The following is a 72,089-nucleotide window of genomic DNA, read 5'->3' as shown; positions in this document are numbered from 1 at the left end:
CCTCACCTAAGCACCATGTTCAATTATAGCCTCACATCAGGCTTTGTGCCCACTGAATGGCGCACAGCAAAAGTTATCCCACTCCACAAAGGGGGAGCCACCACTGATCCTGGGAATTATCTCCCTATTAGCCTGATGAGCCTGGTCTGCAAGGCCATGAAACGTATCATCATGGAACTCATAAACAAAAACATTGGTAACCTCCAAACTCTGGAACCCACCCAGTTTGGGTTTGTGAAAGGCAGATCATGCCTTCTGAACCTGATCGACTTCTTTGAGGCAGTCACCAAAGCCATAGACGAGGGTAAGGTGGTTCACACAGCCTATCTTGACCTCACCAAGGCTTTCGACACCATCCCCCATTCTGAAATTATAGCTAAACTCACTAAACTAGGTATAAATCCCTATGTCACAAGATGGGTTGCCAACTGGCTCACTGACAGAATCCACACTGTAAAAGTTGCAGACTCCAAATCTGACTTCAAACCAGTGACAAGTGGAGTACCACAGGGTTCAGTCCTGGGTCCTCTCCTGTTAGAAGGCCTCTGGCTAATGAAGTTCACAGATGACTGCAAACTAGGAGCCATAGTCAAGTCCCCAAATGATGTGGACATCCTACAGAAGGGCCTCACTGAGACAGATGCCTGGTGTCAGAGGCATGACCTCAAGCTCAATGCCAAAAAGTGCACTGTCATCCCCTTTGGTAAAAACTCTGTACCCATGAGCTACCACATAAATGGCAGTCTACTTAACTCTGAATGTGTGATAAGAGACCTTGGGACCCAAGTGGACAGTGGTCTTTCCTTTGATAATCACATCGCCACAGTAGTCAGGAAATCCTTCTATGTGGCACACCTCATCACAAAAGGGTTCTCATCCAGGAAAAAAGAGGTCACCCCTTTTGGAATGTATCTCACAAGACATCTGCAGCAGCTGGAAAGGCCACAGAAATACCTCACAAAGAGGATTATTGGCCTCAAAGAGATGCCCTACACTGACCATCTCAAAAAACTCCAATTTTACTCTGTAGCATATCACCTACACTGAAGAGATCTGTGCCTAACATATAAAGCTATGTTAAACCCAGAGCTGTTGGATGTGTTACACCTAAAGAAATCCCAATCCCTCTGAGCTACACGCTCTAGGGACCTAAACCTTGTCAGCACAATAAACAGGACATGCTAGAGGGATAGATTCCTGTCCCAGAGACTTCCTATACTCTGGAACAAGCTACCCATCTATGTCAAGCAAAGTTCCTCATTAGTACTCTTCAAGAAAAATCTTGATGAGTGGATGGGAAATAGGTAATACACCCAGGGGATCACTTCTGTGTCTCTGCTCAATAGTGGCATAGGAAATTAACTTTCTTGGGTGGCGTAAGCCAGGGAACCTTGTTGGTTAGGCTTACTTAGGCCCTTGGGCCAATAGCCTAGTACCTACCTATGATCCTATGAACCTATAATGCTCTTTTCTGCATATGTGTATTAAATGGGACATATCAAAAGACCAGGTTGGGGGAATGTCTGTATTCAGGAATAATGAGGGCTTTTACTTGTGATGTAATACAATTCAGTAAATAAATATTCTAGATGATTATTGTATTTGGCTTACTGAGCAGAAGAAGACTTGGAGAAATTAAACCAGCAGAATTCCAATGCAGCACCCATATTCCAAATATAGTTTGTTTGTGTCTTTCGGCTTTTCCTGGTTAGGTGTCGCCACAGCGGAACTCCGGTCCGCTAATGATTGGCAGTAGATTTTTATGTGCCGAGTTGCCAGCCATGACGCACAACCTTCAACGAAGGTACGCCCATTCACGCATGTCTCCACACAGAAGACGCTCTAGCTGAGAATCGAACAGGACAATGTCTTACTGTGAGGCGACAACACTACCGCAGCACCATATAGTAAAACTGAAAATATGAGACTGTGGCAGTGACTGTCTCGGAAACAATGGACATGTTGGTACATATGAAAGGTGACATTTCAGTCCCCTTTTCCTTTTTCATTATGAAACTTTTAGTGCAGCATTATTTCCTAAAACTTCCAGAACTACAAAGTATAACAATATCTCTTTAAAAAAACAGTGTAGGACTAGAATATACCACTTATGGTAACTCTGGATCTGAAGACAGAACTTTCCAGTGTGAATGGATAATACTTTCAGTTTTACCTGCTGTTGAACTATAGTCAGTAATAAAAGTTTAAATGTTGATTCATATCTTTAAATCTAATAGTATCTAACAACAATTCACTTTTATGTTAGCCACTCGTTAAATCTTCACGCAGTATCTCTTCAGAGTAGCCTTATCTCAAGGTGCCTTTTTTTCTCTTCTACATTATAAAATAATCAACTACATCAAAAAAGAAAAAAAAAAAAAAACTCCTGCTATTTCTGAAAACCTGAGCATAAGAAGTATATTTTTCACTTATACAAATGGACAATTGCCAAATGAGCATGTGGATGATTAGCAATAGGGTTAATTTAAGTCTAATACTTTTGTCAGATTCTGTCATCAAAGCCAAATTCAAATAAAAATATTAAACATTTTTTTTTAAAAGAATAGTTTTTATTCAGTCACTCTAGGCAAAACCAAATAAAAATATATATATTTTTTTAAATCCTTTTTATTGAGTCGGTCTACAAAGTAAAAAATAAAGAAGAAGAGTGAAAACTTTGCAAAAGAAACACAGACAAGCTGACTTCAGAAAAGTATTTGAGGTTGGCTTTGCTGATTCTGGTAATGAGGTAGTAGGAGAAGTAGCAGGAATCAACAAAAGCAGCCTCAAATGCTTTTCCGAAATCAGCTTGTCTTTGTTTCTTTAAAAAAAATGTTATATATTTTTGCTTTTTACTTTTTAGTCTTTAAGTAAAATGCTGTTTGTAGTGTGTCGGAAGAGGAAAGAGTGTGTGTGTGTGTGTGTGTGTGTGTGTGTGTGTGTGTGTGTGTGTGTGTGTGTGTGTGTGTGTGTGTGTGTGTGTGTGTGTGTGTGTGTCTGTGTGTCTGTGTGTGTGTGTGTGTGTGTGTGTGTGTGTGGAAATGATGTAGGCTTTAGTTTAAGAATAAAAAAATATATAAAAAAATGAACAAGCACAGGAATCTGTCTAGTTCCAACCTCACCACCACGAGTGTTGAAGAAAAAATAAAAAAGAGGAACTAGTGGTCTTAAAATTTTGTTGATGAGCCCAGTCAACAATAATTTCCAAAAAATGCTGAAACCCAGATAGTGCTCTAATGCAGCAAGTTTTATTCGTCATAGACAAGAGATCCTGAATAACAAAAAAATCAGAAATATTTTAACAGTGTTAAACATATCAGCTTTTATATACTTAGAAGAAGGTGTGGAAAATATACATATTTAATTTTACACCAGACTATTCATGGCAAACAGTACAAAGATATGTTTAACATTGTTAAAATATTTCAGATATTTTGTTACTTAGGATCGCTTATCTCTGATGAATAAAGGCTTGTTGCTATGGAACACTATCTGGGTTTCATGATTTAGTTTAAGGCCACTTGTAGTACAGTGCATCCCACATTGTCCCTCTATGGTCCTGTCATATCTTTGTGGGTGTGTCCCTCACTAATGAGCATCTTGGAGTTATTTCCATCTTGTATTATTGTGTGTCTTGGACTCAGTGTAGTGTGTGTGTGTGTGTACAGGAAATGATGTAGGGGATGCAAGAGGGAGAGAGAGTGTGTGTGTGTGTGTGTGTGTGTGTGTGTGTGTGTGTGTGTGTGTGTGTGTGTGTGTGTGTGTGTGTGTGTGAGTGTTTGTGTGTCTGTGTGCACATGTGTGTATATCTGTATGTTATTCAGAATGGATCTGGTGTGTGTGTGTGTGTGTGTGTGTGTGTATGTGTGTATGTGTGTAGGAAATGATGTACGGAGATATGGGATTGTGTGTGTGTGTGTGTGTGTGTGTGTGTGTGTGTGTGTGTATGTGTGTGTGTGTGTGTGCAAATCTTCCAGTTATAAAGGGTACAGTAGTGGACTGTGAGCAAATCTAGCAGTTATAAAAGGTACAATCCCTCCATTTCCTGCTTAGTGAATACATGAGTCTGAGAGTTATGCTAATTTGGAATAAATGAAGTGTTTAACATTACTACAAAGCTCAACACTGGTTTTAGTGTATTAATTTACTAGTAATACGGTAGCCATATACTGTTTAATGGTTTAATTTTTAAGGTGGCAATTGTTAATATCTTTAAAATATCACTTTGCATTTTTTTCTTTGAAGTAATTGTTACTAAAGTGAACATTTTCTAATGAAAGCCTACTAGTAGTTTTACAAATAAATTAGAGGCTTGAAGCAGATCAAGTTGCTAAGCATTATTAGAGTTCTGCTGAGTTCACCCGAATGAGGAATCAGCAATTCAGACATGTTGTCGAAGTTTCGATGTTGCAGACATCAACTTTTTGTCATGTGTGTATTTGGAAGCATGTCCCTTGTTTACTCATACTTCAATTTCTGAGTGCTTTAGCATTATAGCATTATTAAGCACATATACAACAGATACAATTTAATGGCATTCTGATTTCAATATCTCCAGCCTTAGAAAATGAAGGTAATGAAAATTGCTTTTCTTTTACCTCTCAACTGTCCAGATTTTCGCAAAATGTTCAAATTTGTGGTTCATATTTTTGGTCTGTTCCTCATAAAATTTGTGTTTTTCTGGCAAATTACTGGGATGATATGCAGATTGAAGTCATTAAATAATTGCATACTTTTGAGTTTCAGACTTCAAATAATTCAGAAAATGTATGTTAAAACAAACCCTGTTACCCTAGCACCTAGCCTGGACCGAAACACTAAAGGTGGAGGCATGTACATATTCAGTAAGGATATTCACTCCTCGAGGCTAGTTGCTCAACATAATGCATCCAAAATTATCCAAGTGCAACTAACACTGGGCAAGACTGCAATCCAGATTGTAGCTTGTTACAAATCCCCCACCATGCCCCAGAATTCCCACTCTTCATTTATTAAGCTACTGGAAAATAATTAAGGTACAACCCAATACCTTAATAATGGGCAATTTCAACTACCACATCATCAACTGGGAAAACTACTCATGTACCAACTCATTCACTCAACGTTTTCTGGAATTCATAAATTCCAATGCCTTGGATCAGCTTGTCCATACCCCCACCAGGGGCAGCAATATCCTGGACCTGGTCATTACCAATATGGGTAACTGGTGTTTCACTCCAGAGGTCAACTCCTCGCTGGTCAATCCAATCACAAGCTAATCAGCCTAGACATCCATAGCCCACCCCACCCCACATTAAGGAAACCACCCTCAAAAACTACTCCAAAGCTAGTACTAATCTATGAACCTATAAGACAGAAGTGGCAAACTTCACGACACCCATGCAGACGGAAAATAGAGGTATGACTGCTGAATCTTACACAAATGCACTGTATAAGCACATACACGAGTGCATTGATTGTGCCATTCCCAACAGAACCAAGACGCTATTCTCCAAAAAAAAAAGGAAGCCAATCTGGTGGTCCCCTCCTTAAACAAACTCTTCAACAGAAGGAAGAAGCTGTTTCAAAAAAAGAGTAAAATCCCAAGAATGGAGGAGCTCACTGGTCAGCCTCAGCAAGAAGCTGAGATCCCTCATAAAATCCTCCAAAGCCAGTTATGAAAATAAAATCGCCACTGATTCCAAAGACAACCACAAAGCATTCTACAGATATGTCAAGAATCTCAATGGCAACACTCAGATCTGCTCTGAGCTACAGCACAATGGCACTATATATACAGAACCAACTGATATTGCCAACATCCTGGCAGATAGGTTCAGTGCTAACTTTACCCCCCTCTCACCCTCCAAAGGGCCCATCTTAATACCGGAAGAATGCAAAGCCCCTGTAATCATGGATGAACAAGTAAAGACCCTACTCTCCAAAGCCAAGAACACAGCATCCATGGGACCAGACAACATCCCAGGCTGCATACTGCACAAACTACAGAATGAACTGGCAACCCACCTAGGTACCATGTTCAATCATAGCCTCACCTCAGGCTATGTGCCTACTGAATGGTGCACAGCAACGGTTATCCCACTCCACAAAGGGGGTGCCACCACGGACCCCATAAACTACCATCCCAATAGCCTGATGAGCCTGATCTGCAAGGCCATGGAACATATCATCTTGGAGCTTATAAACAAAGACATAGGTAACTTCCAAGCCCTGAACTCCACTCAGTTTGGGTTTGTAAAAGGTACATCATGTCTACTAAACCTAATTGACTTCTTTGAAACAGCCACTAGAGCCGTAGATGAGAGTAAGGTAGTGCACACAGCCTATCTTGACCTCACCAAGGCTTTCAATACCATCCCCCACTCTGGAATTATAGATATGAGTGGAGTACCACAGGGTTTGGTCCTGGGTCCTCTCCTGTTCAGCATCTACATCTCTGAAGCGTAGGCCAACACAGAAGGTCTTTGGCTAACAAAGTTCGCAGATGACTGCAAACTGGGAGCCATAATAGAATCACCTAATGATGTAGACATTCTACAAAAGGGCCTCACAGAGACAGATTCTTGCTGTCAAAGTCATGGCCTGAAGCTCAATGCCATGAAGTGCATTGTCATCCCCTTTGGGAAAAACTCTGTACCCATGAACTACGACGTAGGCAGTAGCTCACTAAATACTGAAAGTGTGATAAGAGACCTCAGGACAGAGGTACTCTCTCCTTTGATAACCACATCACCACAGTAGTCAGGAAATCCTTCTACATGGCACACCTCATCACAAAAGGGTTCTCCTCTAGAAAAAAGGAGGTCATTGTTCCTCTCTACTCATCCCTCATTAGACCCATTATAGAGTACAATGCCCCGTTTGGCATGAATCTCACAAGACACCTACAACAATTGGAAAGGCCACAGAAATACCTCACTAAGAGGATCACCGGCCTTAAACAGATTCCATATGCAGAACATTCCAAAAAACTCCAGATCTGCTCCATTGCATATCGCCTACTCAGAGACGATTTCTGCCTAACATACAAAGCTATGTCAAACCCAGAGCTAATGGACATGCTACACTTAAAGGAATTTCAATCTCTCTGAACTACATGCTCCAGGGACCTAAATCTTGTCACCACAATAAACAAAACATGCTGGAGGGATAGATTCCTGTCCCAGAAACTTTCCATACTCTGGAACAAACTACCCATTCATGTCAAACAAAGCTCCTCATTGGCCCTCTTTATGAAAAATCTTAATGACTGGATGGGAAATATAAAATTCACCCTGGGGATCACTTCTGCAGCACTGCTTGACAGGGGCACAGGAAAATAATTTTATTGAGTGGTGAAAGCCAAGAAACCTTTTTGGCTAAGCTTATATAGACCCCAGGGCCAATAGCCTAGTACCTACCTATGAATCTAAAAGCAATATTTAAAATATGTCCCTATTTTTGGCCTTTTATTCCCCCATTTTGTTGGGCTTTGCCCAGATTTTTTGTTCTAAGAGGTTGAGAGGTATGGTCCTTTATTATCTGTCTGATATGGCCTATGCAGTGCTTCATATGTGTGGTGCAGTGTTCATCTGTTTTATGCCTCTTGCCAAAGAGATGCCTTTGTTGCTCATGTGTCCATCATTTCTGGTTTCAAAAAAAAAAAAAGAAAAAAAAATGAGGCTGCTACATCCTGATACTGGTGCTGTTCCTGTCTACCTGACCTAACTTCCCATGATGATTTCACTATGACTTTGCTATAATCATGGACATTACACTATATTAAATCTCTTCCATCAGTAAAGACTTTTGCCCTTTTGATTTTTCTCAACAGTCCCATGCCGCCTTTCTTACAACCGGGTCAGTGTACCTTGCATGCATGAAATAAGCATTACTGGATCAGTGTACTACACTGCACATATCCATTTCATTTAATATACTGACCTGCCTCACCAAACTGACCCTCTTACACCACAAAAGATGTGGCACCCTCATGACCTCTGGCAGCTGTAAGCCTACTGCCAGTATTTACTTCTGGTTCCTGCTGCTGTTTAGCTCTCGGCCTTGATGTAGAGCTCCTACATCCAAAGATGGTATACTTTTTCATTTATTTGATAGGTGAGATGAGCAGTGAAGAGATGCGAGAAAAGCAAGCAACAAGATGAGAAGCTGTTTATTACTGATCCTATCTTCTTGCAATCCCTGGTGCCTCTTGCTTGTTTAAATATCAAGGTCACTATAGCCTTCAGCTGTAACAGTGGAGATAAACGCCTTAGCATCACCAAGTTGGCATATGCAGCAACCATAAAGAAAATGCTGTACCTCTATTAAACATACAAATCAAATACAGCATGAGCAGCAAATATCACATTCAAACAAACCAGACGATGTTACACATTCATGCCATTTCTGTTCAACAGAATAAGTCAGATTTTTTATGAAGAAAGTAAGAAAGCATTTGAGTTGTAACACCTAAAAACAATTCACAGTCAGTAAAACCTGTACTGATAGCTGTAATGTAAGGTTAACAATTTTCCAGTCATGTGATGCCATAGCACCATTAAAGAAACGGTTTGATACAATATGACATAAGTTCATAGGTGTTTACTAGGCTAATGACCACAAGAGCCTTTTTAAGCCTTGCCATGCATCTCAAATGTCTGTCAAGTTCTGATACCCTTGATAAGTGTAAGCAGGGGCTTCAGAGATGAAATATTTACAAGCTAGTGTCTGTGAGATGAACCATTTACAGGTTGCCTGTGTCCATTAGATGCATAGGTACCAAACCAGGGATCCATCCAATTGTCCAGGTTGTCCTTGAATTGGGTTAGGGAGGAACTCTGCTTCACATGGATGAGGAGCCTGCTCCAGAGATGGGTTAATCTCTGGGATACATACCTACTTTTCCAGCAGGTCCTATTTATATCACAGGCAAGGTTTAAATCCTTAGAATGGGTAATTATGATGCTGTTTATTTTGCAAATATGCAGGAGGTCTATCAGAGCTGGGTCTGACAATGCCCTGCATGCTGTATGTCAGGCATAGATCTCCCCTCAAAAGCTTTTAGGAGACAGAATACAGGGACAGAGCCTTGAGGTGGTCTGCACAGGACATTTTACTTGAGCTCTGTACTCTTTTAGTGAAGAACCTCTGTGGAGTCATAAGGACTGAAAAACATTGACTCTTTCTGTTTACTGGCAAAAATGTTCAACCAGATTTAAGTAAAACACAAAACCGCTGTGGAATTGTCAGACAGTGATCTTCCTAATGCACATATATGAAATAATGCTTTAATTAATAATGCTTAAAATTGCTGACATTTATATTTAAATTTAGCTCCATTAAGAATGCTAGAAAAAGCATTTGTGACATCGAAGATTATAATCTGTGATTTGGAGCTAAATGTATTGTTCTGTGGTATTTGTTCTGTGGTTTGGGCTAGTTTCCATGCAGCGTAATCTCTCTCCTTATCAAAGTGTGCTCCAATTCCTTTCTTAGAAAAAGGGAAATGGCTGTACAGAGTATTGAACTCACGCACATGGTAGCACACAGTGTTGCAATTGGTTTTCAAACAGCATCAGTAAAATGCATTGGTTATCACTGGAATGCAAGCGCCCCCTGGAGAAACGTTTAATTTACAACTTAAGATGCAAGAAAGTGTCAGTAGGACAGGATTCATTCTTAACATGGACCTATTAGCAAGTCGCTTATGAGCAAAGAACTTCTATGATTTGCATTTAACATTTGGATGCTTAAGTGTGTATATATATTGCAGGAATAAAGAAACATTTCATGAGACATGAGAGAGGTTTTCCCTTTCATTCTGAAAAATCTGATGAGCTGCTATTCCATGATTAATGCAAAATGTAGTTATTAAGAGATCCTGGTAGCTAATAGCCATTTTATATGCAGACTTCCTGGAATCTAAAATATCTGTGTATGGGTATAGAGTGGGGGGAACCTGGGTACTTTGTGTGTGTGTGTGTGTGTGTGTGTGTGTGTGTGTGTGTGTGTGTGTGTGTGTGTGTGTGTGTGTGTTCACATGTGTTTGAGGGGGTGTTGTCACAATTTGTGTCAGATTCTTTGGGAGTACTCCAATTTGATAATGTTTTTAGATATTATTTATTTCTTGTTTGACCCATTCAGTTTATGGTCTTTTCATGGGAGGCCCAATGTGTATTTAAAAGGCTACAACAAATTGTCCAGGGCACTAGGACAATATCTTTACTGTTTCTGATGAGGGATGGTGCTGCTTTATTGTGGCACATTTCCAGGTAGGGAGCATTTAATTTCATCGAACAGCTTGCTTTCTATAATAATTAACATTCTGACAACATGATGCAATCACAAGTGATGGCTTAATTGACTCTACACTATCATTCTGATTTCAAAATTCAGTTTGCAGGCGACAGTTTCAGATCAGATAAGAACCTACGAGTTTGAAGATTTGCACTCATAGTTACAATATGCGTTTCACCCTACAACACTGGATGCAGGTGAAGCAGTTGTGCTGGGCAATGATGCAGAGGCAGTGTGCGATGAGGAAGAGAATGCCGAGAAGTGGTGACAAATGTCAGGAAGAGATCTTGGACTGTACTGTGTTAGCAGTGAATTTGTAAGCTGGGAACTTAACAATGATAGATAGGGTGACAAGCCATGAAAATAGTGTAGATATTCCTAGATGACCTTATGCTGATACAGCTCCTGGGTCTCAGCTGAAAGGAAGGTTTTGGTTAAGGGCATGCATAGCTTTGTTAACTACCTTTCCCCGGTATGAATGGTGTGTGACCAGGCTTTCTTACAGAAATACTCATTGATCTCACAGGTTTTTAGAGGCTGAAATAAGAGTGCTACTACACGTGGAAAAATTACCCTTTTGTGATGGAAGCTACGACACAGGAGCGTTTCCACAAAAAGCTAGTGGGCTATAAAATACAGAACATGTACAGATGCTGGAGTAATTTCTGCCATCATGATACTTTCATGCTAAGTAGAAAGAGAAAACCTATATAATTTCTCTGAACTGGTGGTGTTAATGAGACAGACCTTTCACAGTGTTGGCTTCCAGGTATCCTGTTGCTGGAGGCTTAATTAAAATTAAGAATCCTTTAGGATTATGAAGAAAAAAAAAATAAGAAATACTGTGTAGGTCCACTAACAGAAAACACAAAGGCAATGGAATACAGACTATGTTGGTTCAATAAAAGGTTTTTACATCACATCTGTTTTACAGTGTCTTTGTGTTTTTTGAACTATGGATTGAAAGGTGAGAAGTTAATGCAGCAGAATGAAAGTGATTGCATTTATTTAACCTATTATTTAGTGGTAGGTTTCACTGTGTAATAAAGTGTGGCACTCAGCTCCAAACATGTTATTTGTATAATTTATTGACACATTGTAATGCTGACTTTCCTGAGGGGGATTGCACAAAGCGTGGAGAGGAGGACATTCTGAAAGTAGTTTTGTTATTAGATGCAACTGTTTCCGTGAAGTGCATCATCTTTTGTATGTATAGCACTGTGAAATGTATCTATGAATCTGTAAATGTCAGTGTTACAGAAACAACAGAAAAGGAGCAGAGTGTTTCAGATACTGTTGTGGAATACATGTGGCAATGACAAGAGTCACTCTCACTCACATAGAAGGAAAAAGTAAATATGAACATCTGGTAAATGAGGACTTTCTGGAAACATAGCACACAGTTACTACCTGTGTCAGTTTCACAAACAGGAATAGACACAAGGTCACTGCAAGAAGGTTCAGGTGATCAAGAAAAATCCATTGGATGAAGGAAGTTGAAAATAATAAAGGGGAATCTGCATGGGAAAGCAGTGAGTGGGCCTCCACATTAAATCATTAAGACCTTGTGATTTGTTTTGTCAGATAATGCAAAAATATACAGGCTAGGTTGGAAGGGTATATGTCAGTGAGTGGCTCGGGAGCTTTAAAGCTAGCATATATTATTTTCAAGACAGCATTTTCAACTGGTAGCTTAAATATGAGAGGGTGAGGTTTCTATACTTTTAAATATGTTTCCAGGGGTGGCATACCTCTCTACTGTCCAGATTTTTGCAGAATGTCCAGATTTTTGGATCATTTTTTGGTCTATTACTCATAAAATTTGTGTTTTTCTGGCAAATCCATCAGATGATCTGAGGATCGAAGTCACTAGATAATGACATACATTTGAGTTTCAGACTTCAAATACTTTAAAAAATGTATATTCAAATAAACCCTGTTATTCTAGGAACTTTAAGTTTATAAGAGCAATATTTAAAATATGTCCCTATTTTTTGGGCTTTGTCCCCCCATTTTGTCAGGCTTTGTCCAGATTTCCAGCACTTAGAGGATGAGAGGTATGAGGGGTGGTGATATTTTTTACTTTACAGATAAGTATGGTGCTGCACATGGGTCCGGAGCAGGTGGTTGCAGCAACATGTTCAAATTCTCTGGATTTTGTTCATTATATTTTCACATTTCCTCTGTCACTTCTTTTTCCAGACGGTCCAACATGTTTTCATCTCTGTAATGTTTAGCATGGATATTTGTATTAATAAATGCAGATTTTTATTTGAAACCTTTGACTTTTTTTTTAAACACCTTCATTGAATTATCACTTATGTTAAGCTTTAAGAAGTGTAGGCAATGCAATGAAAAAATCTTGGTTAAAAGAGCATGAAAAAAATAAAAAAATGTGTTTTTGACAGTTTTTGTTGTGTAAGTATTTTTTTTTGCTTTCTTTAATTTCTCTCTTAATCCTTCTGAATATACTCTTTCTAGAACTTCTGGGCTTCTTGCGTAATAATAACAGCACATCATTTCTTCTTTATCCTCAGTAGCCTAGTCTATCATCTTTATGTCTCTTTTTTGGCCTCAGTTTTTGTGAACTGTCGAAGAAAGTAGTAGTGCATGAAAAACGATTAGTTTGACTTACTCCTTTTGCATAAATAATGCAGCATACCAGATCTCTTTTTCTTTCCTGTGTCCATGTTCTTTCATACCTTTCAAAAATCTATGGATTTTGTTTATTATATTTTACTCCCCCTGAGCATGGTATAACCCTGTTTTAGGAAAGTTTCCATGTCTTGAGGATTCTATACTGATATTTTTCCATTCCTGGCATTAGTGTGTACACCAAAATTGGGCGCTTTTTTATCCTGGGATCTGTGCACCCAGCTGTCTTTTTTGTATTTTTTGACCTACCTCTCTCCATGATACATGCTATATAAAATAGAGTCATATGAACCAAGAACTGACCACTGCCCCATGACACTAATCCAGGAAATAAACCACACTGCTGAAAATACACCACCACGAGTTTTAATAGGAAAAGCACAACACCACATTCCTAAGCACCGTAGAAACTATTAGGGTCCAACCCAACATTCTCATACTAGGTGACTTCATCTACCCCTCCATCAACTGGGAAAACTACTCATGCAAAGAAAAAAAGGATAGCAGAAGTGCTGAGTTAAATTCTCTTCACTTTATTTTCAATGAAAGCAAAGCATTCAGGTTTCTCCTTCTTCAGTGCTAAGGGGAAACCTGAAAGCTTTGCTGTCATTGAAAATAAAGTGAAGAAAATTTAACTGAGCGCTTCTGCTATCCTTTTTTTCTTTGTTTGGTCTTGTGGATCGTACTGGATGCAGTTTGCCACAGTAAAGGTATTTTCTGCTGCTTGAACTAAAACTACTCATGCACCAATACACTGGCCCAATGCTTTCTGGAATTCATCAGTTCCAATGCCCTGGACTAGCTAATTCTTACCTTCACTAGAGGAAGCAACATCCTTGGCCTAGTTATTACTAACATGGGGAACTGTTGCTCTGCACCAATAGTCAATTCCTCCCTGGTTAGATCTGACCATAAACTAATCACCATGGAAATCCACATCTCACCCACATCCCCACACCCCCACAAAGGTAACCACCATGAAAAACTTCTCCAAAACTGACTTTGGGCTCCTAAAAACAGAGGTGGCTAACTTCACATTATCCATGTCATTGGAAAATAGATGCATGACTGCCAAATCATACACCAATGCACTGTACGAACTTGTACATAAATGCATGGGACTAGCCATACCCAACAGAACAAAGATGCTCTCCTCCAAAAAAAGGAAGCCAATCTGGTGGTCCCCTGCCATTAATAAACTCTGCAACAAAAGGAAGAAACTGTTGCAGAAAAAGGTGAAGTCCCAAGACTGGAAAAACACCCTTATTAGCCTCAAAAAAAGTTGAGATCCCTCATCAAAACCTCTAAAGCCAGCTGTGAAGGCAGAATTGTGGCAGACACTAAAAACAACCACAAAGCCTTCTATAGTTATATCAAGAATCTCCACAGTAATGCCAAGGTTTGCTCTGAGTTACTGCACAATGGTACCTCCTATACTGAGCTAACAGATATTGCCAACATACTGGCTGACAGATTCAGTGCCAACTTCACCCCCCCGAAGGACCAATCACAATACTAGAGGAATGCCAGGCACCCAGCATTACTGCAGCACAGGTTAAAGCTGCATTGTCCAAGGCCAAGAATACAGCTTCCATGGGACCTGACAATATTCCTGGATGTGTTCTGCATGAACTACAAAGTGAACTGGCACCACATCTGTGTGCCCTGTTAAATCACAGCCTCACCTCAGGCTTTGTCCCTACTGAATGGTACACTGCTACAGTCATCCCTCTCCATAAAGGGGGAGTGACTACAGACCCTGGGAATTATCACCCCATTAGCCTGACGAGTCTGATATGGAAGGCTATGAAGCGCATCATCATGGATCTAATTAACAAGGACATAGGGAATCTCCAAACTCTAGATCCCACACAATTTGGTTTTGTGAAAGGTAGATCATGCCTGCTCAACCTGGTTGACTTTTTTAAGTCAGTTACCAGAGCTTTGGATGAGGGCAAGGCAGTTCATACAGAATAACTCGATCTGGCCAAGGCCTTTGATAGCATTCCCCACTCAGGAATTATTGATAAACTCACCAAACTAGGCATCAACCCCTATATCACTAGGTGGGTTTCAAATTGGCTCACAGATAGAACCCACAGTGTGAAAGTAGTGGACTCCAAGTCAGAATGCCGATCAGTCACGAGTGGAGTCCCACAGAGATCAGTCCTGGGTCCTCTCCTGTTTGGCATCTACTTCTCAGAAGTCCAGGACAACATGGAGGGACTCTAGATGACCAATTTCACAGATGACGGCAAGCTGGAAGTCAATATTAATGACCCAAGTGATGTAGACATCCTATAGAAAGGCCTCACTGAGACCAATGGCTGGTGTCAAAACCATGGCCTTAAGCTTAATGCCAGAAAATGCGCCATCACCCCCTTTAGGAAAAACTCAGTTCCCACTAATTACCACATTGATGGGAGCCCACTGAACACTGAAGGCATTACTAGAGATCTGGGGACACAGGTTGACATCAAGCTCTCCTTTGACCACCACATTGCCACTGTGGTCAGAAAGTCCTTTTATGTTGCACATCTCATAACCAAGGGTTTTGTGTCCAGGAAGAAAGAGATCATCATCTCTCTTTAGTCTTCCCTCATTAGGCCAATCATTGAGTATAATGCCCTATTTGGCATGTACCTCATTAGGCACATGCAACAGCTGGAAAGGCCACAAAAGTATCTCACAAAGAGAATCATATGCCTTAAACACATGTCGTACATGTACAGACTCAAAAAACTCCAGCTATTCTCTGTCTCATATCATCTACTAAGAGGCGATCTCTGCTTGACTTACAAAGCCATGTCTGATCCAGCTCTGTTAGAAATGCTACATCTAAAGAAATCCCAATCCCTCTGCACCACACGCTCCAGAGACCTCAACCTAATTACCACAATCAACAGAACATGCTGGAGGGACAGGTTCATAACCCAGAGACTGCCCAATGCTCTGGAATAGACTTCCCATACATGTCAAGCAGAGCTGGCCCTCTTCAAGAGAAATCTTGATGAGTGGATGGGAAATAGAAAGTTCACCCTGGGGATCACTCCAGTGGCTCTACTTGATAAAGGCACTTTGAACTAATGTGGGGCGGCATGATGCCACGGCACTTCTATTGGCTAGGCTTGAAAAGTCTCCAGGTCATTAGGCTAGTACACACCTATGAACCTATGAACATATGAACTCCACTGGGTGTACATACAAAAATATCAACAAGTGAGCACTTTTGTTCCTGCTAATGTGGGATATCATCAGAATAAAATAGAACGTTACATCCAGCTATGTATATACTGAAAAATTCCTCTCCAAATTAAGATGTTTTACTTGGTTCATTCATTGACCCACATCATTCCATATCAATCTACACTTGCTAAAGGAATAACAAAATCAAACAAGCCCTTAAGCATACATGAAAAAACATGAACCATTTCACAACATTAAAACTCATACACCATGCCAATATTGCTTTTAAAAAGTTATTAATAATAAACATGGTATATTAGTTATAAAAATATGGTAATAAATATATAAATATATAAAATATGTTCAATATTTATAAATATATTATCTAGATTTTAATTCTTATTAACTGTTATTAATAATAAACATTATATATTAGTTATAAAATATAGTAATAAATATATAAATATATAAAATATGTTCAATATATATATATATATATATATATATATATATATATATATATATATATATATCTAGATTTTAATTCTTATTAACTTATCTTCATACTAATTAAATGTGAGCCCAGACATTAAAGGGTCATCCTCATCCTTAATACACTAACTATGGATATAATTTCATTAAGATCAAAGTTAAGCAACAAATTTGTTTTTAGTTGCCATTTTAGTTCCTTAGTTTCTAACCAGTCCTTCCAGGAACCCCCTCTTATATTATGTTGCACTCTGTCCACACTATAAAATTTAAAACTGTGGCCATCATGACCCTTAATATGTTTGAATAAGGCATTCCCTTTATTTTCTTTTTTATGTTGTACAAATGCCGGTATCTTCTTTCCTTTAACATTCTTTCTTTTTTCCCTACATAAAAGCTGGGCATTCAATACATTATGCAATGTAAACCACCTTGCTGCTCACACAGCTATACCTTTGTGTAATATGTATTTCCCCATAACCTTCAATATAAAACTTTTTCCCTTTCATGATGTGTTTACATTGATAGCAATGCTCTTATACCTGGGTTGGTACTCATCACCTGACTTCTTTCCAATAAATTCTTAAAACATAGGTCCTTTCTATAAACCACCTTAGGTGTGGGACCTAATTTTTGAAAATGTTCCTCACTACAGGTAAAGACATCCCAGTTTTTATAAACTACATATGTTATCACTTGAAAAGGGAAGAATCAAAGCCCTTCCAAATCCACTTACATTACCTTGATCATTTTTGTTAAATACAAAATCATTTTTACCCAGCAATGGGATATATATTTTACTTTGCCTATTTATAGTGACTTTCTCTTTTATTAAGATAATAATGCCACTAGGGTATTCCCTTCTCACTAACATCTCACTTAACTTAGTACAGTCATCATTAAATACCTTGTGATACCATTCTGGATAACCTCACCATCTGTCCTTTTACTAAAGCTTTTTTCTGAAAGTGAGGATGCCAGCCTATTTAGTGTAACCATGAATTTGAATATGTGTGCTTTCTGAAAATATTAGAGTCAAATGTTTTATTGTCCCTGTTTTTAGAAATTAAGATGTCTAAATAATTAATATTGTCTTGAGAATAGCACAGGGTAAGTTTCAAAAATTCAATGGTGGAACTGATATAATCAAAAAATTCTTTATGTTTATCTATACCATCCACCCAAAATAAAATAATGTCATCTAGGAAATGACCATACATAGTCTGTGATTTATTAAAACTTGGATTAAATAAGAAATTGGCTTCCCAATATGCTACCACCAAATTAGCAAACAAAGGGACACAAGATGCCCCCATAGCCACGCATGCTTGTTGACAAGACAGCTGTGCCTCAAAATATATAAATTATTGCTTAATATTATCTCTATCAAGCTTCTATATAAAATAATTTCCTTCTGATCTAAATCACTGTGATTGCATAAATAATTGTAAAACTATTCAATTCCTTTGTCATGTGGAATAACTGAAAACAGGCCCTTTATATCTATTGTCACAAAAATAAGCTCGTCATTATACATATTACTAGAATTTAAAAAAAATGCCACAAATCCTCAAAAAGATATTTAACATTAGTAACAACATGTTTAAATTTAAAATAAATAAATGTATCCATATTGCTAGTTTTATAAGGTTTTACATCAACAAAGGGGTATAGGGGTGGATCTTCCAGGTTCTTATGGATCTTTGGGATGTGAAATATGGTGGGAATTTTTGGATATTGAACTCTTAGCTGTCATAATCCTGGTTTGAAATCTGCCTCAGTGTCCAAAAATCATATAACAGGGTATCATCCTTATAATGGGCTATATTCCTCTGGTTAATTGAACAATCGTCGTATGTGCCACTATACAATATTGTAAACATCTTATCTACATAATCATTGAAATTCATAACAACTAACCTCCCACCTTTGCTAGGTTACAATAATCTACTTTGTCTGTCCTTGAGAATATGATGTAATAATTCCTATTCTTTAGTCCTTACATTCCTATTCTTTGTTCTATTAGTTTTAACAACCCGTTTAATGTATTGCTTCAAATTTTCTCAAACAAATGTATCATGGGGTGAAGGGGAGGGTTGAAAATACTTGGTCTGTGACGACCAGGAAATGAAAATTCATTACCATTGTTCTTTCTATTAAAATACAAACATAAATTGAATTTTCTGGTATATAACCTTAAATCAGTAAGGATGTCTTCTACTTTTAAGAACAGATGAGACGGCATCCAAAGTTAGGCAACGATTTAATGGAGAATTGATTAAATCCAGTTCAAACAAGCCAAAAGGATAAAAACCAGTAAAATCTTTAAGCGCTTTTCGTTTGTGTCAAGGAAACTGGGAAGTGCTCCTAATTTGGTGCAGAGTTCCTTTCAGAACCAACAGGAAGTTGTTTCAGTCGGTCGCGTGGAAGACGAAGGTACACCACCTCCAGCTCAACGATCAGCTCCTGTACACCAGTCTTCAAACGTTATTGACCCAGCTACTATTTCGGACTCCTTGCCATCCTTTTTGGAATTACCTCTCAATTCGAACCTTGATGGAGCTGTCGACCTGAATAGGTCACCAGCCAGTCTTTTGCAGGATATTGATGGCAACCCTTGTTCTTTAACAGCTTGGTTGAACAAGTCTTTTCAATTTGGACCGAAGCAGTGCACGAACGTTCCTACTGATACACAACTTGAAGGTAACATTTCTCCTGATACAGACATAGTTTCTAATTTAAAGCTACTTGACAATTTGCTTTTGAAGTATAAAAAAACACAACTGGAGATATCTTATTTTAAAGAATGCCTAGAGCGGAAAGTCATTCATAAAGGTCTCCGTAGGGTACAATACCCAACGGGCCTGATTAAAGACTCTTTATTTCATCAAGAGTTAATCAATTTGTTTGATAGACAAGGCTTTGAACTTCTTGAAGTCATGATTAAGCATTATTCTTTAATGGCTGGAAGAGTGTTAATTTTAGTTAAGGAGGTGGACAACAAGGTTTTACATGACTCCTTGTTTGGAAGATACAAGTTTGATTATGTAAGAATTTTTTCTAGTATTAATCAGCATCACACTAAGTTAAGTGTTAACAAATCTTAAAAATTAGACCAAGACTGCTTAGCATACCAGAAAGGCACGGCTTATCCACCTCCTCCTGCTGCCCAAGTTTGGCAACTTGGCTATTCTTTAGCCGACACATCCTGTAAAGATCTCACATCTAGTACAGAACCTGATAACTCGGGGTTGTTATTACCCGGTGCTCAACCATCTGGTGGTTCTTCCCTTTCTTCTTTTACACCACATTTTTCTGACAGTAATCATTCGGGGGATGCACTTGAGGCACCTGAATACAGTCAGGAACCACTACGCAGAAGTGAAAGGTTGATGAACACTGCTCGGGTGAATTATAACTATAACAACAGACAGTATCAGTATTCCAGCCAGCCTTACCATAATCCAGGCAACCATCTCAATAAGAAACAACAGGATTTTCACAACTACAATACTTTGGGTGCAAGACCAAAACAACAGAAGGGTATGAGACCTTCGAGGTGAATCAGTTATCTGTCAGCAATGAACAGTTTGCTGACATTGAACACTCACGGTCTTTTTACTCTTCTGAAACTTGCATATCTCAGCCTTCCACCAACGCGTATAACAACTTGGGAGTATCTGATAACAATGTCAATGTTTCTGCAATTCACGACCACCCTGTTACAACTGCTGACAATGTTAATGTCGATGTAAGTCCTTTCATCATTAATAACAAGGACAATGACTTCAAAGTATTTAATTTTTCTGAGAGTGTAATTTCATCTGAAATGGTTGACTTTTTATCAAAAGGACACACATATGTCCCTTGGCACAACATGGACATTGTAAAATGTATTGTTGAGCTTAAATCCTTTACAAGGAAACTTAATCTTAGTTTGTTCTTCATGAATACACCTGTTTGCACACAAAATAATAGTTTTCGGATACCTAGTACTTTTAACCCCCCTCTCCACCCACTTGTCCATGTCTTTGAGCAAGTGTGCGAGCTCGACATAAGAAACTTAGCCAGTTCTAGTAGACCTTCTAGGCACAATTACATTGACTCCGAGAAGGAACTTTTGAAGTTCATCCAATCACAAGACATTAGAATATGTAAACCGGATAAAGGGGGAGGCTTGGTAATATTCGATAATTTAGATTACATTTCACGTATGACATCTTTGTTAAACAATGACACTTACCAAGCTAGTTCAAGGTCTGTGGTTAACACAGCTTACAATCTTATTAAATCTTGTTTAAATGATTTATTTATAGATGGAAGAATTGATCAGGGCATGCTTAATTATATGTGTGCCCTATTCCCTAGGTACCCAACACTTTTTGGAATACCGAAAATCCATAAAGACGTCACCAATCCACCTATGAGGCCACTTATTGATGGCCGCGGGTCACCTACTTATGCTTGCTCCAAAGTGGTTGACGTCATGTTACAAAAATATGTTTCTCTGGAATCCCATATTTGCAAGGACTCTTGGTCCTTTCTCACGAAGATCAATGAGTTGGGTTTCAATATGAGTCACAATTTTTTAACGATAGATGTGAGAGATCTATACACGTGTATTCCACATGACACCAATATAGAATGGGTTGCGGAGCTGATGAGGAAACATAATGCTCCAAGTAGGGATATTTCTCTTGTTATGGAACTTTTGGACCTGATCTTGACTAACAATTACCTTTTGTTTAACAACAAGTTCTTTTTGCAAAAAGTAGGGTTGGCGATGGGCTCCCCTTGTGGGACTAGTGTTGCTAATTTGGTAATGGCCCAATGGGAGTCCAATTTTGTCTTTAAGGATGGCTCGGGTACTGAATCCATCATTTATTATACCAGATACCTTGATGATATTTTCATTTTGCTAAAAGGTGATGGTGAATTAGCTTCTAGCTTAGTAAACAAGTTTAATTCAACTACCAGCTTTTTACAATTCACTCACACATTTAGCACTGACTCTATTTCATATCTTGACATCTTTTTGAGCAAGAATGTCACTAACAACTGTTTCACTGCCAGAATGTTTAGGAAAGAGACCTATTCCAACTTGTTCCTACATTTCTCAAGCTGTCACCCATTTCACCAAAAGAGATTTGTGGTGAAAGGTCAGTTGGTGAGAGCTTCACGGATATCTAGTCTCGATGTGGACTTTGTCAGTGAATGTAAGCTTTTGAAACAAATGTTCTTACATCGAGGTTACCCCGAGTCTCTCATTGACAGCCTAACGGAAGAAGTTCAGTCTAAGCGGAACACCAATTGGTTTAAACCAATATTGAGGTCCACCGTTGACTGTCAAACCCTTGCTGTCAGTGTTGTCTTGTCTAGCGGCACTCTTGAGCTGCCTATTTTAAACAACGGGTCACCTTCTCTTGTAAGTGAACAGGCTTTTCAGTACATTTTTGTTACTTCTTTTAATGCACAAAGTAAACATATTATCAGGTTGCTTACAAAAAACTGGGAGTTGTTTAGATCCAACCAAATGGTTTTTGATTTTCTTGGTGACAAACCGAAAGTGGTTTTTAAAAAAGGTAAAAGCTTAAAAAAACATCTCGAGAAACAAGACAGACCTCTAACCAGGTTAAAAGGAATGTTCAAATGTGGATGTTGCAGTTACTGTAAATTTATGGACTGTATTAATAACTTTTCATTACATGGTTTGACTTACAAACTCAAATCTAAATACAACTGTAACAGCAAATTCATAGTTTACCTGGCTAAGTGCTCGGACTGTTTTGCTTTTTATGTGGGTAAGACTGAGCGAAGGCTCAGGGATAGGGTATATGAGCATCAATATGCCATATCCCACAGTAAGCTTGATAATGCTTTAGCAAAACATGTCCATAACAACCCTTTGCACAAGTTTAAGTACTTGGTTATTGATGACTTTATCCAGGATGTTCGTGGGGGCCTGGCTTCATTTAAATTGGAGGAATTAGAGCTACTATGGCAGATTAGGCTGAATGCTTTTAATCACCCTGGGTTGAACGAAGCTTGTTCAATTTCATGTATATTAAAGCTCCTTAGTTTACAAAGGTAGCGTTTGTATTTTAAGGCATTATCCTTAGGGTTTTGCTGACTGTTTTTGGGGGTTGGCTTATTGACTTGTTTGTTGCGATCTCACTAAGTGGTATATTTACATTTTAAGAGGAATTGTTGCTTAAATTGAATTATTGATTGTCTAATTACTTAATTTTCCCGCATTTTTTAATTTAAAAGTATGGTAGCTGAGTGATGCATTATCTTCTGAAGAAGTTTGATTTCTTGACACAAACGAATAGCGCTTAAAGATTTTACTGGTTTTTATCCTTTTGGCTTGTTTGAAATGGATTTAATCAATTCTACATTAAATCGTTGCCTAACTTTGGATGCCGTCTCGTCTGTTCTTGTAAGTTTATTAGTTTGCTGTGCCTCAACTTTTTTCTGATGTCTTCTACTTTTGCTTTCCTAGTTGGTACAAACGTAACATTTTTTCAAATATGTTGGCCCATTCTTTGTTGTCCCTCTGTCCATAATTCCCCCCACATTAGGTTACCCTGTAGTCTCGATATTTGTTCCTTATTATCTCTGACCTCCTAGGAAGAGGGTGATGGCAGCATATACTCAAAATCATTACCATTATTAACAATAGGACTATGTATATTATTGGATGGTGTATGAATTTTAATGTTGTGAAATAGTTCATGTTTTTTTTTATGTATGCTTAAGGGCTTGTTCGATTTCTTTATTCCATTAGCAAGCATAGTTTGATATGGAATGGTGACGGTTAATGAATGAATCAAGTAAAAATTTTTAATTGGGGAGGAGCTTTACAATATATCAGTAGCCCCCACATTACAGGGTATGAAAGAGCTCAATTGTTGATATTTTTTGTATGTACACCCAGTGGGGTGTTTTGTTTTTCCTATTAAAAACTTGCTGTGGTGTGCTCTCAGCAGTGAGGTTTATTTCCTATATAAAATAAAGTCTATATATCAATGTTGCCTTGGTGAGATTTTATTTAAACAGGGTCCACCACACAAAGAGACTCATTGAGGCTTGAGGATAAATTCATTTCAGCAATACTATTCTTTTTTTGTTGCTGATTTCATCATTTCCCCATTTGTACCCAGTGTGGCAGAGCTGATGACCATGATGAGGGGTAAATAGATCTAACCACTGCTCATCAAAAAAATGTTACTTGATGACTTTAATATGTATAGGATGATTAATATTCACATATATCTGTTTTTGTATAACAGATTGCCATTTGGGGTAACTTCTGCATAAACTATTTTTAAAGAATAATGAAATGCTTATTAAGGATGCAAATGTAGTTGTGTACTTGGATGATTTGCTGTTTACTAGAAAGACAACAGATGCAGTAGTTTAAATAAAGTGTTATAATATTTGCAAGGTTATGGTCTGAAACTTAAAAATCAACGAGTACATTTTGTTAATTTGCATACACAGTATCTGGAGCATATTCTATACAGATGGGAGTACACCCTTCTGAAGAAAAGGTGAACTCCATGTGCCAAAGCATTACAGATGTTTTCTGGTTTGATTAATTGTTATACAAAATTCATGACCAATCAAAGTTCAGTGTCAGCACCACAGTATATGTTGCTAAAAGCTAAGGTGCCATAGTAATGTAAATTACTTTTGCACAATGCTTTAACAAAATGTTTAAGAAATGCTAACTTATGATAAGGCGCTGGTTCACCATATTCAAGAGTTACCAGGCTCAGTAGCTTGCGTAGCTCTTAACCTTTTAGCTCAAAAATTAGTGTCAAAGCCAAAGATAATGTGTGTGTGTGGGTGGGGGCAAAAGGACCAAAATCAGTGATAGTATTTTTATATACTTAGAAAGATGCCAAAGTAACAGGTTTTTGCATTACCATGCATTTTGTAAAGGTTATGAACTCTGAAACTTAAATGTCTGACATTATCTTGTTATGCAGTCCTCAATAATTTAATAGAACCCCACAAGTTTTAAGAGAATCAGAACAAAAATATGAGGTGAAATCCTGGACAGTTGAGAGGTATGCTAGTTTGTGATGCCTCTATTTCTGACAGAAGTGTAATGATTATACTAGCCTTGGCTTCAGGAGATAACTGATCAGTTACTTACATGGCAAGAACTATTTTAGTCTGGAAAAGTATTCTGAAATTGAGAGAGAATCACTTACTTTGATTTTTGGAGTAACTAAGTTTGATCATCACATTTGAGGTAGAAAATTCAAGTACGTCACTGACCATAGACCTCTTTTATTTTGTTTTGTGAGCCGAAGCATTTGTCTACTATGATTGTAATGTGAATTCTGCAATTGTAGAACATTGTAATGTTATCAGTTTGTGACTGCCAAATTCATCACTGGTGTTATATACTAAACTGTATTTTATTAATTAATTTATTTAATTATATATGTTAACCTGGTTTGTAATCTAGTCGCGGGACACATTTCAGGCATGACATGGGCACGGTATACAAAGCTGTAGGGAATAACACAACAATAAGGTGGAGTAGAATAATACAACACTAGGATTACAAAATGACTACAAAACAAGAAAGGACTGTGGAAATAATAAATGTTCAAATATAATTGTTGAGTGGTATGGATGCCAAGGGCAAATGAAATTCAGTAAGCTTTCACGATAATAGTAAATATTGTCTCTACACTGCAGGAATGATAGAGATATGCCATCATTTTGCAATATAAGTAATACATTTTGCGCGCATTGCAGAAAAATGCTCATGGTGATTATTACTGATAAAATTGTTTTTCTGTGATTTTATGAATAAAATATTTATGAAAGTTATACTTATGGATCCATTTTCTAAATGGATTGAAGCATTTCCCATGAAATATTGTTTGCTTACCAGCAGTCTAGTAGAACCTGGCACTGTTTTTAAGAACCACATATCTGAAGCATAACTAAATTAAATAGTTCCCCACTATAACTGGTTTCAAGACTTTGTTAAATACCTATCTTGTTGAACTAACATGTACTTGAGGTAACCTGCACTAATTGTACTAAATTTACCATGTAAAATCCTGCAGACCTGTTTTTTTTTTTTTTTTTTTTTTGTGTGTTTTGCATTTCTGTATTGCACATTTGGTTTTAATCTGGTGCTTACTGTTATATTTTTCACCAGCATAGCAACAAGGCAGGGGGCAGATCTTTCAGTAGAGAATATGCAGTGTGTTGCCAGGATACCAATGCGGGTGATCAAAGCAGATTCCAGGAATTGTCATAGGAAGGACAAGTCTTGTTTTATAGTCCAAGGGAGTGCCTATGGGATTTCCTACAGGGAGACACTCTGATCATTTATGGCATGGTTCAACAATGTCAGTTTCAGTGCCATCACAGATAGCATGAATCCTGATTCTTCTCTTTTGGACAGTGACTATGTTGTCAGACAAGGGTCATGAGTTAGTTTGTAGTCTGAACTTGTTTCCTGATTCTTCACAAGAGAATGCTGTGTAGAATAGCAGAGCTAGCTATGTTAATTGATACCCTGGGCAATGTGCCCAATTTGCACATTCCCTTCTGATGGCCAGAAGAAAAATCAGGCGATGACGACCAAAAAATGTAGCTATGTAATTTTCTTGTATGCGAAAATATAGTTTGACTGTCCAAAGGAGGGAAATGGATTGTCAGCCTAAGTAGGAAGGTATTATGCAATTGCTAATTAAATAAATAATAAATAAATAAAAAATAAAAAATCCTCTTGCCAAACTGTAACAAGTAGCTATGGTTAACTGTAGCAAACAGCTTCTTAAGATGGAATTAAACATTGAGTGTCATTCCTGCAACTGCTTAAAAGAATGCACCTGCACTTTAAAGAAACTTATCCTGCCTATTACATGACAATGATTGCTCCCCCAAAGGGCTTGGACCCCAGGGATGCCACCCCTTTAGCCTACCTTTACTGTATGTCTGATGTGCCAGTGAGCAGGGGATTAGAAACAAAGCCAGCCATCTGACCTACTGACGTATGCTTCTAATGGCAGTGCTTCCAAACATTCATGTGAATGGGATTAGTTGTCTTCCAGTGATGTACAAGTTCATCATGGGCTATTATCTGTTGACATCTAAATACCATTTACCCCATAATTTATTTAATGGGACTAAGTTAAACAGATGGGGCTGATGTAGCATATTTGTAGTGCACGTGGCACTGTAAAATGAACCCCTGCATACCCCTATATAAACTGACTTCCCACGAATACCACAGTGCAGTTTACTCAACACATGCCCCAAGCTCTGGTAAAATTATTTCTCTGCAAGTAACAAAGATGTTTCAATGCAGTTAGTCTCCATGTGAGCTTCTTTAAAGTATATAACAGCCACTTCCCTGCTAAAATATAAAAGAAGAGCAAGAGAGTATGTCAGAGATATTTTGTGAAAAAGTAGGGAGGTAAGTGGATCAGGAAGTTAAGTTTGGTTGGTAGAAAACTATACTAAGTGTAGAAAAGAAGGTTAGAAAAGGTGGGAAAGGAAATAATTATGCAGAAGGAATGTGATTGTATTCTGAAAGAGGAAGCATAAAGTGAAATGAAAACAGAGATGTAGCAAGTTAAAATGTAGTAGATGGCATGGAAGAAAATCACATACCAGAGGTGGAGAGTTTCAACTGCAGATGTTATCAAAATCTTAGTTAATTAACAATTAGATCTTCTTAGGGAAGTGATATGTGAATTGCTAGACTTAAAGGCAGTGGTTTGGAAGTTAATTTGAATGCATTATGAAATTCATTTGGAAAAAAATGGAGACAAAACGAATATCAATAATTGTAGACCACTACCCTTGTTTAAATATTTATTAAAGAGCCTGGGCTAAAATTCTACAAAGTACAATAAAAAATATACAAAAAATGGTTAAAATGAATTAGGAAGTATAGCTAAATGCAAATACAGCAGAAGGATTTTTTAAGAAAATTATTTAATAAAATAACTTGACATTAGTAGAACAGAACAAATATGCCATTATGAGAGGTATGGATACACAGAATGCTTTTTACAAGTTAAAGCATGACTCTTTCAGATATTAAAGTATGAAATTAGCAAGGAGACATTTAAATATGGTAAGGAGGTATTTAAGAAATTCAGTGAGTAAGCCAATTGTAAGTGCTACCTTAGGAAAGAGACAATTTAAAAATACCATATTAATCCTTTGTTCTTTTTGTTTTTGTTATTAAGTTATTAGACTAGTTGAAATTAATCAAGATGAAAGGGGATTGATAAGAGATGGGATAGTTTCATCACAGACAGTTCCATCCAATCTGTTTTTGTTGGATAACATGCATAAAAAGTATTAATTACAGTGATTATTGTTGTCAATGTGACTTATGCAGAAATTGTATTATGCAAACCAGAGTGAAATTCATTTCCTGTGTGCACGCAACCTAATAACCAAGTAAAACAAAAACAAGCACAAGGAAATATTGAACAGAAATTACTGTATAATTTATTTAACACTTTTTGTCACAGATTATTTGTACTAGAGACATGGTGCTATGCATTTCTTTGGAGGGTTTGGATATAAGAGACCAGAGAATCTGTTTGTTGTGTTCTTTTTAACTGTCAGTAAAGTTGCTTATGTTGTTTTCTGTAGCTGCAGGCAGAGAGTAGGAACAATTTTCACTCTGGTAATCTTTGGCTTTACTCAATAACTGTACGACCATGAAGTTAGAATTTAAAATAAGAGGCCATGGGGTCTTTGGTGTAGAATGCCAGACCTAAATAATACATGATTTTTTTTAAATGCATACTGTTAATATATTGGTTTCATTGGTAACAAAGTCAGTATTTATGGCTTTATTCTGTAGGCATGTACCCACTCAGACAGATGATGCAGTTTTAATGGCAAAAACATGAAGTATGATGGAATGAATAAAATAGTAAAAGTAGGGTTTGCCATGATTATCAGAAAGCAAGCAAACTAGGATATAAGTGATAGAGAGTAGTATTGCAGAACATAAGTTTGAAATACAGGGAATTCATTTTGGGAAGCAAAGTATAAGAGGGTCTGAATGGAGGAAGGCTATAAGAAAAAGGAAAGTAGAACCTTGTGGTCTTGTGGTCCAGAGTTTGATTCCCTCAGCCTCTATTGCTAACTGTGTGACTCTGAGCAAGTTAGTTAATCAGACAGCAGTCTCAGGCTGAGTCTATAAAAGATCCATGGAGGTCAGTGCTCTACATTAATAAAATAAAATAAAACAAACCACAGGGTAATATGATATACTTTTATAAACAGTATATTTGTTTAAATAACTATTGCAGAAGGAGGCATATGTAGTTGGAGTGTATAATATGCTAGAAGTCATAGTAAAAGAAGCAGTTGCAGTTTTTCAAGTTGTTTCTGGGTTCATAGTTGAAACATATGAAAATACAGCGTTGTACTGTAAGGAAAATTAAAGGGATATGTAGGTAGTACAATCAATCATAAACTATGTCACCTTTTTTAATCTTACTTGTCAAAGATTGAAAAAGTAGAAATAAGAGCTGCTTTATATAAAAATCTGAAGACTAATAAAAAATACTGGAATAAATGACAGGGTATAAAAGGTGAAAAGAATGATGTCATAAGACAAGCTATGAAGAAAGAATACTGGAAGATAAAAATACAAAATAAAGTTTGAAGAAATGCTGAGTGCTAGAAAGAAAGGAGACTAATGCAATAGCTCCAGCATATATTAGAAAAATTGTGGATTGAATTTCCAGAGGAAGTGCAACCTGCAGTAAAAGAATGAAGGAAAACAGTATGAGAGAGAAACAGTCTATGGGATTTCCTGTGGTGCTTTGCACATAGACTAATACCTGTGAAGTATCAAATAAAAGGACCTGTTCTGTCCAGATTGAAAAATCACAGCAGTATATTTTAATGTGCAAAAACACAACACATATCAGAACTTTTGTAAGTAAAATTGAATATCCCTCACAAATACCTGTTTGCAATTTGCTTAGGTTTCATTTTCATTTGGAATTATTGTTAAGAAAAGTATGTGCTTTATTTATTGAAACCCCTGAATGTTTGATCATTACTGCAATGAAATATTTAATGCCCATCTAAATTACTCTCATTTTAGCAGAAGGGTCCACAGTTTAACATCACTTGTGAAGTACAGGCCCAATTCAAAGGGAAATGCTAGTGTTTCATAATTTCATGAGTACCACTGTAACTGTTCTAATTGGATAACGCTTTAAAACAAAAGAAGGTTACATCACAGCCAGAGCAAACAAACAGCCTAGAACTTCAAATGGCCATTATATGTGCGGTAGTTAATTTGAAATTTTCAAATTTAAATGTCAGTTGCTGGCACAAATATTTATCAAGTTCATTAACTTCTCTTAGTTTTGTATCGGTCTATGGCAGCATCTAAAATTTCATACTTGCCCAAGATTGCAGCCAACTCCTTTTCAAGAAACATGAATGCCTTCAACCTTGTTCTGATATTTTATACTTCTAAGCTAGCTGTCCATCTCTCTCTCTCTCTCTCTCTCTATATATATATATATATATATGTGTGTGTGTGTGTGTGTGTCTCTCTCGCTCTTTATATATATATATATATATATATATATATATATATATATATATATATATATATGTTTACTATCAATATGTCGAACATCAAAATAATTCACATTCAACACATCGAAACTAAACTGTGAAACTCAAAACAATGAAGAAATCACAATGTTGAATCTGCTGATCGATGTCAGCAGATTCGACATTGTTTCTAAACACATCACGTGATGCCCATAAAGGAGCTCAAGTAAAGTTAACACCTATACCTAACACCACATTTTTGCAGGGGGGCCCACCCCAGTGGGGGGGGGGTGTGCCCCTCACATCCCCTGCTAACTATATATTCCAACTCTGAGATCGCACTACAGTGTGGAAAGGGATGAATATCCCAAACTGCACTGTACCATGATCTCTGTACAGTTCTTCGAATGTATATTAGTGAATGCACAGTGCATTCGCTAATATTAACTCTTGACAATTGAAATGATCAACAACATGAAAATTCAAACATCTGTGTATCAAATTTCCATCTGCGTGCATCTCAATGCCGAGATTTTAATAGGAAACTATATATATATATATATATATATATATATAAAGAGTGAGATAGAGACAGATAGAGTGAAGCAGTCTAATTGTATGGGAGAATAGCTGTCAAAATGAAGTATGTTGATAAGTGCTTTTAGTAATAGTTGGTGTACTAGTAGTTGATCACTCAACTGTCCCTGATTTTCAGGGAAGTCCCTGATTTTGACTCAAATTTTAACTCTGTCCCTCTTAATCCCTCCTAAAACTAGTGACTTTTGGAGGAAAGGTGGTGAATTACACTTAATGAATAATGACAATAATTAAGAGTTATAAACTTCTTTTACTTCAGAAAATGTGTATTAATTCATATGCTCTGATTCTGTCAATGTTTCAAGTTAATAGCACTAACTAATATTCTAAAAGTGTCCCTGATTGTCCCTGATTTTTTCTTGACTTGTCCCTGATTCTGTTGAAATTTGTCCCCAATTGGTTGAGAGGTCTGATTCCCAGGCATAGTCCTTCAAACAGATCCGGAGAAAATATTGCCTAGTAGGTGCAGCAGGAACCTCTTATAAGTAACCTGTAACAAACAGAATATAATAATAGTTATTGAAACCTTTATGAGTAGTTTGCATTTTCCATCGCTATAATTTTTGCTAAGAAATCAGTATATTTTTTTCAAGCTGTTACAGATGGCTTGTTAAAAAGCTGCAGAACAAAGCATTACATTCACTGATGGGTTGCAAAAAAGTTGTAGATTGGTTTCCCTGGAGTAACTATATGTGACCTTTAGACTAAGACGGTTTACAGAGTATGGATTTTACTTTTTAACTTTCCTAGCTATGCACTGTTCAAAGTTTAGGTTGTTGTCTACTAGTTTTCCTAGATCTTTATGATATGCCCATGTATTTTGTAATCATTATTTGTGGTCTTTATACCAAGTATTTTGATGCTATATTTATAGGTTCATACGTATATACGATGCTAAAGACCACAAGATCCTTTTTAAGTGTAGCTATGCATCCCAAATGTTTCCAACAAGTTTGGTGGTCTACAGCTTATTTTTGGGGGTATGTGTAAGGTAGGGTATGAATGGTCAAACATTTACAGGTTACATCTACCCATCAGAGATATAGGTAACAGACCAGAGGTGAAATTTTGATTTCCCATCCACTGGTCAGGTTATGGTTGAATAAGATCAAGAAAGATTTCTGTTTTACATGTCTGGGAAGCCTGTTCCAGAGAAAGGATATTCTCTGAGACATATACCTGACTCTCTAACATGTCTTAGTTATATCGCAAGCAAGGTTTAAGTCCATGGATTAGGTAGATCGGACACTCTTTGTCTTGCAGATTTGCAAAAGATCCATCAAAGTGATAAAACCATCAAACCCACCAATTGTTTTGTTTATTTACTTCTATTTTATATCTCTTCCTATGGATTTATGAATACAAAAATTAACAATATCATAGAACGCATAGGTAGTATCCTGAACAGATGTCAGTACATGAAAACTGTATAACAGTCTGTTTTCATGTGTGTAATTTATTGCAATATATATATATATATATATATATATATATATATATATATATATATATATAGCTTGATATATTAATTATATTAATTAAAAAAAAAAAAACAATTGCAGCAATAAAAATCTGACTTTATTTACAGTAATTTCTAGCACCTTGGCAAAAAGCCTTCATTGTATTTATTGCAATGAAGCCTCCACTGGTAAGGTGTAGGAAGACGTTTTTATTTATGGCTGAGTTTTATTTTACACTTAGGCTAAAGGTGATAATAATGTGATTCAAATGTATTTTACAAGGTATAGCCATGGGCAGGACTAGAAAAAATTTAAGTTTGTCAATGTAAATTTAAATTGCTGCCGTCTCTAGTAAGATTACATATTATTTTATCCAAATTGTTTTGATTAACATAGTTGACTAATATGTGAGCATGTTTATTTGATGTTGTATAATTTATTCAAAGTTTGAGTAATTAAAATCCACATAAAGACTGCATTTTCCTTAATTTTAAATATATAAATTATAGCTAAAACTCCTTATGAATTGCAATGGAAATAATTTAGTATTTGTGCTTCATGTATTATCCAGTGATGCAAAGTACCTCAAAGAACTGTTAGCTGTTTAATCAACAACTCAGATCCTAATCAATAAATTAATACAAAAATAAATAAAAAAATAAAATAAATTATTGGTGAATATTACAATAAACATTTGTGCTGGGGGTGGGGAATGTGGTGAGTGGCTTCACCCTCAAACCCCTTCAATCATTTATAGTAACTCCCCAGACACAACAGAGTATTAAAGCACATAGTGATCTTGCACGAACACAGATTGTGCTGTGTGTGATAAAATATGCTCTGTTACAGTAAAAATAGTTGGAGTTTGACCAAATAAACTCCATGAAACCACAAAATTGTCAGCAACAAATTTCATGGTGAGTAAGAATAAAATTTAGACAAAAGTTCTCCTTAAAAATATACACCTCAGCCTCCCAAATTCTCTCTCAATACACAGCAAAAAGCAATTTAGTGAAACATGCTCAAACAAACAGAATATGGTAAATCACATTTCAGAGAAGTGACGAATAAATGTTTGTATGAACAATGTCTAGTTCTGATCTTCTTTTTTGGTGTCTGTTTTTTTATACGTTGTTTTATAAATATTGGGGCACCATACCCAATGTCATTAGTGTAATTAGTGATATGTATTTTGAAAGTGATAATGCCCACCAGAACTTGCATTACAGGGGAATAATAACTACTCATGGGTGTTGTGAGACCTGACACTGCAGATGAAGGGCATCATTACTGCTGGAATGTCAGTTATTTTAGATAATTGGCTATTAATTAAAATGTTTTGCATTTGTTTATATATATATATATTTACTATCAATATCTCGAAATTTACTAAAACAAGGTACTAAATACCGAAGTCTTTAGCCAAAACTACACCTACCCGAATGGCCCTATTATCGAAAAACAGCCGTTAATGCCAAAAATGTCGACAACGACATTTTACGGCATTAACAACAATGCCACCCTTACCTCAACTCCCTAATCCCTACACCTAACTTCCTGTGTATGCAGGGGGACAAGCCCCCTGCACCCCCCCTGTGGGGGGCTGTGCCCCCCTACTTATTATTCCAACTCCGAGATTGCACTACAGTTAGGAAAGGGATCTATTTTCCTAATCACACTGTACCGTGATCTCTTTACATGAGCGAACGTTATATTTGCGAATGCACAGTCCATTCGCAGTTATACCGTTACTTCATGTAAACTGCCGAAATATGAAGTATTCAAACATCTGTTGTTCGAATACTTCATAGCCGTGCAATTGCATGGCAACATTTCAGTAGGAAACTATATTTATATATATATATATATATAGAGAGAGAGAGAGAGAGAGAGAGAGATATTTTTGTACCTTTGTTAATGGCTTAAATACAATTTATTTATTTTTATTTTATTTTATTTTACATTTGTTGACCGGGCTAGTCTAGCTGGATATATCTCCATTTTCAGTAGAGGCCCAGGGAGAAAAGCTCCACATAGAACATAACAGTGAGACATACTTTTAATAAACACAAAGAATACAAGTAAGACAACAATAGTAAAAAAAAAACGAATACAAATTGCTAATAATAAACTAGGTGAATCAAATTCACAAAAAGTAAGGTACATTATCATTAAAAGTCCTGACTAGAGATAGGACAGTTTCAAGGGCTACTTAATAATTACATACAGGCTATGCCATAAGGCTCCTACTACAATAAAAAAAAATTAAAATAAAGAGTGGAAGGAGAAGGAGGAGGAAATAAGTAATGTGAGAAGATAGGAAGGAGATAGAAGTCAAGAGATGAGAGAAAAAGAGAGACTAACAAGAGGATATGGGAGAGGTAAGAAAAATAGGTCAGAACAAAGAATGACTTAAAGGGAAAGGAAAGGTATATGCTAGATATAAAGCACCAGGTGAGGTAAAAGGTCAGGAGAGGGGGGGGAGAGAAGTTAGTCAGGAGTATTACATGAGCAAAGCCAGTGATTTTGGAAGTACAGTTTGATTTGTTGTTTGAAGAGGGGTAGGGATGTGATTAGTGTTATATCCCTAGGTAGTAAATTCCATACTCGGCCTGTGGTATTAGTGAATATTGAGTCACCAGCTAAGTTGTGAGCTTTTATGGGTTTGGCCAAGAGTTTAGAAGAGGAGCGAAGGGAGGTAAGATTGTTATAACGGGGTAAAAGCTGTGAAAGAATTGGAGTGTTATCAGGTTGGTACAAAATTTTGTGTGCAATTGAGAGTTGTGTGAGTGTAAGATAGTTTTGTAGTTCTAGCCAGCCTAGAAGTTTCAAATTAAGGCAGTGATGGGTTCTGAAGGGGTTGCCAGTGGCGAAGCGGGCAATGTTATTGTAGCAATTTGCTAGTTTGTTTAGGTTAGATTTCTTGAGGTTAGTGAAGATAGGAGAGGCATAAAAGAGAGTGGATATAAGATGAGAGTGGGCGATAGTGGCTCTAGCTGATGGGGTGAGAAATGGTTTGATCCGGTATAAGGATCCCATTTTTCTGTTTACAGATTTGATAGTGTTGTTAATGTGTTGATCAAAAGAGATTGTTATCAATGGTTATTCCAAGCAGTTTAGTTGTAGAGTCTGGAGAGATGACAGTATTATTGTTAGACAGGATGGTAAAATGTAGTGGGGAGGTACGAGTGGTGGGGGTGAAGAGGAGAAGTTTAGTTTTTTTAGCATTAAGGAGGAGGTATCGTCTAGTAAACCATGTTTCTACTGTGTTGAAGATAGTTTGGGTTAGTGTGATTAGGTCAGAAGATGAGGTTGCTGAACAAATAATTGTGGAGTCATCAGCGTATTGAATGCAGGTGGCTTGTGGAATAACAGAGTGGAGATCATTAATAAAGAGGGAGAAGAGAAGTGGGCCAAGAATAGAGCCCTGAGGGACTCCAATAGAAATGGGCAATAAGGAGGAGATGTGGTTATCCCAGAGAACGGCTTGTTGTCTGTTGCAGAGATATGAACTAAACCATTTTATGGAAAGTTTGTCAAATGAGAGGGATTCCAGAATATTAATTAAAGAAGAGTGGTTAACCATGTCAAAAGCTTTTGAAAGGTCGATGAATAGTGCAGAAGAGAGAAGGTTATTATTGCGATTGCTGTTGATAGTATCTACAAAGGAAAGGAGGGCAGTGGTGGTGCTATGGTGGGGTCTAAAACCATGTTGACAGTTAGCTAAGATATTGTGTAGGGACAGATATTGAACAAGTTGTTGATGAATACACTTCTCCATAATCTTTGCTAAAGGTGAGAGAAGTGCAATTGGCCTAAAGTTAGAATACTCGATAGAGTTACCGCCTTTGTGTAGTGGGATAATATGAGAGACTTTCCAGATGTCAGGGATAGTTCCTTCTTGGGTGGTTCTATTTATAAGTATAGTTATTGGGTAGGCAATTTCTTTGGCAGCCTTTTGCAGAAAGAGGGAGGGAAGCTTGTCAGCAGAGGGTGTACAAGGTTTCAGTTTGAGGATAAGTCGATGGATGAAAGAGGTAGAGACAGGTTGTAGAGAGAAGTTGTAGGAAGAGTTTGCTAAAATATTTGGAGGGTAGAAGTTATTAGTGTTCAGTTGACTTGCAAGAGATTGAATGGTTTCAGTAAAGAAGGAGTTAAAAGCATTGGCAGTTTGGTCAGGGGTGTCTGGGTCAGCATTTAGTGGGGAGGGAGTTTTGGCTGATCCTGGAGAAAGGAGTTTATTGACGGAAGACCAAAATTGTTTTGGTTTATTAAAATGGGTTTCTTGTAGTTCACAGTAAAACTTTCTTTTGTCATTTAATATAGCTTTTTTGGTCAGGTTTCTTAGTTGACGAAAGTGATGGAAATCAGAGTTTATTCTAAGGCGCCTCCATTTGGCCCAAACTTTGTTTTTAGAGAGGATAAGTTTTTTAGTTTCATTTGAGAGCCATGGGGCTGTATTTGACCTCATTCTAATGGTACGTTCGGGAGCATGTTTATTCAGAATGGAAAGAAAAGTAGAATTGAAGAATAATACTGCTTCGTTAAGTGGAAGTATTTTTAAGGGGTTCCAGTTACAAGCTCTGAGTTCGTTTTGAAATAGGTCAGTTTTAAAGTGTTTGGTAGATCGTATATTTCTAATATTAGGGAGGTGAGGAAAGTCATTTTTCTCTCTTGTGATAAAGGTTAAGCAATGATCACTGAGGTCATCAGGCAAAGTACCTACATTGTATGTGATGTTAACTTTGTTTATTAGTATCCAGTCTAAAATGGTTTGCTTTTTACTTGGTTTGTTAAACCTTGTAGTAGAGGTAATGGTTTGGGTGAAACCATTTAGGTTGATGTGAGAGGTGGGATTTTCAGTGTTGATGGTATTCCAGTCTATATTAAAGTCACCAAGAATTATAGTTTCCTGGGGGTAGTTGATGGAGACCCAGCTAAGAAAGTTTTCTAAGATAGGTATATTATTGCCAGGAGGTATATACATACAGATGATGTAAAGGGCTTTCTTTGCATTTAGTTGGAGTTTAATAATGATGGCTTCCACTTTACTGTCCTGGGTTGGACAGGCAGACAGGGTAGAGATGTTGAGGTGATTTTTAAACAGAATTGCAACTCCACCACCCTTACGTTTAGTACGGTCAAGCCTTAGTATATTATATCCTTGGGGTATAATTTCAGTGTCTTTGGTAGCTGGCTTAAGCCAGGTTTCGGAGAGACAGAGAATGTCAAAACTGTGAGTATCTAGGAGAGCATGTAGGTAGGGTACTTTGTTGTTTACACTGCGTATGTTAAGATGCCCTAACAGAAGGGTGTTATTTGAGGTTGGTCTGGATGTTTGTTGAGAAGGATTTATGGGGCCAGGGTTAGGGTGAATATCACCGTCTTTTAAGGTAGAGTCATCAGGAGCAGGTGTAAGGTTGCTCTTAAGAAGGGTTAGAGGTTTTATTTTTCTATCTGAGGATAGGGTGTAGGTGAGGTGAGAGTGCCTATGGAATTTGGCTAGGTTGTAGCTAAAGGTGGAATTGACATTTAGGAATGAACTGGGAGGAGTGTGGAAGGTAGAAGTAAGTTTTTGTTTATTGGAGGGTTGAATGTAGAGTGGGTATTCTATGAAGGAAAGGAGGTAGGTAGAGATGAGAGTAGTAGCGAGTAGTAATGAGAATATAAGCTGTGTGGATAAGTTGAGGGCCATTATTGAGGGTGAGTAAGGTAGAAGAGATTAACGTAGAGATATATGACCAGGGTTAGCAAGGTGGTAGTCAGTGTTTAAGTTAACAGGGAAGAATAATAAAGAGGTAAGACTAGTGATAAGGATGTTAAGGTATACAAAAGTCCAAAGACTATTTTCAGGAATAACCTGGCCATGAATACAATCCAGACATTTCTAATATGAAAAAATAACAAAAACTGCAATTGAAAATGGAACTGAACAAAAGATATGTAAAAATCTAATAAGAATATTCACTAACTAATGTTTATTAACTACTGTATATTATATGAAGCTGATCCAGCTGGGCATCAACACCCCCCCATGTAACTAGATACTGAACTTTCTCATAAACAGACCCCAAAAGATACGTGTGGGAAAAAACAGTTAAAAACTGTATCACACTGAGCATGGATGTCACACAGGGCTGCATCCTGAGTCCTCTGCTGTTCACCTTGCTGATTCACGACTGCATGGCCAAGCACGAATCCAACAAAATCATCAAGTTCATGGATGATACCACTGTTGTACGTCTTGTCAGGAATGGAGAGGAAACAGCCTACAGGGAAGAAGTGGAGTATCTGATAGACTGGTGTGACAATAACAATCTGGACTTAAATGTAGGAAAGACCAAAGAATTAATAGTGGAGTTTGGGAGGACACAGGAGGTACTTCAAGCTCTGCAGATTAAGGGAGTGGAAGTAGAAAGAGTCAAAAGTAACAAGTTCCAGGGGGTGCATATCTCCGATGACATGCTGGATGACTCACATTAAACACAGTGAAGACGGCACAACAATGTCTGCACTCCCAACAGAAACTGAGAAAGGCAAACCTGGCACAGACCACCTTCAAAGATTTCTACAGGGAGACCATTGAGTGTATCCTCACTAATAACATGATCGTATGGTACGGGCACTGCAAATCATCTGACCACAAGACTCCCCAGAGGGTAGTGAAGGCAGCAGAAAAAAATCATTGGTTCCTCAGTCCTATCCATGTATGAGCTGCATGAGACTAGGTGTGTGTGAAGGGCTAGGAAGATAATAGACGACCCCCACCCATCCTGCACATGGCATGTTCTTCCGCCTCTCCTCGGGTGACAATATCGCAGCTTACACTATAAAACATCTAGACTGAACAGGAGTTTCTTCCCTCTATCCATAAGGCTGCTGAACTCAACTGTTAAGCATGACAGCCGATAACAGGATCAATATGCCACAAGCTGTGGTATACTGTCTATAGTAACTATTTGGCAGTTACTTAATAACTGTAACAGTTAGACGATCGCTTCTATAACTATTAGTGCAATAGCCAGAGTGACTCATCACTCCATATACATGCAATATGAACAGAGTTTATCACACTACTAATGTGGATGTGCAATATTCTAAGCAAATCACAATGGGAATATTAGTCTATGCGATACCTACTAGTACAATATTGTCTAATGTCTTATATGTGGTAAATGTATGTGTTGTCAAGTATCCTAATTATTGCTGTATGTGAATCTCTCTTACTTACCTCTAATTATATGTTATGTCTTGCACTGGGACCATGCAATGAAATTTCATTCAACTGGCACTGCTAGGTACATCTGATCGACAATAAAGTTTCCTTTGACTTTGACTTTTATTCTTTGTCTTATTTAAGCTGCACAGCACATAAAGAACTAGTGTCTCTATTAGATAAGTTGTTTTCTTTAAAAGTGAATGAGAAATGGGTTTTAAGGTATATACTGTATGCGTTTAAATGTTTTCCAGTCCTTTTGCAGGTACGAAAATCTGCACATGATTACTGAGTGGACTTAGTTGTTTAAGTGGGGTGGGTCTTACTTAAAAAGAATGGGCAGATCCTAGTTAATGTCATTAAACAACATTTTGTGGGATATATTAGTTAGGTAGACCTGACCAAGTAATTCAGATTTCAGTGTGTGTGTGTGTGTGTGTGTGTGTGTGTGTGTGTGTGTGTGTGTGTGTGTGTGTGTGTGTGTGTGTGTGTGTGTGTGTGTGTGTGTGTGTGTGTCTGTGTGTGTGTGTGTGTGTGTGTGTGTGTGTGTGTGTGTGTGTGTGTGTGTGTGTGTGTGTGTGTGTGTGTCTGTGTGTGTGTCTGTGTGTGTGTGTGTGTGTCTGTGTGTGTGTGTGTGTGTGTGTGTGTGTGTGTGTGTGTGTGTGTGCGTGTGTGCGTGTGTGTGTGTGTGTGTGTGTGTGTGTGTGTGCGTGTGTGTGCGTGTGTGTGTGTGTGTGTGTGTGTGTGTGTGTGTGTGTGTGTGTGCATGTGCGTGCGTGCGTGCGTGTGTGTGTGTGTGTGTGTGTGTGTGTGTGTGTGTGTGTGTGTGTGTGATAGACTTCATGTACATGGGTTAAGTTGAAAGTATTTATAGGTTCATAGGTGTTTACTACACTAATGAGCACAAGGGCCATTTTAAGCCTAGCCATGCATTCGAAATCTCTGACAAGTTCAGATACCCTTGATAAGTGTAAGCAGGGGCTCAGGAGATGAAACATTTACAAGCAGGGGCCTGGAAGATGAACATTTACAGGTTGCCTGTGTCCAGTAGAGACATAGGTGTCAAACCAGGGATGAATTTTTTTATTCCCCAACACACTGTACAAATTGCATTTGAATTGGGTTAGGGAAGAACTATGCTTCACATGGATAGGAGCCTGTTCCATAGATGGGGTAGTCTCTGGGATACATTCCTGTCTCTCCAGCAGGTCCTATTTACATCACAGACAAGGTTTAAGTCTTTAGAATGGGTAATTCTGGTGCTGTTTGTTTTGTGGATATGCAGGAGATCCATCAGAGTGGGGTCTAACAATGCCCTGTATGCCAGGCATAGATCTTCCCAACAAAAGCCTGTAGAGACAGAATACAGGGCTAGGACCTTGAGACAGTTTGCATAGGACATTTTACTTATGCCCTGTATTCTTTTAGTGAGGAACTTCTGTGGACATTCCAGCTATTGGATATGTCTGGTAAGGTACATACCAAAGGGGCATTGTACTCAATGATAGGTCTGATGAATGCCAATTACAGTGGAAAAATGACCTCCTTGGACTTAGATGCCACCTTTGTTTATAAGTTGCGCAACATCGAATGATTTCCTCACTACTGTAGACATGTGATGGCGAAAGGCTAGGATGACTTCCTGAAGGATGCTATTATGCATTTCTTGGCATTTAGTTTTAGTCCATGACTCTGACACCAGTTGTTTGTCTGTGTTAGCCCCTCCTGGAGAACATTTGTGTCAGTGTGGGATTTAATGACAGCTCTTAATTTGCAATCATCTGCAAATTTAGTCAGCCAGAGACCACTGACATTGGCTTTGACTTCAGAGAAGTAAATGCCAAAAAGGAGTAGTCCAAGGACTGATCCCTGAGGAACTTCACTTGTGACTGGCCTCTTTGTAGAAGTGGACTTCCCAATTCTAACTTCCTGGGTCCTGTCTGTGAGCTAGTTGGCTATCCACCAGGTGACTTATGAGTTTGTACCTAAACTCTTGAGTTTATCAACAATGCCTGAGTGGGATATTGTGTTAAATACCTTGGCCAGGTCAAGGTAGGCAGTGTGAACCATTTTGCCCTCATCCATTGCTTGGGTTACCTTCTCAAAGAAGTCCACCAGGTTGAGTAGGCATGAACTGCCCTTGATGAAACCAAACTGGGTTGGGCCAGTGTCTGGAAGATTTCCTATATCACTACTAATCATTTCCATGCTAATTCTTTCTGTAACTTTACATATAAGACTAGTGAGGCTTATGGGCCTGTACATGGCCCACCTTTGTGTAGCTGGATGACTGTTGCTGTTCTCCATTCATGAGGCACGAAGCCTGTTTGGAGGCTACAGTTAAATAGTAATTCCATAGGCCCTGATAGGTAATGTTTAATGCTATTTTGAAAGCATCCTGGGATATTGTCTGGGCCCATTGATGTAGTGTTCTTGGCATTAGAGAGAGCATAAGGACCTGATCCTAGTGATAGCTGGGAGGTCATATTTGATGTTATTTCCTGAGGGGAGGTTTAGGGGGAGGGAGGGGGTAAACTTGGAGCTGGGTTTATTGGCCAGTAGGTTTGCTATATCTTCTGGCCCAGTACAGGTGGCTCCATTTACAATGAGTTCTGCACACAAATGTGTATTGCCTTTGAGGCTGCGTACATAGCTAAAGAATGCCTAGTGGTTGTCCTTGGCCTGGGAAGCCAAATTTACCTCATATTTGGCTTTGGTAGACTTTATTTGTCCTCTGAGTTGTTTGTTTAATTTGATGAGAGTACTTTTATCCTGCTGGGTGCTGCACCTCCTAATTTTTGCCATGATTTTCTTCCTTCTGTTATACAGCCTATTGGTTTAGTGATTCCACCAGCGTGGCTTGTTTTTTGAGTTAGTTCTGTACTTCTTCCTGGTGGGTACAGCTGCCTTTATGCAGCTATAACATGCTTGTACAAGCATTCTGTGAACAGTTCTGCATAGGCAGCAGTGTTCTTAGGGTTTATGGGGGCTTGAAACTTTGCCAGGTTATCACTTAATAGCAGGAGGTTAACCTTAGAATAGTTCCTGAATATTCCAGGTTTAGCTTGGAGGTCCAGGTTTTAGTTTTACTTCAAAAGAGACCATTTTGTGGTCTGACCTTACCAGGGAAGACATTACAGTAGAGGGTGGGCAGCACTCTCCCATATTAGTGAGGACCAGATTCAGCATGTTTGCACCCCTGGTTGGAGTATTGACTATCTGGTCCAGGGAGTTTGTGTTTACAAAATCCAGGCATCTCTGTGCTTGTACATTTGGTGTTGTATACTAGGATTCCCAGTTAATAGTGGTGTAATTAAGGTCACCCATGAATATGGTATTGGGTTGGATGGTTAGTGTTTCTAATAAATTTAAAAACATTGTATGGGTTTCCTGGGTCATAGAGGGGGACCTATAGCTTTCACGGAAGTGGTATTTGATTTTGTCTATGGTGACTTGAACATGGAGCAACTCAAATGCATTGTCCTGTTCGACCAGCTTTGAAGTATATTTATTTTTGATATAAATAGAGACACTTCCACCTTTAGTCCCTGACTGTGTAGTAGGTGGTCTAAATGTGTGAAAGGTATTATAACCTTGCACTGTTGGTGTGCTCTCTGCAGGTTTAAACCATGCCCCAGTGACCACACAGATTTCAGACTTCTCTAGGGTGAAGAAACCTTCTAGGGAGTGGAGTTTTTGTTTAGACTCCTAGCACTGAGCAGTAATACCTTTAGATTTTTCTTGATTTTCATTTGCTATTTCAGAAGTCCTTTCAGTTTGACATTGCCTGAAAAAGGTACTGTGGGGGAGACAATGTTTTAGATAATATCTGAAATCCTAGAGGGTAGAGGTGCAGACCATCCCTGGCAAAGCAGCATGGTCTGTTGACCATTTCCTTCCATGCTGACAAATATTGCACCCCTTAGAATGACACCAGAAACTAAGCCAATTATTAAAGTCAATCATCTTTTGTTCATATTGTGGCACCATCCTTGGAGAAGGTAAAATGCTGCTCAATTCTAGGCTCATGCCAGCCTGTGACACATATTCCGTGAGCTCCATGATGTCTCTCTTCATATAGTCTAGGGAGGTACGTCTCAAGTCATTTACTCCCACATGGACAATGACTGAGCCATATTGGTACTTGTGGTCCAATGACTTCAGTGCGTGCATGCGTAATGTGGTGGATCCTAGCCCCGGATAAGCAACTGGCTACAGAGGTGCCGGAAGCTGTTGAAGACTGGGTGGGGGGAGCGGAGAGTGAGAGGGGTGCTTAGTGATCTAAAAAGGACAATTTTTTTAAACTATTTACTACCACAACATAGATTCACTTGGAGGACATTTTAAGCTTAGCCAACTTCCCTTTTGGTGTTTGAATTATTATTTCCTGGTTGGTCTTACTTATCCCATGGCTGATAATTATATATAATCCCTAGTAAGAATAACTGTGATCATACTATAGATAATTTGAGTGGACCCATGTAAGGGATGCAGCATTTAGGCACTGCCTCTATCCATTAGTGGCACAGGGGGCAATCCTGGAGTACATTTTCTATTACCTATCCTTAGATCCAAGTTGCATTTGAATATGGACAGGGATGAGCTTTGTTTTACTTGAATGGATAGTCTATTCTGGAAGAGTAGTAGCCTCTGTGATAAATATCCATCTCTCTACATTCAGTTTAGACACCCGGACTGAGTATTTTTGATGCCATTTGACTTGCTGATGTTCCATAGCTCCATCTGTATGAGGTTGGAGAATGCCTTGTATGCCAAACACGTCACCTCTAAGCACCCTGTAGGATACTGAGTATAGTGATAAATCTTTGAGGTAGTCCATGCAAGACCTATTGTTTAGGACTTTTATCCTTTTAGTAAGGTATCTCTGGGGTATTCCAATTGTTGAATGGGTCTAGACAGATACATGCCAAAGCGGGCATTATACAAAATGATTGACCTAATGAGGGCTTTGTAAAGGGGGACAATACAATCTCTAGATTTAGTCACAATCACTTTGTTTATAAACTGTGCAATATAGAAAGACTTTCTTATGACTCTGGGCACATGTTGGCCAAAAGTTAGGTAACTGTATAGACAAGTTCCCAAATGTCAAACGACTGTGTCAGTTCTCAGGGGGCATTGTCAATTTGACAGTTCCCTGGAGTAGATGACTTCCCAAAGGATACAATAATGGAGTTTAGAGCAACAGAGCAAAAACTCTACAATAATTGAGTTTAGTTTAAATTCATGATTCTGGCACCAGTTATTGTTTGGGACAAAACTTCCTGCATGATGGTTAAATCATTTGGGGATTCAATAACTGCTCCTAGCTTGCAATTATCTCAAACTTAGTCAGCCAAAGCCCTTTGGTATTTCCTTTTACTTTTGAGATGTATATGCCAAACAGAAAAAGTCTCAGCACTGAACGCTGGGGGACACCATTGGTGACTGGTCTCTTCCCCTATTTTGATCTCCTGCATCCTGTGAGCAAGTTGGCATCCAGCTAGTGATGTAAGTGTTTGCTCCTAGATTATTCATCTTTTGTACTACACCTGAGTAGGGGATTGTGTCAAAAGGCTTGGTCAGGTCAAGGTAATGTTGTTTGAACTGTTTTACCTTCATCGATTGCTTTGGTGACAAGAGTAAAGCTTAAAATTTGCCCTTGGTTTTGAGACTTTCATACTTGCTCCCGATTCTTGCCCTAAGAGGTTGACAGATCAGAGCATATGCTTGACTGTCCCTGATTTTGTGTCATATTTTTGGTCTATTCCTCATATGTATGATTTTCTGGCAAATTTAAGAGGATTGTGAGACTTAAATAGTGATAGACGCTTGAGTTTCAGACAAACACTGAGCGATTTGCTAAACAAATAATACTGCCTCACAATGAAAACAGACTTAGTATGAGCAGTAAACTTCTCTTCCATTGAAACTCACATTCATTGAAATGGTATGAAAACCCACTTTCATTTTACATCTGGCCAGTGGATGACTAAGTTTACCTTTGGGCTGTTTTCAAACCATAGGCTCCTTACACATTTTTAAGGTCATGCATACATGTATGCATTCTTTGATTCACCTTCCTGGTTGTATTAACCTGATTGTATTAAATTATTTTCCTTGTATAATATAGCACCACTTGTTAGAATGTGTTTTAAATTTGTACTTTTGAACAGTCTTCTAGTAAGCAATGAAACAAAATGTATGCACCAATAATGACAAAACTAACCATTTCAAAAAAGTTTAACCACAAAAGGTCACTCAGTCTTCTGTCATTACAATCCACTAATATCAGTAAATATGCACAATCTCTGAAGAAGTAAGTCATCTAAATAATTCCACATTAAATGGATCTGTAGCTAATGAAGAGGTTGTTGATAGCAAACAACTTTATATTTCATTGTTTCATCTACAAATGCAGTGGGTATAAAAAATGCACATACTCCTGTTAAAATGCCAGGTTTTTGTGATATATATAAAAAAACACCACAATAAATCATTTCAAAACTTTTCCCACCTTTAATGTGACCTATATCCTGTACATTTCAATTGCAAAACATTAGGGGAAAAATATAAAAAATAGAAAATGTACAATAAGCTGGTTGCATAAGTGTGCACACCCTTAAACTAGTACTTTGTTGAAGCACCCTTTGATTTAATAACAGCATTCAGTCTTCTTGGGTAGGAGTCTATCAGCATGGCACAACCTGACTTGACAATATTTGCCCATTTTTCCTTGCAAAAGCTCTCCAAATCTGTCAGATTGTGAGGGCATCTCTTGTGCACAGCTCTATTCAGGTCACCCCACAGATTTTCAATTGGATTTAGGTCTGGGCTCTGGCTGAGCCATTCCAAACTTTAATTTTCTTCTGGTGAAGCCATTCTTTTGTTGATTTGGATGTATGTTTGAGGTCATCGTTGTGTTGAAAGGTGAAATTCCTCTTCATCTTCAGCTTTCTAGCAGATGCTTAAAGGTTTTGGGCCAAAACTGACTGGTATTTGGAACTATTCATAATTCCCTTCACCTTGACTAAAGCCCCAGTTCCAGCTGAAGAAAAGCAACTGCAAAGCATAATACTGCCACCACCATGCTTCACCATGTGGATGGTGTTCTTTTGGTGATGCAAAGTGTTATTTTTCGCCAAATGTACCTTTTGGAATTGTGGCCAAAAAGGTCAACCTTGGTCTCATCAGACCATAACACATTTTTCCACATGCTCTTGGGAGACGGTGTATTGTTTTACAAATTTTATCTGGGTCTGGATGTTTTTCTGTGTAAGAAAAGGTTTCTGTCTTGCAACCCTACCCCATAGCCCAGACATATGGGCAATACGGTAGAGTGTTGTCACATGTAGTACACAACCAGTACTTGCTAGAAATTCCTGCAGCTCCTTCAGTGTTGCTGTAGGTCTCTTGGTAGCCTCACTGACCAGTTTTTGTCTTGTCTTTTCATCAATTTTGGAGGGAAATCTTTTGCAAAGTCACTTTTGCCCCATATTTTCTCCACATTTTGATGACTGTCTTCTCTGTGTTCCATGGTATATCTAAAGCTTTGGAAATGATTTTGTACCCTTCTTCTGACTGATACCTTTCATCAGTGAGATCCCTTTAATGCTTGGTAAGCTCTCTGTGAACCATGGCTTTTGCTGTAGCAAGCAACTGAGTACATGTCAGGAAAATCCTACTAGGATAGCTGAACTTTATTTGGGATTAATCAGAATCTCTTTAACTCATTCACTCTGGAGCAGCTCAGAAAAAGCTGCCTGCTTAATTCCATCATAGGAACAACAGTGCAGCCTGAGCTCATTTTCAGAAAATCCATTTGTAATACCATACAGAAAACAAATGTTCATAACTCTTTAACTATAAGAGCTAGGCTAAAAAATTTAACTGTGAAAGTTGTTCAGCAGACACCGAACTTTCCAACAGTGTAAATATTGATAGTGCATATAAAAGTCATCATTAAATATTTGGCAAAGAATGTTGATATTGTGTATTTTTTTACCTTTTTGGAAAAGCAAAGCACAATATATTGGTCAATGTACCATGTAGACCCATACAATTTGCATTTAATTTGTTAGTATGAATGTCAGCTTTAAAATGGTACCTTAACCATCACTGTGTGATGCTCCTTTATGGAGATATTCACAGAAATATGATTAATATAATATTTCTCATAATTGATAAATAAACAAAGCATACTATATCATCACCTGTAACAAACAGAGCCTACATATCAGTGTAGAAGTTGTGCATCTGCATCTCAGCTTCAAAATGATGCATCATTTGTGTCATCACAATGCTCCCTTGCAAATAAATGGGCATAATAATGAGAGGCATTGTAAATGTATAATTTTCATAATCCTACAAGACTAAACAAACTGTGATATCTGTACATTTGTACAGTGTACAGACACAGTCCTTTTACCATGTTGAAAGGAGCAACACTGTCTTCAAAATTAGGTATTACTCGGCACACTGACATGCTCCCTTGCAAATTTATTTACAAAAATATGAAAAAAAATCATAATTTCCATAACCTAACTCCAAAACAAACTTTGATATCTGCACATGTGTGCAGCATACAGGCACAATTGTTTTACCATGTTGGAACCAGCTATGCTGTCTTCAAAATGAGGTATTACTTGGCACATTCAGATGCTCCCTTGCAAAGTTATTTACCAAAATATGAAACAAAATCATAATTTCCCTAACCTAAGTCCAAAACAAACTTTGATATTTGTACATGTGTACAACATATAGGCACAGTTATTCTACCATGTTGAAACTATCAATACGGACTTCAAAATTAGGTATTACTTAGCACATTAAGATGCTCCCTTGCAAATTTATTTACCAAAATATGAAAGTAAAATCATAATTTCCATAACCTAAGTCCGAAACAAACTTTGATATCTGTACATGTGTACAACATACAGGGGCAGTTCTTTTACCATGTTGGAACTATCAATACTGTCTTCAAAATGAGGTATTACTTAGCAAATTCAGATGCTCCCTTTCAAATTTATTTACCAAAATATGAAAAAAATAATAATTTCCATAGCCTAAGTCCGAAACAAACTTTGATGTCTGTACATGTGTACAACATACAGGGACAGTTCTTTTAACATGTTGGAACTATCAATACTGTCTTCAAAATGAGGTAGTACTTGGCACACTGACATGCTCCTTTGCAAAGTTATTTACCAAACTATGCAAAAATCATAATTTCCATAACCTGAGTCCTAACAAAACTGATATTTATACATGTGTACAGCATTCAGAAGCAGTTGTTTTACCATGTTGACACATATGATTGTAAATATACACATTCTTGGTGTAGCCAACATACTGCTGAATGGGTACATGTAAAGAGAAAAAGCAAGGTAAGGACCGCCACTCCACTAATAAACCCAGGACAGGCATGGGTCTTCAGTGGCAGGCAAGGCCATCTGATCTGTCCGATAGCTGTGCTGGCTACCTACTCAGACAGCTGAAACCACTGCAGTGTCACGACCTTCTTCAGTGTCAGCAGTCTGCCTTACCTATGATTTTTCTCTTTACATGTGTCCATTCAGCAATGGGCCTAAGGGATCAAGTTTTGTATTACTAAGCCCTTCCTGTCATCTAAACTCTGCACATGCCTGATAAAAGCAGACTAAAAAAAGTATTGCAGGATGGCCGCCTACATATTAAATTGTACGTGGTAGCACTCTTCTGAAACAGTTCTTTCTCAGCATCCTCACCAGCTCCTTACTGCAGTTATTTGCCAAACTCAGAAAAATATATTTTACACAACACATTTCATAATAGAGTTTTGCATACTATACTGGTCCTACTTGGTCATGGGTGTTTTCCATTCTTCTCACAAGCTGCATGTTACCATTCCTGCATAGCTCTCCTCACACCATTGTGGAGGTCAGTCAAGAACAATGCAATGTCCTCCTCAGTTAGGTGAATGCCATCCCTTCTGAGCAGGTGAACATCTTCCACAATGATGCTGTCATGACAGATTGTAGATCCACCGACACTGTGCATCAAGCCATGCATGAACCCATTCTGTAAACGTCTGGCCATGTGAGCTGCCCATTGACTGTTTGCTGTTTTCCATTTCTGTCGAGGAATTATATCAGAGAACAGAAAATGACAATGTGGCCACCAAGACTGCAAGTGTTCAAAAATTGCTGTGATTTGAAACCATAGCCTTCTGAGTGGTTGACTGATGACATAATTCCTTCCAATGTGCAACACAAGAATGTCGGGCTCAGGGTAGATGGAACACTTCTCTTCCAACAACTGCAGTACTCCACTCCAATACATACCTCTTCTTGCAATGCAGTATACCTTCACACTGCATGTGGGGAAGCTCAATTTGTAGTGGTTTTCATTTACGGAGGGATGGCTGACAGCCCAATGAATGTAGGAATGGCCACATACCCACACTCTCACTTGTCATTCTCCTGCTCATGAAGCCATGTCAGTGTCAGAAGGTGGGCGAACCTGCACATGAAAGAAAATGCAAACAAATTATTACTGATGTTTGACAGATATATTGGAAGACTACATATATATGTATATCATATGCATTGCCTGGTTAGCCCATCCGAATCTTCACTTCTATCCACTCTGCCTTACCTCTGCCCTTTCCATTTACATGTATCCATTTGGCAATGGACATAAGGAGTGAAAGGGGGGACAGCAGCACTATGGGACTGAGCTGAAGAGTCTCCAAGTAATTTATAAGAAAACCATTACTGATGCAAGGCACTAAATACCATATATATTCATATCCTTCATACAGTCTACCACAAATCCTCTTATTCTAGCAACTTTGTCATGGAAAAGCAACACATTTATTCTAGTACCTAAGTTAATAGAAATATGTAAAATCTATGTCCAGATTTTGCCTCATAAATTTGTAAAATGTTTTGACATTGTAAAAAATGAAAGAAATAAACTGGTGGGGGTGGGGGCTTGCAATGATTCCAAGTGGAGAAACACCCAAAGCTGACTTGTGCATTCATCAGTGTGATAACTACTTCTACATATGTGAATAACAGTGTCAGCTGCTGAGAGTTTGGCCTGAAAAGTGATAATGAGTCAGTGATATACTGTAACTGCACTTATTGGTAATGTGCTAATGACCTGCATTTCATTACTGCACAGTTATGCATGCTCAAGACACAGGTGCTAATTGATCCACAGAACCTGTTGAATAGGCATTCATTATATTACATTGTGCAGCTGCTATGTAATACAGTCATTATCATCATTAAGGACAAGACCTGAGTAATTCAGTAAAAGACTATATCACTTAGATATGAGCCCTTCCTCCCACCAAAATTCCACACATGACTGACAAACCCAAGTAAAATTACCAAAATATAGGGTAGCTCCATGCTGGTAGTTGCCAGCAAATAATTACATTTATGTCACTCAGGCAACTACTGAGTATAATCAGAAATATACTAAGACAAGCAAAACTGTCAAACATATCTGTCTGATCCATTTAAAAGTATTACTTCATGTTATCTCACCTAACCATTCCCTCTAAGACAGAAATATTGTCCAAAATATCTGGGTGAGCAATGTCAAGAATCAGAGAACAAGCCAAGATCAGAACTAAATTTTGCATGAAAAGCCATGAGCATTTCTAAAAAGTGTTGAACACCTACACCAGGGGGTGCTCACTATAAAAAGCCCAGCAGCCCTTGGTCATAAGCTAATGGCTGGCAGGCAACCAGTTGCTCAGCTTGGGTTACCTGGGATAGCTCTTCTGTATTGGCTTTCTCTGGTATTATATTGGGCACACATGGCTAGGCTTATAAAGACCTTTGGGTCAATAGCCCAGTAACCACCTGTGAACTTATGAACTATACAGTTTTAAATCATCCATAAAAAGATGAGAAATCTTTACAATCACCAAATGAAGAATTCACCCAAGCAATCCCTTCAATACAATGTATGCACAAGTACCAGAATGAAAGATTTACCCAAACTGACCCTTCAGTAACATTCCCTGGTATGTACAAACACCAAATGAGATATTCACCAAAGCAAACCACTTATGTGCAGGTAGATAATTGTTGCACATTACCTGTTGAGTGGACATTCATTATATCTCCGGGTACATAACAGTTATAATATAAGACTGAGTCATTACCATCAGTTAGGAATTTCATGCAGGAATTAGAGTACAAGTAATGACACTTACTTACAAGGCATACCATCCTTGTAAAGGGTGTTACTATCACTGGTTACTGGCAAGCTGCTCAGGGCTTCAGGTACACAAACCAGTTGCCAGACAAGAATATGAAACCAGTGTCAGTGGTGCTATACTTTGCTAATTATAGCATACCTTAATGAATGCAATATGTGCAACAAGCTTCCCTGGCTTGTACTGCACTGAATCATATAATTTTCAGTGTAGTCATTTATTTACATGTTGATCACTTTAATCCACTATGCCAGCAGCCTCATTTAAGAGGGCCCAAGGTGGCATTTACATACACTGGACAGTTTCCCTACTTTTTTCAAGAAGTGCTGTAAGATCCTTTACATCCACCTATACTACCACCAGCTCCAGCAAATTGGGCTTCAGTGGCTCATCTGAAGAATTTCTTATTACTTTGACTTGTAGGCAGTGTGTACAGTAAAGTGCTTTACAACAGTCAATTACTGTTTGGCAACCTTTTGGCAAGCGGTTTCTTCTTATCTAAGCATGATGAGTTTGTGCATGCTTAAGTGCTTGAGTCTAGTCTGAAAGTTTGGCACAGATTAGAATTACAAATCTTCCTTCAGTGTAAAATTTAAGTCCCTTTCCTAAACCTTTACTTGCCTACTATGTCACTTTGAGCAAGTTAAATAAACAAATTCATGCATGCTCGTGCTGTGTAAGGTATACCTTTCTACAGTACATTCTTATGCCAGACATGAAAAATCACTATTTAGAATAGACAGTCCAGGTTTGCAGTTGTGAAACATGATGATACTGCACTAAACAGTCACTGGCAGCTACTACCCGCGTACTCTGTGTCTCATGCAGCTCCATACTGCCTGGTCTAAGGAAATGCACCAGCTTTCTCACTGGCACCACCTTGCCTTCTAGGTAATGAAGTTCAATGAAGAACTACCCCACCTGGCAGAGACTGCTTTGTGTACATGCTTTTTATACATGGCAATGCAGTAGCTTTGTAAACACAGTGCCATACATACAAGGAAATAAACTGTGCTGACTAAATGCTTACATCTGATAGGAGAGCATTTCCTAGAACTGGAGTTCTGCTGCATGCATAACACAAAACCTTTTACTCTAGTCTGTGTCCCTTTTTTTTGAGGTTTTGTCCTCTCATTATTTTTGGCTTTGCCAAGATTGTTTGTGTTAGGAGGTTGAGAGCCAAAGAACCCCTTTTCCCACCATGTATTTGCCTTTAGAGTTTGTCAGTTATGCACTAATTGTCAAACCAATTAAAGTAAGCAGGCGAGAATATAATTATAATTTATTAAATTGGTTTTGAATTTATGCTCTGGCACTGTTGTCCGGCTTTTTGTATCCTTGCTCTCATTAAACCATGTAAAACCAAGCAAACAACAAGTTTAACAGCTACTCGAACTATAATGTCGACATGCTGAATGCAAGATTGCAGCAACCATTCACCGCTGTTAGTTCCTGCACCAGTTTATAGGCACAAACAAAAGCACAGTCTAGAAATGTTTTTAAATATCAAACATCTGACTGAGACAAGCCCACATGGAAAAAAATAGTTACAGTAGAGTCAGAAATACCATTGTATAATGTATATGAAATGCAACCGCACCTCACTTCACCACATCGACCCACGGACTGCTGATTTTTGAAATGGAGTTGTCTGAGTTAGTTCTCAGCCCAGGTGGTTGGAGTCTGATTCCTACCCCTAGTACCATGGGGACAAAAAAACTACTAACCTGACATCCATTCATAGGTTCTGTTCATATGTTTGCACTAGGCTAACGAAGATTCAGGCCATTATAGCTGTGCAGCCCAAATGTGCCCCATAAGTTCTTTTGTCTTGGGCATGATATGTAGGGGTGTATTAGTTAGGCCATGAAGTAAAAACTGAGACTGTCAGTCAAATTTAGTAGTTAAAAAATGAATACTAAAAAAAGTTTTGAATTTGTGGGACTGGAGCACGATGTCTAGAATACATAGCGCATGCTGTTTGTAAATAATGATCAAGTGCCATTTTTTTGGTAGTCACTAGTTGAACAGTCTGTATTTGAAAGTAAGCATTTGCTGGGCAAAACGAGACAAGGTGGACACATCTTGGGCTTCACTGTTGGAAAACCGATGGACAACTTTAAAGTTTCCCTGCTTGTTGGAGGACTGCGAGACAAAAGTTTGTGAAAAGATGCTTCTGTCTACGTTATATCACTCAGAACAGGAGTCAGGGAAATGATCAAATAACTGCTTCACCCTTCCTGATTCATAGCTTTGAAAAATAACTGTTTTGCCATGCCTGAATCATAACTTTGACTGATGGGATCAACGGTAGGGGAAATAAAGCCAAGAAAAAGCAATGATTTTATTTTGTAGTTGTCATTTAACTTGTCCATTCAAGAATCCTGGGCAAAGCCGGAATAATGGGTGGGGGCTGCAAAGGGGAAAAAACAGTCACAGATGTAATTAGCTAACTGGCTTACTGTACATTACAGAGACCACTTGATTGGGTTCCCATTGCTTGATTATATTCTGATGTACTCATACACCGTTCTCTCTCTCCTTCAATGCATACACTCACACTCTCTCACACATCTGTGCATTCACACACACATACAAACTGCTTTCATGCACTCACCGTTCATTCTCTCATACACCGTTCACTCTCCCTCATACATACATGCACAATCTATTCTGCATTCACAGACACATACAATCTAATTTTATGCATGCATTTACAGTGTAATAAGGCACCATCTTACCTTAACCTGGGAAAGGGTCTGTAGCAAAAGACTCGCAGACAGATCTCCGGTCATGATGTTATCAGGAGGATAAATAGTGGGATCCAGCAGTAAATTCCACAAACGGCAGAAAAAGGGAATTCTTACTGTTGGATTCCCATATTTATGTGCATGGAACAAAGGATTTTTAGTTCAGGGGGTGGAGGTGTTAAGAAAATTGTGGCTTGGTTTAAAAGACTATCATTGGATGCATATAAAATTGGCTTGCTATGGAGAGGAAAGTAGACAGTGAATTGCAAGCCAATTTTCTCCAGAAACTGAAATATGAACACCATACAACTCCATGCTGAAATTTAAGCTGACAAGGTAACTGACAAAGTTCAGTTACTTTCTCAGCTTAATTTTCAATATTGGAGTTGCAATCTGACTGCAAAGTTATGTGCGCTAGGAGAAGGCACTCGGGTGGAACAGCATGCAGTTACTATCTTCTCACAGCACGCTCGGGTGTAACCACAGAGGCGCCATGAGACGATAGTCGGGGTTAATGAGTTAATTGATGGCAGGTGTGTACCCAAGAAGACTGAATGCTGTAATTAAATCAAAAGGTGCTTCAAAAAAGTATTAGTTTAAGGGTGTGCACACTTATGCAACCAGCTTATTGTCCGATTATTAGTTTTTGTATTTTTCCCCTAACAGATTTGTTTGTTTTCAGTTGAATTGTACAGGTTACAGGTCACATTAAAGGTGGGAAAAGTTTTGAAATGAATTATTGTGGACTCTTTTTTTATATCACAAAAACCTGGCATTTTAACAGGGGTGTGTAAACTTTTTATATCCACTGTAAAGTGCCTGTTGCCCTTGAAGAATAAATTACCTATGTTACATTAAAACATGACAAGCTAGTAATGTTGCAATGGGCAATGCATGGCAAACTGATAACAGGTTCATAGTTACTAAGTAACTCCTCCAAAGGAGGACATTCATAGGACTGCAGACAACACTCCCTTTAAAGTACAACACAGTACAGTATCAGCGATCCATCTGCATACTGTGGGAGTAGAACCCACAGCCTTCTGCATCAAAAGCAAACATACTACCTGTTGTGCTACTAACAATGCAAACACCTTAGCATAAGCAGCACTAAACTTCTCTTCCCCTGAAGCTCTCAGCTCCTTGTAAAATTCATTTGACACTCAACTAAATCTCTCAAATTTGCAGAACAAGAAATGTGGAAAAAGCCAAAATTTATTTGGGGTGGGCAAAAGCCCAAAACCAGGGACGCATTTTAAATATTGCTTGTATAATCTTGGAAAGTTGCTAAAATAAAGTATTTTGTGTTACCATGTGTTTCTTGAAATGTAGCCACCCAGCCACAGGCAGATGCAGACACCCACCCACCCATCCACCCACTCATACACAGGCAGATGCAGACCCACTCACATACAGGCAGATGCAGACACCCACCCACACACTCACACACACCCCTGGCAGATGCAGACACCAACCCACCCTCTCTGGTAGATGTACACACACAAACACTCTAGCAGCAATAGTGCAGGCTTAGCAGCAATGATCTGGGCAACTATCAGCACTTGGTGAGGCAGCATAACCTGGAAGAGTGGCAGCATAACTCCTGTAACACACACAGCTACAGCTAGTTGGGCAGCAATAATCTGAGCAACTATCAGCATTAACAAAACTCTCCTTACTGGCATGACTGAAACAGCAGCAGTATAACACAAACAAAACTATCCTTACCAGCATGACTGGAACAGCAGCAGCATAACACAAACAAAACTCTCCTTACCAGCATGACCAGAACAGCAGCAGCCTAACACAAACAAAACTCTCCTTGCTAGCATGACTGGAACAGTGGCAGCATAACATAAACAAAACTCTCCTTACCCTCATAACCGGAACAGTGGCAGCATAACATAAACAAAACTCTGCTTACCGGCATGACTGGAACGGCAGCAGCATAACACAAACAAAACTCTCCTTACTGGCATGACTGGAACAGCGGCAGCATAACTCAAGTAACACAGCTAGTTTAGTTACCATCCAGCTAGTTTAACTTCTGCATTAGCATGTGACACATGGGTCTTCCTTTACTGCACGTGAATCCACGTAAAAGTGTATGGGGTGCCCTCCCCCTTGATCTATGGTTCCGGTGCCCATGACTGGTCATGACTTTCTCCTTACTCATCCTGATGAGATGGACATCAGTGTGTGTTACAATGGAGCCTCCAATGACTGGAATGTTGGATTGTGTGGTGGCTTGCTTTATTGGCTTAAAGATAGAGGCTCCATGAGATATAGTGCTAAATGCTGATGTGGGTGTTGTTTTGAAAGAGTGCATTTGAAAATGAAAATAAATAAGTAGGAGTAATATAAATTATTTTTTTCTGTAGGACAGTACTGTTGATTACAATAAAATAATTAATCTGAGGGCTTATGATAAAATAACAACATTATGGCTCGATTAAAAAAAATCAGATGAAACAAATCTTTTTCTGACTGTTCCACCCCTATAGCATTAGCAGAAAGTCAGAATAACTTTTATATACACTTAGCAAAGTTGAAAGTGACTACCAGAGACTTCTGAATATATTGGGCCAGATTCCAAAAGACTAGCTCACAGTGTTAATGACTACCTACACTCAGAGCAGGTCTTTTGGAATCTAACCCCTGGTGAATGCCTGTTTATAGATAAGCCTTACACCGAAGTAAGTCACTTTCTCAGAGAGCAAGTCTTTTGGAATCAATGCAGACTAAAACTGAGAGTAATTCTTTTGGAATCTGGCCTATAATTTATTTTCTTTTTTTTTTATTTATTGGTATTTGTTTACTGCGAAAGACCAACTGGGTAATAAATACCCATTTTTAGCAAAGGCCTTTGGACAAAAGCTCCAGAGAGTTAAATAACATCAAATAAAGCAATTGTACAAATGTAATTAAAAAAAAAAAAAATATATATATATATATATATATATATATATATATGTACTGTTCTTACCATTTGATAGAAGAATACATAGGATAAAATAAAGCTTGAGGAGACACCAGTGATGTAAAAATAAAAATGACTAAATACGACAATCAATATATACAAAAGTATTAGAAGTGTAGTCTACTCACTAATTGTAGTGGGTTGTCAGATGAGCAGATGAAACCCGAGTCATCTGCATAGTAAATAAGGTAAGATTGCAGAGAGGATGTGCATAGGTTATTGAAAATGTTAAAGAGCAGTGGACCAAGAACAGAACCTTGAGAAACACCCATTTTAGCTAGAAGAAAAGCAGAGAAAGAGGAGAGCCATTTGACAGATTGATATATTTCAGTTAGAGAACCATGTAAGAGTTGGTTTGTAAAGGGCCAGACAGGATATTTAAGTCAGAATTTTCTTATGTGACACTGTGTCAAAGGCTTTTGAGAGATATAGAAAAACAGATGACATAAATTATCCTTGGTCTCTAGACTTATTAATTGTTTCAGAAAAGTTGAGGAGAGCTGTTGTAGTGCTATGGCCTGGTGGGAAACCATGTTGAGCTGGGTTTAGGAGATCATTTTGCAAGAGGTACTTGAAGGAGTTATTTATAAATACAGTTTCTCAGGATCTTAGAAAGGGGGGAAATATGACAATTGGCCTAAAGTGAGAAATCTCAGATGAATTACCTCCTTTATGTAGGGGAATAATGAAGATATTTTGCACAGGATGGGGACATGGGAGTGTTAAATAGATCTGACACTGGATATGCTATAGAGTCTGCAGTGAGCTTAAGGTACTCAGCAGAGAGATCATCAGCAGAAGGAGAAAATAATTATTTTTTAAAATTGCGAACAGAAATGTAAAAACTATTTTGTGAGCAGTTTTTGTATCAGCATATGAATGGTTAAAACCTTTGGTGTGCTTTTATGCAGACTAACTGAAATCATGTTATAAAATGTATTATACAATGACCCCCCCATTAATATTCCAAAATGTGCATGCTGATTGGTGTACATTGTAAATCAGACTTATACTAATGGAAAAAGGTCCGGTCGCCTGGACTTTTTCCATTAGTATAAGTCTTTCTTTTTTTTTTTTTTTGTTGGACAGCAACGGAGAACGGAAGAGCTCCATTGCTGTTATCTCGCTATGTTAAATGAGTTTAACATAGCAAGATATCTTAAAAAAAAGCAACGGAGATCTTCCTTTCTCCGTTGCTTTTTTTAAAGCTGTCTCGCTATGTTAAACTTGTTTAACATAGCGAGGCAGCTTTAAAAAAGCAACCGAGAAAGGAAGATCTCCATTGCTTTTTTTAAGATATCTCGCTATGTTAAACTCTTTTAAAATAATGAGACACCTTTTAAAAAGCAACAGAGATCTTCCTTTCTTCATTGCTTCCACACACAGCTCTGATGCACTGCATAACCATACGCATGCGCAGTACATCAGAACTGCCGCAGAATACTCGACAGCTGTGGAAGGGCAGCAAGGAGGCATTATATAATGCCATTATTTAAGAAAAGTAAGTATTTTTTTCTTAAATAATGTCATTGTATAATAGTAATAACCCACTTCTGGGTGCGGGTAATGCTGGATTTACCCGTGGTTGTCTTTGTCTGGCCACTCAGGCTTCACCCTCATGACCAAATCACACCAACCGTGGGTAAATCCAGCATTACCCACACCCAGGCATGGGTTGTTGCTTAAATACCATCTACTTTTGGCAAAACTATGCAGTGTTTAAAAAATAACTGCTTATGTAAGTGGAGCATGGAAGTCTATGTTTTCCTTCTCTTTATTCATATTTTCATATCAGTAATTTGATAGTAACTGAATTAATGCATGTTATACTTTCATTTCTTAGTGCTAGCAAAACTGTAGTATGAGATTACAATTCTTTGTGGTTTTTGCTAAAGCTTCTCATTAAATGAATAAGCCAAAAGGCAAAAATTTAATATAAAAAATAAAGACTAAAGAAAAGAGAGCTGCATTTTAAAATTATTTCACACTTAGATGTCTCTAGAGCTATGTGTTGTTATTACATATATATAACAAGATGCCATTTCATATTATTATGAAACTTCAGACTTTGTTTAACTGAAACTCCAAAAAAGCAATACAAGTATGTTTAGTAATTTAAAAAGAGAAATTATGTTTGTTGCTCTATTGCATTTGTCAGTATGGTACATGAAATATTAGGCTAGTGAGTCACATTATCATTAATAATCATCAGATGTTTTAAGTCTGTGACTGTTAGCTTTAGTGGGTAACTTACGGGTAGCTCAAGATTGAACTCTTGAACTTCAGTTGCCCAAAGTTCATTCCACTGACAATTGTAGTTCCTCAAAGGAAATCACTGTCGGTGGGTTCTGATGGCAGTGATGCCCTTTTTGGGAGAATTTGTCCCTTCTCTGAGTTGGCATGACTGTGGAGTTGGTATATATAAGTTTGGAAGTGTGGGGTGAGGCTTACCCCCTGTAAAAACTGTTTTTTTTTTTTTGTTTTTTTTTACTATGAATACAGTTCATGGATTCCACTCCTTGGTGCACTCAGTTTTGTCCACTCAGAATGGAAGCAGCTTCAATATTTATTATGGTGGTTGACTTGACTATTTATGGTGCTTAGTGCTTGCGCACCCTGGCAAAGAAAAAGAGAAAGGTGGCATCACTGAGTGTTTCAGAGTACTAATAAAATCTAAGTTGTTCAGTATAGTTAATTAGTTGGCTGACCTCCAGAATCATAGCTTAGAGTTTAATGAATTTCAACTGACATGCTTTGCAACAGATTTAAAGACTTGTATAATTTGGAAAAAAATAACTATCTTATAGAAAAAATGTAAACATAGTTATTTATGCATTTATCTCTTTCCTCATAACCATAAAACTTTTTTTTTATGTTTTGCTGTGCTTTTTTTTAAAGCTGTCTCGCTATGTTAAACTCGTTTAACATAGCGAGACAGCTTTAAGAAAGCAATGGAGAAAGGAAGATCTCCATTGCTTTTTTAAGATATCTCACTATATTAAACTCTTTTAACATAGCGAGACACCTTTTAAAAAGCAACGGAGATCTTCCTTTCTTCATTGCTTCCACACACAGCTCTGATGCATTGCGTAACCATACGCATGCGCAGTACATCAGAACTGCCACAGAATACTGGACAGCTGTGGAAGGGCAACAAGGAGGCATTATATAATGCCATTATTTAAGAAAAGTAAGTATTTTTTTTTTCTTAAATAATGTCATTGTATAATAGCAATAACTCACTTCTGGGTATGGGTAAAGCTGGATTTACCCATGGTTATCTTTGTCTGCCCACTTGGGCTTCGCCCTCATGACCAAACCACACCAACCGTGGGTAAATCCAGCATTACCCACACCCAGGCATGGGTTATTGCTTAAATGCCTTCTACTTTTGGCAAAACTATGCAGTGTTTAAAAAATAACTGCTTATGTAAGTGGAGCATGGAAGTCTATGTTTTCCTTCTCTTTATTCATATTTTCATATCAATAATGTGATAGTAACTGAGGTAATGCATGTTATACTTTCATTTCTTAGTGCTAGCAAAACTGTAGTGTGAGATTAAATTTTACAATTCATTGTGGTTTTTGCTGAAGCTTCTCATTAAATGAATAAGCCAAAAGGCAAAAATTTAATATAAAAAATAAAGACTAAAGAAAAGAGCTGCATTTTTAAAATTATTTCACACTTAGATGTCTCTAGAGCAATGCGTTGTTATTACATATATATAACAAGATGCCATTTCATATTATTATGAAACTTCAGACTTTGTTTAACTGAAACTCCAGAAAAGCAATACAAGTATGTTTAGTAATTTAAAAAGAGAAACTATGTTTGTTTGTTGCTCTATTGCATTTTCAGTATGGTACATGAAATATTAGGCTAGTGAGTCACTTTATCATTAATAATCATCAGATGTTTTAAGTCTGTGACTGGGTAGCTCAAGATTGAACTCGAACTTCAGTTGCCAAAAATTAATTCCACTGACAATTGTAGTTCCTCCAAAGGAAATCACTGTCGGTGAGTTCTGATGGCAGTGATGCCCTTTTTGGGGGAATTTTTCCCTTCTCTGAGTTGGCATGACTGTGGAGTTGGTATATATAAGTTTGGAGGTGTGGGGGGAGGCTTACCCCCTGTAAAAACTGTTTTTTTTTTTTTTTTACTATGAATACAGATCATAAATTCAAATGCCATGGAACAGCTAGTCACTGTTCCCACGAGAGGGGAAAATATACTAGATCTCATTGTCACAAACATGGGGACAAAATGCTCCACACCGGAAGTATATCCCTCATTGGTGAGATCTGATCATAAACTAATCTCACTGGAAATCCACATCCCGCCCCCACCCCAAACAAAAAAGACCATAGTGAAGAACTTCTCTAAAGCAAACTTCACACTACTCAAGACTGGTGTAGTATCCTTCAAGGCCCCTGAGCCAGTGGAAACCACAACCCAAGCTGTGGAAGCCCTTACAAATGCCTTCTATGAACACCTCCAGGACTGCATGGATCAGGCAATCCCAAATAAAACCAAGACTCTTTCCACAAAGGGCAAACGTCCAGTCTGGTGGACCCCAGCCATTAACAAACTTTACAATAAGAGGAGAAAGCTATTACATGATAGAACAAAATCCATAAAAGGGAAGTCACCCCTGATCATTATTAGTAAAAAATACGAGCACTCATAAAATCAACTAAGGCCAATTTTGAGAGAAAAATTGCCATGGATTCAAAGGACAATCATAAGGCCTTTTTCAGCTATGTTAGGAACCTGGGTGGAAACTCCCAGATATGCTCAGAATTAGTCCAAAATGATACAAAAATCACTGAACCCACAGACATTGCCAACATACTGGCAGACAGGTTCAGTGCAAACTTCACCCCCCTCTCCCCCTAAAGGAGAGATAACTATCCCAGCCGAGTGTAGCCTCCCGGACATCTCAAATGCGCAGGTGAAAGCTGCTCTCTAAAGCTAAAACACAGCATCAATGGGACTGGATGGTGTCCCCGGCTGTGTGCTACACGAGCTAAATGAGGAATTAAACCCGCACATAAGGCAGCTGTTTAATCTCAGCCTTACCACAGGATACGTGCCCAAGGAGTGGCGTACGGCAACTGTTGTCCCACTCCACAAAGGCGGCGCCTCTACGGACCCTGGTAATTACCGCCCCATAAGCTTAACAAGTCTAGTCTGCAAAGCTACGGAGAGGATCATAATGGAGCTCATAAACAAAGATATAGGGGACTTGCAGACATTGGACCCGACCCAGTTTGGCTTTGTCAAGGGAAGATCATGCCTTTTGAACTTGGTCGACTTCTTCGAAACAGTCACCAAGGCCATTGATGAGGGAAAGGCAGTCCATACAGCCTACCTTGACCTTGCAAAGGCTTTCGACACAATACCCCACTCGGGTATTGTAGAAAAACTTACCAGCTTAAATGTAAACCCATATGTCACAAGATGGGTTGCAAACTGGCTTAAGGACAGAACCCACAGGGTTAGAGTTGCTGGCGCTGTGTCAGACTCCAAGCCGGTCACAAGTGGTGTCCCACAGGGCTCGGTCCTTGGCCCCCTATTGTTTGGCATCTACTTCTCAGAAGTACAGGCCAACATAGGAGGACTTTGGCTGACAAAGTTTGCAGACGACTGCAAACTGGGCGCCATAGTGGAAAGTGCATCAGACACGGATATCCTTCAGAAGGGACTCACGGAAACAGATAGCTGGTGCCAGAGCCATGGCCTGAAGTTAAACGCCAAAAATGTATAGTCATACCCTTCGGGAAAAACAAGGTAACCCCAAGCTACCATATAGGTGGCAATCCACTAAGCACAGAAGAGGTTATCAGGGACCTGGGGACCCAGGTTGACAGTGGCCTTTCTTTTGACACTCACATTGCTAAAGTGGTTAGAAAGACCTTCTACATTGCCCACCTGATCATGAAGGGATTCACATCCAGATCTAGTGAGGTTATTGTTCCCCTGTACTCTTCACTTATCAGACCAATGATCGAGTACAATGCCCCATTCGGGATGTATCTCACCCGACATCTGCAGCAATTGGAGAGACCCCAAAAGTTCCTCACCAAAAGGATAAAGGGACTCCAAAATCTGTCATATGCTGTCAGATTGAAGAAACTCCAGCTCTATTCAGTCGCATACCGTCTGCTCAGAGGTGACATGTGCCTGACATACAAGGCCATGTCCAACCCGGAATTAATGGACATGCTCCACCTCAAAAAATCCAAATCCACCAAAACCACTAGAGCAAGCGACTTAAACCTTAGCACGGATATAAATAGGACATGCTGGAGGGATAGATTTATCACTCAGAGACTCCCTATGCTGTGGAATAAAATCCCGGTCCATGTGAGGCAGAGCACCTCGCTGACTCTGTTCAAGAGAAATCTAGACCTGTGGATGGGAGATCGCAGGTATACCCCGGGAATCATCTCTGTGTCACTGCTGGACAGAGGCACAACAAACTAATGGGCACAGTATTTTTTCATATAAGGGGTGGCGTAAGCCACAAAAATTTGGGCTAGGCTTATAAATGCCTTAGGGCAGATAGCCTAGTATAAACCTATGAACCTATGAACCTATGAACCTATGGATTCCACTCCTTGGTCCACTCAGTTTTGTCCACTCAGAATGGAAGCAGCTTCAGTATTTATTATGGTGGTTGACTTGACTATTTATGGTGCTTAGTGCTTGCGCACCCTGGACAAAGAAAAAGAGAAAGGTGGCATCACTGAGTGTTTAAGAGTACTAATAAAATCTAAGTTGTACAGTATAGTTAATTAGTTGACTGACCTCCAGAGCCATAGCTCAGAGTTTATCGAATTTCAACTGACATGCTTTGCAACAGATTTAAAGACTTGTATAATTTGGAAAAAAAAAACTATCTTATAGAAAAAAGGTAAACATAGTTATTTATGCATTTATCTCTTTCCTCACAACCATAAAACTTTTTTTTATGTTTTGCTGTGCTAGAAAAAATTCAGGTGACTTATTATTTAAAGGTTAATGTGTTAATAAAGTGATAAGTATTTGATACGGTTGTGTGGCAGCGCAGAGAAAATAAGCTGAGAGAATTCCAACTCTAAAAATTTTGTAGGCAACTGTATGGAAACTTTTATTCATAGAAGGGGAAGTAAGTGATTTTTATTATTAAATCATAATGCTTTTCTCATGGGTTACAGTTGCTGCCACTAGAAAATATTATATTGTAATTATAGTAAAACTGTTTTGTACATGTACAAGTATACATTTTCACCAAGAAACTTGTTTTCTTGAGTTACAAAGAATACAGATTTGCATTCAGATTTGTTCTACAAGTTCAGTAAGGTTATTAGAAATTTTAAATCCATTTGAAAGAAAATACAAAAAAATAATTTTACGAGTAATTATAATATGAATGGTTTTGATCTGTTGATGAGTTACTTCCTGTATTTCAGAGGCAATGTTTAATTCCTTTCATATCCATTATTTCTAGCTACTGTGTAATTCTAAGGAAGTCATCTAACTAAATTGATAAGTTAAGCAAGTGTGGAAAAATAAGTTTGGAGGTGTGGGGGTAAGCCTCCCCCCACCCCTCCAAACTTATATATACCAACTCCACAGTCATGCCAACTCAGAGAAGGGGCAAATTCCCCCAAAAAGGGCATCACTGCCATCAGAACTCACTGACTGTGATTTCCTTTGGAGGAACTACAATTGTCAGTGGAATGAACTTTGGGCAACTGAAGTTCAAGAGTTCAATCTTGAGCTACTCGTAAATTTCTTATTTAGTAAAATCTAAGTTTAATTCTAAATTACAATATGATTGATTTATTATGCTTAAAAATGCATTATTATGTTGTACTAATGGAAGTCTTAATAACCCTTTTGCTTGTGCTGAATTAAAAGGCAGGACCAGTCACGTCCCTAATCACACTAACAATGCCCAACACAAGTGCCTGGGATGACACTAACACTGCTGTCTTTACTTTTGGACCTTTAAAGGGGGTTTATTAATAATAAAGTGCTGAAAATTCCAGGTCACTATAAAACCATGCTTTAAAACTGTGTGACATTTACTTCAGGATACGTAAAGGAAACATTCCAAAAATAATATATTATAAAGAGGTCTATGTCATTTGACCGAATGTTCATTTGACTGAAACCCAAATGCTTGAACCCATTTGATAGAAATCTCATTTGACAGAAAACCTTCTTTGTAACCAATATTATTATTATTATTATTATTATTATTGTTATTATTTACATTTGTTTACCGGGAGGGTCCGGCTGGGTACTAGCCCATTTTCAGTGGAGGCCTGGGGAGAAAAGCTCAAATGCCAGAGGCAATAGCCAACAGTTTGATAGCAAATTTAAAAATAAAGACGTTTAGCCTGGGCAGGTACAACAGCAGATCCAGTTGTTTGTTGGGTGTTTTTTTAATAGTTTTTTAAATTGGGGTAAACTGGAAGTATCTGCAATATTTTGTGGAATAGCTCCAGATCTTGGGAATGAAATTAGAACAGAGAGAGTCTTCAGCTTTGTTGTTGCTTTTAGTGATAGTAAGGAGTGTTTTTGTGATGTACAGAGTTGTCTTTTAGAGGAGTATTGAAGTAGCAAATGTTGTAGTGCAGGAGTTTTTTCAGGTTGATATATAATTCTATGGACAATGATAAATTGATTATAAATTAATCGATGGGGAAGTTCTAGCCATTTTAGCTGTTGTAAGGATGAGCAGTGGTGAGATCCATGTGGGGAATTAGTTGCAAATGTTGCTATTTTGTTGTAACAGGAAGTAAGTTTGATGAAACTGGATTTGCTTAGATTAGTGAGTATGGGGGAGGCATAGAGTAATGTGGATAAAAGGTGAGTTCTTGCTATATCTTGATGGGTTTGGTTGGTAAGAAAAGATTTGATTCTATAAAGGGAGCCTAGTTTGATATGAGTCTTTTTAATGTTCTGTGCTAGGTATAGATCAAATTTCAATTTATTATCTGTAATTATAACCAGTAATTTGGTTTGAGACACTGCTGATATAGAGATGTTGTTTGCAGAATATATCTGAAAAGTTGTAGGGCTGTTGGGAGTTTTGATGGGATGGAAGAGCATAATTTTGTTTTTTAGATGGATTTAGAATGAGATTGGCCTCAGCTAACCAGGTTTCAACTTTAGAGAAAGAATGTTGAGTGTTAACTTCTAATTGTTGTATAGTGGACCCGGTACAGATGAGAGTAGAATCATCTGCATATTGGATGAATGAGGCAAGCGAAGGGGACTTGTGAAAATGATTGGTAAAGATAGAGAAGAGAAGGGGACCAAGTATTGAACCTTGGGGAACACCTATATTAACAGGAAGCAGGGTGGAGAGCTCCTGTTGCCATTTGACAGCTTGCTGTCGAACAGTGAGGTAGCTGTGAAACTAAGATAATGATGAATGGCTAAGATAAAGGGTAACAAATTCAATGAGCTGCTTCTGATGAGAAACTGAATCAGAGTCTTTGGATGAGATCAAAAAAGACTGATGAGACATATTTACCTTGATTTCTATATTGGTTAACAGTGTCAGTAAAGCTAAGGAGTGCAGTTGTGGTACTGTGGTGTGGACAAAATTCATGTTGGGTGTGAGAAAGACGGTTGTTAGTGAGAAGGTGGTTCATGAGCTGGATATGACTACATTTTTCAGGAATTTTGGAGAGAGTTGAAAGAATGGTAATGGGGAGATAATTGGATAGTTTGGTATTATGCCACCTTTATGCGAGGGAATAATGTAAGATATTTTCCAGATTAGTGGTATATTGTTTTCCTGGATAGATCAATTAATTAGGATTGAGACAGGGAAAGCAATCGCATCTACTGCTATCTTTAGAAATTCAGAGAGCAGGTAGTCAGCTGCTAATGAAGTGGGCCTAAGTTTTTTGAGTAATTTTTGATAGTGTGGGTTGGTACTGGTTCAAATGAGAAGCTATTACTGATGGGATTATTAGTGGTTGGTATAGTTGGAGGTGTATTTTGGTGAGGGTTGACTAGGGAGTATATTGAGTTTGTGAAGAAAGTGTTAAATTGGAAGGCTATACTGTTGGCAGAGGCTGATAGATTTCGTTTAGGGGGTAGTGGGATTACCTGGGTGTAGTAGTTTGTTTATAGATAACCAATTTTTTTTTAGGAGAATACATTGTTGTTTAACGAACCCCTTTTTAAGAAATATGTCGCCTGGTATACTAGATACCAGGACGACATGTTTCTGTTATGGAAAGGTCCCTCTGAAATGATAATAGTATTTATGGATGAAATTAAAAAACTTACTCACTTTCTAGATTTTACACATGAAGTTCATGATAATGATATTAGTTTTTTGGACATCATGTTACAGAAAGACAATGCGAAAGCTAAATTTACTAGCAAAATTTATCAGAAGCCAACATATTCAAATGGGTTTCTTCATTTTAGTAGCTGTCACCCTTACCATCAAAAGAAGGCGGTGGTAAAGGGACAGATGGTAAGGGCAGCTTGAATAATTACCAATGATTCAGACTTTTTGGAAGAATGTAATAACCTGAGCAATATGTTTGGGAATAGGGGTTACCCTTTAAATTTGATCACTGAAGTTAAAGAAGAAGTCATATATAAGAGATATTCAGGACATTTTAAACCCATTTTGGGCGAGCAGAGCATTTCTTTTAATTTAGCTTCCGGAGGACCCAGTAGTAAAGATTTACATACAGAGGGGTTAAATTTTAATACCAGATTTTTATGTACATTTTCTATTGACCATCATTTTATTAGAAATATTTTACATAAAAACTGGGCAATTATTATAGAGGATAAACAATTACATCAATTATTGGGTTCTGAACCTAAAATCACATATAGGAAAGGTTTGAATTTAAAAACTCTGTTAGAAGGGAATAAAAACAATAATACACAGCGGACAAAAGGGATGGCAAAATGTGGATTTTGCCATCAGTGTAGGTTCATACAGGAAGGTAATTGTGTTACAATTAATAAAGTGAAATACAGAATTTTGGGTAATTTTAACTGTGCTTCTAAATCAATAGTTTATGTGGCTAAATGCACCAAATGCTCAGCTTTCTATATAGGAAAGACTGAGCGGGTCCTGCGAAGGCGTATTTATGAGCATATGTATGCAATATCTAAGAAGGATACAACTAATTTGTTAGCTTGCCACATTATTGAACATCATGAACACAGTTTTAAGTTTTCTATTCTAAAACAAGTTAAAGATGATCCAAAGTCAGGCCCTTGGCAAATTTTTCTTGAAAAAGAAGAGTTATTCTGGCAAATTAGGACAGCAGCGTATGCATTTCCAGGGCTTAATGAATTTATCTCTATGACATGTGTTTTAAAACACATGGCATTAAAGAGATAATAAGAATAATAATAAAAGTAGATTTGCTTAAGGGGAATGTTTTTAATGAAGAATTTAATAGTTTTTGCATAGGCAGCATTAAATTAAGAATAGGTATATACCATAAAATTATGTGAATAGTTGTTTTGGTTAATAATAGGAATAATTAAATAAAGATTCAATATTTATATGTTTTTATGTTTATATTAGTTTATATAATATACTAGGAATAGATGTTAAGAAAATTATTTTTAATGTTTGATTGATTATCTTATATTAAATTACTTGATTGTATTTTAAAAATTTAAAAACTTTACATTTTAGTTTTTAGATATGGTTTTTCTTTATAAAAAATATATTTATATATTTAAAGTATATTTTTTGAGTATAGTTTTAGAATGACAGTTGAGAGTCTTTGGTTACATTAATTTTATAAGCAAGGCAATGAATGGGTAGCAACGAAGAAAAGTTTTTTGTGATTTGTATCTGTTGCTTTAATTTGAGTAATGAGTTTCATGACATCATTGATTGCTTTTATTTGAATATTTAAATGTTAATTAATGTAACCTGGTGGTTTGTCTGACGAAGGAAGGATACTAAGCCTTCCGAAAGTGCTCGTTTATTAAATAGAGTTCTAACTTTTATTTTCACGGACTTTTAATATATTACAGTTTTGTTACAGTTGTATTGCATTTCTTATTGGAATTTACGAACTTGCGTTTGGGTGCCTGACTTCGTGATTTTGTGTCTAAGCAATTTTTTTTAGGATTATTATGGTGTTACTGTTGGGCTGTTGCAAAATGGGTTATTTTATCAGATTTTATTTGGGATTTAGCCTTGTTTCTTACTTCCTTGTAGACCTGTAGACTTTTTAGATTTTTGCTAGTTTTCCAATGAGACCAAGCTGTTTCTCTTTGTTTAATGAGATTTATGGTGTCTTATTTGAGCCATGGTGTATAATAATTTCTTAGTTGTACAGTTCTGCTAGGGGCCAGTCTATTAAGAATACAAAGAAAGGTATCAGTAAATTGTTGTACTGCTGCATCTAGGGGTAGTGTTTAGAGGGGTGTCAAGCTACAAATCTGTAACATAGAAATGAAAGTTTGAGCATTAAATTGCTTTTCATTATGGCTAAGTTTGATATGTAGTTGACTGGATGGGCTTGTTTTGTGTCTGATGGGATATGTAGGGAGTTGATTGTTAATAGTATCTGTGAGACAGCAAGCTTGGTAGTTAGCTGATGAGTTACTAACAAGGGTCCAATCAAGAATATATTCTCTGTGAGAGTGTTTATCAATTCTAGTTGGATTCTGAATATGTTGGGAGAAGCCATGAAGGTTTATAAAGTTGGTGGGACTGTTGGAGTTAATGGTGGTCCAATCAGTATTAAGGTCTCCTATTATAATGGTTTCTTGATGGAAGGTAAGGGATGTCCAGTGCAATATATATATATATATATATATATATATATATATATATATATATATATATATATAGTGTTGAGGTTATCACCTGGAGGAATGTAGATAGCAATAATTATTAGGTGTTTACTTTTGTTGATTTTTAGTTTAATGGATAGAATTTCAGCATTTGTGAAAGTAGTTATGTTTGTGTTGATTATTTCCAATGGTAAGGTTTGTTTGTATATTATGGCTAACCCACCACCACATTTGTTTTGGTGATCAGAGTGGTGTAGATTGAAACCTGGGGGGGGCAGTATTTCTTTATTTTCTAGTTAAGTTTTAAGCCATGTTTCAGTAAGGATTGCTATATCAGGGGAATAAAAAGAAATTAAAGAGTGAAATTCATGATTCTTGTTGAGAATACTTCTTAGGTTTAGATTTAGGAGTAAGAGATGGTGTTCTTTGGAGGGGAAAGGGATGGTAAAGCATTGTGTTGGGCTGTAAGTAGTGGACAGAGTATGAATTTGTGAATAAGTTTTGTAGCATTCCAGTGGAAAATAGCTAATGCAAGTTGCATTATAAAGATTAGGTGAAATTGTAAGTTTGTATGGGATTGTGTGATGGTAGTGGCTGTTGGTTGAATTAATGGCGTAAGTGTTGTTTAGAGGGATGTGGTAAGTTGTTAGGTAAAGCACCACTGTTAGTAGTATAACTGTTGATGTGCAGAGGGAGAGTTTAATTAATGTTTGAGTTTTGGTAGGTGTAGTCATTTTGTAATGAGTAATTAAAAGAGTATGGGGAGATGTTGTGTGATAGGTTGAGGGATAGAGGAGGGGAGGCTTCAGTTGATATTAACTTTGTTAGAAGTGGGGTGGGTGGTATTTAGGGGCAGGGTAGGGGAGCGGAGTGAGCCAGAAGAGTGAACAGAGTGGGCTAAGCAAAAAATTGAGGCAAGGAATGTAATGCAAATGAAAAGAATCAACCACACTATATTATCGTTATGAGAGAAGGTGAGTAACAAGCAAATAAAGACCGTATTGCTAGACCAATCTAGAAACAGAAGTTCTATTGCAATCCTAAGTAATTGAAAAATGCAGGTACAAAAGGGTGGGCAGGTATATTAGAGGAGGGGGGATACAGTAAAGCAGATGCTACCTGGTACAGTGATGTGCTAAAACCATACATAAATACAAAAAGTGTATGCATCAAGAAAAACAACAAACATAAGATGTTCAAGCTTATTTCTGAAGTGGATTAGCTTGCCTCAAATTGAAGGGTGGCGTGGTAATGTTGTGGGTTGGAAGAATGCACTTTCCACAGTAAAAAAAATATTTGCAACTAACAGTTTAGCATTAGACAGTTCAAGTGTGTCTTTTGATGTTGGAAGCTCACTGCAGTTGAAGGGTGACACAGTAATGTGGGCTGGATGAAGGAGCACCCCACAAAAAATAATTACAGGTAACAATTCTGCCTAAATTATCTAGACTTCAGTTTAGCACACCACAGTAGCTTGGCCAATTCAAGTGAATGGGGTGATATAAGGGAGACAAAAGATACCATAAATATAACATAGCAATGTTTTTGTAGGGGGTGCAAGCCACCTTGCACCGCATATATATATATATATATATATATATATATATATATATATATATATATATATACTAACTGTATGGGCATACTACCATAGGTTAAAGAAAAGAAAAAAAACACCACACGCAGTGAATCAGTGCTGAGCAAAGAAAAACATCTACAGTTCTGGAGATACAACACAATGCTGGCCATTGCAATTTAATCTGATAGGCGGACTTCTCTAACAGCTCCTATGTTAAGAAATTACACCATCAGATAATTTCTATAGACTTCTACAATTTTCTGTCAAATGAATTTTCATTCAAGTGAATT

This window comes from Protopterus annectens, chromosome 8.part1 (genome assembly GCF_019279795.1).
Source record: "Protopterus annectens isolate FY-2018-M chromosome 8.part1, PAN1.0, whole genome shotgun sequence".
In the NCBI taxonomy this organism is placed as follows: domain Eukaryota; kingdom Metazoa; phylum Chordata; order Ceratodontiformes; family Protopteridae; genus Protopterus; species Protopterus annectens.
Note: the sequence above shows the minus strand (reverse complement) of the source record.